The 60,948-nt window shown below is 47.5% G+C and overlaps 3 protein-coding genes across 3 annotated transcripts; all 3 read left to right on the top strand.

The window, feature by feature from the left end:
* Window positions 1–3,440: 3,440 nt before the first annotated feature.
* On the top strand, window positions 3,441–26,094 carry LOC149363796 (uncharacterized). Its single transcript, XM_089568602.1, has 15 exons — window positions 3,441–3,471; window positions 3,952–4,076; window positions 4,951–5,100; window positions 8,731–9,213; window positions 9,583–10,254; window positions 11,158–11,584; window positions 12,431–12,476; window positions 12,853–12,972; window positions 13,918–14,034; window positions 15,053–15,133; window positions 15,198–15,278; window positions 17,059–17,236; window positions 18,308–18,475; window positions 24,595–24,729; window positions 25,833–26,094. Exons 1-15 carry the CDS (start codon window positions 3,441–3,443, stop codon window positions 25,995–25,997), a joined length of 2,979 nt encoding a protein of 992 aa, XP_089424728.1. The 3' UTR covers window positions 25,998–26,094.
* A 7,988-nt stretch (window positions 26,095–34,082) lies between these two features.
* LOC149363795 (uncharacterized) lies at window positions 34,083–41,944 on the top strand. The gene is made up of 5 exons (XM_089568601.1): window positions 34,083–35,320; window positions 36,966–37,221; window positions 39,302–39,423; window positions 41,292–41,312; window positions 41,886–41,944. Exons 1-5 carry the CDS (start codon window positions 35,317–35,319, stop codon window positions 41,942–41,944), a joined length of 462 nt encoding a protein of 153 aa, XP_089424727.1. The 5' UTR covers window positions 34,083–35,316.
* Window positions 41,945–45,964: 4,020 nt separating this feature from the next.
* On the top strand, window positions 45,965–59,531 carry LOC149363794 (uncharacterized). Its single transcript, XM_089568600.1, has 5 exons — window positions 45,965–46,007; window positions 48,017–48,249; window positions 49,593–49,884; window positions 51,566–51,702; window positions 59,187–59,531. Exons 1-5 carry the CDS (start codon window positions 45,965–45,967, stop codon window positions 59,529–59,531), a joined length of 1,050 nt encoding a protein of 349 aa, XP_089424726.1.
* The last annotated feature ends 1,417 nt before the right edge of the window (window positions 59,532–60,948 follow it).

The following is a 60,948-nucleotide window of genomic DNA, read 5'->3' as shown; positions in this document are numbered from 1 at the left end:
TCTGTAGACTGTCCATAGGCCACGTTTATAAGGTTATACTGCCAAAGAATAAAGGTGACCCACCGGTATCGACGGGTAGTAGACGATGCACCGGCTTAACGCTTCTTCAACGAACAGCAGTAGGGCTCCGTTCTTCCAGACGGGCGTTGAGGGCTCGGCCACTTCGTCTGGTTGCCGGTACCAGTCGTGCGCGAGGCAGGCGGACAGCTGCTACGGAAGCTCGTGACACAGCGGAACCGACGCAGTGAGCGCGCCGACCAAAAGCATGCGCATCTGCAAGGTGTCGCGGCCCATGACGTCTTAATTGCACGTCCAGAAGCTGGGCGTTGAGCTTGGTAGCGGAGCGCTCCGCCTTGGACACTGCACTGAGGGCCTCCACAGACTACACAGGTAATGCCTATACCAAGATGGTGGCGATCCTGAAAGGCTTCTTCTGCTTCTTCTTTCGCTCTTGTCGGAGAACGCACGCGCCAGAATCGTGTGTACACGTCGATGATGGTTGTGGTGCTCAAGAATTCTGGCAAGTGCGCCCTCTATTGGAGATCTGCCACGGTTGAAAACACTTTGTCTACATCAAGCGCAGATTATGCCTGCGATGTGTAAAGATGAGACCAGAGAAGCTACATATGCATATGCTACACACAGGATTCTTTGTTTTCTACAAAGCACGCCTTAACCAGGTTCTTGCACGCCGAAAAGATAACGCAAGAACCGGTGTCAGCCAATTTTTTATCAGATAAGGCTCCTTCAAGAAAATGTAGTTCGACTGCGTTTTCAATTACCGCGTGGTGAATTGAAATATATTTTAGCGCTTCTTATCCATGACGTGGTTTAATATAAGGCCAAGTTCAAAAGGAAGCTTTTAAAAATGAGGGACTGGAGCACAGGAACTGAATCCCGAACTCCTTATTGGTATCGTTCTGCCAGGAGCTCCCATAACGGCATCCCGCTCAAAGGCGGGCAAGTCTAGAACAGACACGGAAATTCTACACATGGCCGCGAGGATATGTTTGGTTTGGTTTATTGGGGTTTAACGTCCCGAAGCAACTCAGGCTATGAGGGACGCCGTAGTGAAGGGCTCCGGAAATTTCGACCACCTGTGGTTCTTTAACGTGCACTGACATCGCACAGCACACAGGCCTCTAGAATTCCGCCTTCATCGAATTTCGATGAAGGCGAAATTCTAGAGGCCCGTGTGCTGTGCGATGTGGGACTACTAAATAATTGCTATATATGAAAAAATAAATATATATTTTAGTAATGTTTCTTAAGGCTACCTGTGGTTTCTATAGACCAGATTTTTTTACCCTCGCACGCAGGCTGCGGACGCGCGCCTACTCTCTACGCCAGTCGCCATCTGTCGGCGCGCGCGGCCCGAGGGACTGCGGGTCGCGCCGGCGCCGCGCATAGAACGCATGTTTACGTGTTCGCTTCTGCCGTTTTGTGCTCCATCAGCTAACGTATGAGGGTGTGTGCTGTGCGTCACTACTCACATTTGCCCTCTTCCAGACAGTGCTGCGGTTATCTTGTGCGCAGTTACTCGTTAACGTGACATCCGAGGGTAGTCGACCAGGTAGTGTAAGGACTGGAAACCGGCACTTCGAAGCAGATTTCTGCGCTGTCGTGTCGTTTGTTGTCGCCTTTTACGTGCGATATCATCTATGATAATTTTATGCATCAGAATGTAGATCTATTGACTTGACTCAGTGGAGTAGTAACTGGATAGGCGAGCTGCAGACTGAAGGTTGTCCCGACGGAGCGCGTGTTTTCGATCACTAGTACGTGTTCGGCATCCTTGCGCTGAGCTTGCTCTTGTTCCCATTAAACACATTTCATGCACAGGATTGTAAGCACGACCGCTACCGAATCCAGCTGCTTTTTCCGCACACATGTCAGAGGTATCTGGGGGGTAAAGGTTTATCTATATTATCTTTCTGCTGTTGGTATCTACCTTTAAGGTTTTACGTTCCAAAGCGACTCAGGCTATGAGGGACGCCGTAGTGAAGGGCTCCGGAAATTTCGACCACCTGGGGTTCTTTAACGTGCACTGACATCGCACAGTACACGGGCCTCTAGAATTTCGCCTCCTTCGAAATTCGGCCGCCGCGGCCGGGATCGAACCCGCGTCTTTTGGGCCAGAGCAGAGAGCCGTAACCACTGAGCCACCGCAGCGGTGTGGTACCTACATTATTCATAGGAAAATATGCGCGATTTCATTACATTTTCCACACTTAGCCAAACGCCTACGCAACGCTCTCACACGCGGCGAGAGCTCCTGAATAACATAACGCGACTTCGGACCTCAGAATTAGTGAAAGCTGGATTAGCTGCTCATATCTATTCAAGCTTTTATAAATTAAGCGAAAGTATGTTTTTATGCACAAGATTGCATAAACCACGACAAAATTTGTTTTCTGTTGGCGCTGCGACTCAGTTGAGCTCACAGCGGTAATTTGTTGATAAACTGGCGCGGCGACAAGAAAGCCGTTTGTGAAGTGGGGGGGGGCTTTATGGCCGGCAGGAAGGAATAAGAGTGCATGGGAATTGGAACTGCATACTAGCCGCACACCTAATTCTTGATATTGAATAAAAATTTTCTTTGCGGTGGAGCACCAAGACGGAATTCGATATAAGCACGAGCGCGTTCTAAGCGCCGGCACAATTAACCTGAATGTCAAACTAAATGTCATTAAAACGCGTCAATGTTATCGCTTTGATAACGTAAATACTTCCTGCAACACAGCCACGCAGCGGAAGTATGCTCGACGATGTTTTTTTAGCGCCCGAAGCGCGGCTATATGCAGGCGCGGCCGCGGAACTGCCGCAGCCCCGCAGTCCCCAAAGAAACGCCCGCACCGCGGCGCGCCAGTCGGTGCAAAATGGCCGCGCCCAGGAGAGGCTCAAAAATCTGGTCTATATTGTTAGTGAAAATAATGACCCAAAAAATAAAGAATTTGAGGGCGTCTGCTTTCCTTCGGTCAACATTCTGAGTATCTTGTGTCCAATGTATTTGAATGCATTTCATTTTCATACTGAGAGCATGTACCTGTGGAATGGTGCTTAGTGTCTTCGTCACTCTTGAGTTGTTTGACAGCCGTTAAGGAGTCTGTGCAGATATGAGCTTCTCTTACAGACGCTATGTTATGTATACACTCCATCGCATCATGATGAGCTGTACCATGGACGGCCCGGAAATCCGCTGCTTAAGCAGTAGTAAACGTCGGCAGTGGTCTACAACATGCGGGCGCATGTCACGTGACGACAGCCACGCGCGCAGACGAAGAAGAAGAAGCAGCCACGCGCCACCGCCTTTGCAAGGGTCCAGCAGCGCATCAGTCTCTCGGAGGTCCGTTTTTGTACCCGACTCCCGACCCTGAACGCGTCTTGGTGGCCACTGGAGACTCGAGGCAGCCGTAACCTCGGGCTACGCGCCACCGACGATGCCGCTATGCAGCGACCGGTGCGCCGCAGGTAGGCGAGGAGGTGTTGGTCCGTTTAAGATCACTCGAGGTAGCCTTTTAGTCGCTGCCATTTTGGAAAGCAGAAGCTCAGCTATAGCCTGCCCGTTTGGCTGATTCGTTCATCTTGACCTGCACCGGCATGCACTGCAAGAGCTAGGCTTAGTCCATCATCACGTCGCCCTTGACGCCTATACAGGCTGCAGTCCCGTGAGATAAGTGGAGAGGCCTAGATGCGGCCGCAGACGCGCATTGAGATTGCCGTTTTGTTGCAGCTGTGTGTTGTCGAACTACTAAAACTACCAACACCAAAAACATTAGTAGAGGAAGTCAAGGTGTTAAAGAAACGTCTGCATAGCGTGGTTTTTGCAGTGTATGGCGCATGCGCCTTTAACCTTGCGAGCTTGGGATTGTATCGTCTGTGTTTTTTCTTTTCGTTATCTTATTGGAGCAGTGATTCCTCTCACGCTTTGCCACTTACGCGCTCGTGCAGGCGACATGAGCAAAAAGAGCTTTGTGACGCAAGACGCCGAGCTACAGCGCAAGGAACGCAGCTTCCACGAGTGCCTTGAGTACCTCATGCCCGTCTACCTCCTGCCTCTGCTCGCCGGCGACAAGGTTGGTCTGTGCACTTCACCTCGGCGGCCTGTGCTGTTACAGAACGCCAACAGTGTTAACGCTTCTATCGCAGCATCTATTTTGCCTCAATTCGGGTGAATTCGTGTAACTCCAACCACATGACAAAGGCTTTCAACCTCACGTGTGTTCAATTTGAACTTGGTCAAACCTCTATGAGCATTCGTTCCTTCAGCCGATCCAAAACTCGACCCGCTTGGTCGCAAGGTCCTTGCAATCAAAGCCGTCGCTTTAAGATATCCTCGAAGTATTGCATATTGTATACTGGTTTATTGGTTTATTGGGTTTTAACGTCCCAAAGCGACTCAAGCTATGAGGAACGCTGTAGTGAAGGGCTCCGGAAATTTCGACCACCTGGGGTTCTTTAACGTGCATTGACATCGCACAGTACACGGGCCTCCAGAATTTCACCTTCATCGAAATTCGGCCGCCGCGGCCAGGATCGAACCCGTGTCTTTCGGGTCAGCAGCCGAGCGCCGTAACCACTGAGCCACCACGGCGGGGCGCATATTGTGTGCATATTACACGTGGCGTGACGACAACGACTTTCGGACGACAATTTAGGTTTAATTTATCGTTATCGCGCATATATCTCTTAACAGAGAAAATCGTGGCGGCCGTTCCACTATCCACAGAAAAAACTTCACTCCCTGCTTATCCAAATAGCAAAATTTAGTTGCATACGCCGGCAGACTTGCAGAAGATAGTGTTAACGCTTAGTGAAGACCGCATACTTGAACCTACATGGGTATGGCGTAAGTCTAGAGATGCTTATGTACTGTGGTAGCGTATGTCTAATGTGGGTATAATGTTAGTCTAACGTCGGCACACCTGATGAGCATCTTGCTGCATACAGGCAGGCGCCTGCGTCTACTGTGTCCTCCTGACAGTGGCGGGCCTCGCGGGACGTTTGCTCCCGGCGACGGTCGCTGCCATGCTGCCCATCGTCATCCTGCCCCTAGGCGACGTCTACGGCGCCGACAAGGTGGCTGCGGAATACATGGGCGTTAGTATGCACTTTGCTTGCTTTGTGTAGGTTGTCAAAGCGCCATTCACTGTACCTGTTCTTGGCACTCCAGTGTATTCGTGTCAGAAGCGCTAATTACAACGCCTCTTGAATGAATGCGCTGAGCAACTGGGCGCGGAGCGTGAGATCTGGCCGCATGCAATAGCCAACGAGAAAGACGCTATTCGCTCGGGAATCGGAGGGAAGAATCAAGCTTCGGACTTATTACTAAGCTACAGGAATAAGACAGGGTAAAGTGATGATGCGAGCTCCGCATGCTCTGCGCATTCTCCACCAGGTTTTTCTACTGCATTTCGTTCACGCTCTTTCAGGTCTTTCTTACTTATGAGCAACTAAATAACATAAGAAAGGTTTCGCAGCGCGGCAAGACCACGGCACAGGAAAGATACGCAGAACGTATACCTCTCGTGCCGTGTCTGTCATGTCTATTGGTCCTCCTGCGTTGTGTAACACTTACTGTGTTTCGCTACCAACTAGCCCAAACGTGCTGTCACATCGAATTCCTGTCTTCTATTCATAAAGTCTGCTGATCTATGCTAGTAGCGAATGATAGCATGCAAATTGGAATAGGTTGCGGATTTAGCTGTTATAACTCGTAATAAATTCCGCACTCCTAATGCAATAATGTAATCGGCGTTTGTAGCCATTTGTATCAAACAAGAGCGTCATCCTTTCTGCACATTTCAAAAGCGCATCGTTCTTTTTGAGCTGCGCAAAAAAAAAAAAAAAGCGATGTCCGTAACTAACAAGACAGGCTGAGTTCATCAGACAATTCTTTATGGCGACCTCGTATCAATGGCTGAATAACTTCGGCGCTCGGCCGCTGTTTTTAAACTCGCGGTGTAGAATCCGGAACCTGATGGTCGGATTTCGGTGGAAGAGAGATTTAAACGGGGCGTGCTAAGGAACCACCGCTTGTTGAAACTATCCCCCAGCTCTACAGTACGGTATTCTTCCTAGCGCACCTGCGACCTCTGGACGTTACCATACCATATTGGAGCAATATTACTCATTAGCATCCACCCAAGCGCAGCCTTGAGGATATAAATGAAAGCTACACACCTTTCGCAGAAACTTTGTAGCTCAAGACATTCATCCTGGTGGGGGTTCGAACCAGGGACCTCCACCTGTTCGGCGGAGGGGCTGTTCCAACTTAGTTAACCAGTGTTTTATTTCTTTAACATACTCAGCTAACCGGAGCATGTTTGGGCTAGCTAATCATTGTGGGATATATAAAGCCATAACGACCATCTTGTTCTTTCCGGTTCCCTTAACACGCTAGCCCAGTGGTGCTACAAGTGGCAAATATCTATTAACGTCGATAAATCAGTGTCAACGACAATAACAAGAAAAAAACAAAAAATAGGCCGCCCATTTCAAAGGTCGATCAACATAAATACTTGGGCATAACGTTGACATAAAACCTCACATGGGAAACACACAACTAATATTATACTCCACAGCGAAAGCTATTTTATCTAAGAAGACGCCTAAAGCTAGCTCAAGTGAATATTAAGCTTCTCGCCGACAAAACATTTGCGAGACCTATTTTAGAATGCGCTAAGACAGTTTGGTTTCCTTATAAAACAACTAACATAGCTGAAGCTGAAGGCGTAAAAAGAAAAGTCGCAAGGTTTATTCACTGCAAATATTGTCCTACTTATTCACCATGTCGTCTCTTAACCTGTCCAGGCCTTAACACACTATTGACGAGGGCAAAACAAGGTCGACTGAAATTCTTTTTTTTTTTTCAAATTATGCATCGTCACTATAAAATGGATACCACCCAGTACATTTCGCAATCTAGAAAAACACGGCATCAACACGAGCATACGCTCAGTATTCTTTTTTCTAACGACACATTCAGGTACTCCTTTTTCCTCGCGTAATCAGAGAATGGAATTAACTTAGGTCGTCGTTAACAACGACAAATTCGTTATCCAGGGTTCGTTTCCCAGCTAGAGCTCATCACAAAATATTATTAAGGTCTTCTAATGTTTGTTCCCGATTCTTTTCTAAGTAACACTGACAATAAGCAGAATTGAAATGCATTTTCTCGTTCTTTGAAATTTCCCGTTTTGTTTTGTCGGACGTGCACCACTGTTCATTATATTCTACGCTGTTTTCTATTGCATTTTTGTATTACCTTATCGCTTGCATTTTGAATAATTGTGCCGTTTTCTCCATTATTTATTTCACTCACATGTGTACTTGTACGGGAACAAAAAATCATTGTTCAAGCCCGTCTTCTAGGCTCTCGGCTGAGAAGGCAGTATTGTAAAATAAATAAAATACGGCAAGCAAATGGTGGGGCTTTAGATTGAATTGATCGATACTAATTCGAAGTGGGAATGGGTGTTAGGCAATGTTTGGGTTATTCTTCAATTCGAGTTCTGATATTGAACAATTCGCTCTCGCCCTTTCAGATGCTAGCCATTTTGGTCAGCTTAGTAGAGTGATTGCCCCGGATAGGCGGCAGCCCATGAGGACGAATTTTTCTTAATTACGAAGTTTTCGTGAAAGATATATATTTTTCTTTTGTTGTCTTACGGTTGTGCTTGGGTGGATGCTAAAGAAGAATTGCTCTTTCATTACAAATCTGCCCTACCATGAACTACCATACCATACCATACCATACCATACCATACCATACCATACCACCATACCATACCATATCATACCATACCATACCATACCATACCATACCATACCATACCATATCATACCATACCATACCATACCATACCATACCATACCATACCATACCATACCATACCATACATGAAGGAAACCAACCGCCACCGAAACTAAGTAGCATAGGGTAGTGTTTCTTCTTAATTTGTGGTGTTAATCAATGGGCGAAAAATATTGTTCCCACGGTTCGTGGGCTCGGATTCCACCGGCGGAACGTCGTTGTTTTTCCTTCTGCTTTCTAATCAGTTATCTTTAAGCGAGAAAACAATTACGCTATTAATCTCTCATTAATTAAAACCACAAATTAAAGCAAACCTTATGCACTTCGTTTTGGGCGACTGTTGTCTTCATGTATATCATAACGAGCTCCTCTCTTCCCTTGCCTTGCCTGCTCAATATCTCATGCTCAGTTTACCAGTACTCCTCAAAAGGAAAGTACATACGACAGCTGTATCTTACCGGTACTAACCTATGAGGCAGAATCGTGGAGGCTAACGAAAAGGGTTCAGCTTAAGTTAAGGACAACTAAGCGAGCTATGGAAAGAAAAATGATAGGTGTAACGGAAACGGGCGGAGTGGGTGAGAGAACAAACGCGGGTTAATGACATCCTAGCCGGAATGAAGCGGAAGAAATGGGCTTGGGCAGGGCATGTAATGCGAAGGAAAGACAACTGCTGGTCCTTAAGGGTAACGGAGGGGATTCCAAGAGAGGGCAAACGTAGCAGGCGGCGCCAGAAAGTTAGGTGGGCGGATGAGATTAAGAAGTTTGCGGGGATACGGTGGCTGCAGCTGGCAAAGGACAGGGTTAATTGGAGGGACATGGAAGAGGCCTTTGCCCTGCGGTGGGTGTGGTCAGGCTGATGAAGACGATGTCTGCTCAATGTCATACCATACCTTGTTCGTCGATGTGCGCAGACTGAAGTGCTGGTTCCCTCCCTGCTGTTCGCCATTGCCATCGTGGGCGACGAGACGACCGTGTTCTTCCGCCTCTGCTTGCTCGCTCTGGAGCGCTACGCCTTGCGGATGCAGCCGCTGTTCCTGTACATGCAGAGTCTGGTGTTGGCGCTCAGCCTGGTTCTGCCCAGCACAATCATCATGGCCTTCGGCGCCGTCTTCATCGACCGTTTCGTCAGCACCGTCCACGACGAAGTCCTCGGCAGCAACCAGCGGATGCAGTCCTTTGGCTCAACGCAGAACTACTGCTACGAGAGCAGGCGTCCGCGCAGCAGTGGCCGCAAGAGCAGCTACATTACGTTCGGGAGGAGGGCCCGGAGCGTCTCTCTTGCCAGCGAGACCACCATGGCCAGCGAGGTGTCCGCAGGCAGTTCGGTCGTCAAGCATTACAGAATGTTTGCCTCTTCACCGCTTCTCGCAAATGTTCCGGGAGCAGATGATACAGTGAGTACAATAATAATAATAATCAGTATTTCATAAATGGTTTTGAGGGTTTTGGGCTTTTTCAGTGATCCGTGTCACAATGCTATAATTATATTTCTCCTCAGTGTGCAGTTGGTTAAGCGGAGTAGTGAATATCCCAAAGGCAGTGGTTGTGCTGGGGCCGCTTTGAAAAGAAAGGCTGCAGTCATGTTCTGCTGTGAAAGAATTGCGTTTTCAACGGGAAGAGGACACACAAAAGCAACGGCATGTTCCTTGACTAATATGACTACTTCCACAGAGACTATGATGAATATTTGTACGGATAGTGCTGAGCATTTCGAAGCAGAGTGGGCCGTTTAGGGCAGCTTTCTCAATAAAGATATATGATTCGCAACTCCGCAGGTGAAGAGGCCCCGAAAGACTTCCTTCGGCACGGTTGATAGATCTACGCTCGATGAAGACCGCCCGTACTACCTGCCCGTCCGTCGCATTCGCTCGTTCAGCGTGGAGCCCAATCAGCCGTCGTCCATCCTCAAGCGCAGCCCAGCTCTACCAACAACGACAACACCGTTACCAGAGTTCTCGACTCCGCGTGTGCCGCCGTCAAGAGCCATGGCCGGGATTGAGAGGCGCAGGAGGAGCACGTTCGCGATGGGCGGTCTTTACGCGGACCTTGAACAAGGGGTGCCGGGGAATGGCGAAGGACAGGAAACACCGGATGACGTGCCCGCATCTACGCCGCAGGTGGCGGTAGCGCCGGCGGGAGTATCCTTGCCCGCGGGTCCAACGTCGCCGGGGGGATTAGAAACGAGCCCGGAAGTGATTGAGAACTGCGGGGTGGATGCTTCGCCAGCTGCCGAGTTTTGGACGCCTTCGACTTCAGCGCCGCCGAGCCCAGGAAAAACAGCAAGCCCGTCGCCATCGGCTAAAAGTGCCAACAGCGGACGGCGAAGCGGTTCGCCTTCTCCAAGGATGTCCAGATTGAAGTCCGCCGCTAAGCGGCGCCGTGGTCAGCAGCGCAGTTCGCAGCCGCACGTAGCGGCTGCACAGCAGGTACTTGAGGTCAGTTGCTGAAGCAGTTTTTATGCGCTACGGGACAATGGTAGAACCAGGGGCGTTTGCGCAGTGTACCAAGGATCGCCCAACGGCTTTCTTTTCAGGATAGTCCTAATCGATTGTTTACAACGTAGATTTTTAATGAGCAAGCATTACTTGCCTCATGCCTGGTGTGTACAGAAAGTGTCCACACTTTCTGTACACTAAGTAACTCGGGTAAGCTCGGGTAAGTTCGGACGAGCGCCGTGCAAGCTGCAGCCAATGGGAGGAAGTGCGCGTTTAAGTTTGGAGGAGCGTCGCGCCAGCTGCGCGAGAAGTTGCTCCGGAAGAGCAACATGGGTGGCACAATTCCTACCGGTGGCTGTGACAGAAACAGCCACATGCCAGTGCAGTGGCGCATCGCTTATCCTCTGCACCACTGCGATGGTAGCAGTATGAGGACTTGCCGCCATCTATGAATGTTAAGCAGAGAGTGACCAAGTCTGCATATATGGGCATTGACCCACGGAGCTCTGAATGGTGCGTGGTTTGGTGGCCAACACAAACAAAATTACACAAACGCAAAGAATACCACAGACATAATCAACAACAAACGCACCAACAGAAAAAGCAGTAGTGAGCAAGACTTTCGCATTCATAGTACGTCAAGAGACGTAAGTGGCCCCGGTAGTTTTTTTGCGTGTCTGCTAGCTTGTATACACGGAGCTTATGTCATCACGACACCTTTCTAGTCCGTGGATGCTAAGACGTTATTTCTGCCGTTTCGTGTGCTGGCCGTACGGATGAAAGAATAATTCACTGACGGCGTGGTGTATAGCGCTTTAGAACAAGCATATGAAAACTGTCTATATTTATTCACGCTTTCAATTGTCGAAACTGAGTAAATAAACTGTTTCACGTCTCCTTCAGTCCCGCAACAGGCGTCAAGCAACTATTGAAGCTCCGCACACTGAGCCGTCCAGTCGTCGCTCCAGCTCGGCCACGGTGCGTGAATCGACACGCATATCAAGACGGAACCCGAAGACGTTGCCCGATACAAAGCCGGAGCTTCGGCTGGTGACTGCCAAATCTGTGCTCAAACTTGGCTCAAGGTCGGAGTCAAGATCAGAGCCTGCGCAAGAGCAGGAACTGGAAGCAAAGCAGGAGGTGCGTGGTGTTCTCAAGAAGAGAACGCCGTCCCTTCAGCCCAGCCTGGGGAGCCGCAGCGGAAGCGTGCTCAACTGGAACCTGCAGTCGCAGACGCCGCTGGTGAATGCGGCGGAGCCTCAGAGCGCCATCCCAACACTGAGCCGCCTGAACGATAGCAAGACACCTCTGGAAAGGGCTTCAAGTTTCTGTAAGCTCACTTCGCACTCAAGGATCTTGTTTTTAGTCCGTTTTCTCCGCTCGTAACTTAACGAATCTGCCTGCCTTAAAGGTGCACTGAAGAGGAATCTGAACTCGTATTTTAACCGCTGGAACTCGGATCTACACGTTCCGAGCGTTCTTGGAAACTTCGAATTATTGCCCTGTGCGGCCGATTTCTCTAATTTAAATCGCATTAACGTCGGGCTCCCGCCCTTTTTTTTGTTTTGTTTTTTAATTACCCACAAACAGTGGGAGCAGTCGACCAACCTTTCACCCAGTCCCGTGGCGGCTTGCCGCTCTGATCAGCGGAGGGATACGTAGTGACCGGCGAAAGCAAAGAGTCCGCGCGTATTTTCATTTCCGTGGGCCTAATTTGCGGCTATGTAACCTCTGACTGGATCTATTTATTCACGAAAACCTAAAAGAAGCAAAATAAACGCGAGAGCAAAGCCGCCACGCGAGTGCCTGAAAGGCACTCCATGTGTTGGTCGACTCCTCCCAACGCACCCGGGGAATTAAAAAAAATAAAGCGGGAGCCGGACGTTAATGCGATTTAATCGCCACACAGGGCAATAAATCGGAAGTTTCTAAGAATGCTGGGAACGTGTAGATTGAGTTCCCGCGGCAAAAAGACGAGCTCAGATTCCTCTTCAGTGCACCTTTAACAAAGGCTTTCCCCTGTTTCTTGCTTCGTTTATGCGTCCCCTATTCGCGAAGAGATTCCAGTATTTCGGGCTCTGCCGCAGGGCGGATTGGGACACGAGAATCGGACGACTTCTGCAGCGATAATTCCGCACTGCCCTCCGTTGACCATTGCTGAATTTTCCCGTTCCAGATTTAAGCGGACCAGAACCACAGACGTCGTCCCTGCGTGTGCGAGCGTGAGTCACTTCAGTTTTTTATTTATATTTTAATGTGTGAGCATTATATTGCTCTGTCGCTTCAGCAAAAGGTGTCCGCAAATTTGTCCGCACGATTGCGTCCTTCTTTGAAGATAAATGTGCGAAAGTGCATGGGATTGTGACAGATAGTGTGTGATAAAAAGTCGCCCTGAGAAAAATTTCTTTCGTGAGGCATAATTAGTGAACGAATTTAAACGCGAAAAAACACACTTAGATGTCAGCTAGCCATGGACGTCGATATAGTACGTGGACGTCAGAACAGCCATGGACGTCGATATATGCTCTTATGCAGGTCGCGCAGTGATCTCAAAGTTTTTTTTTTTTTCAATTTTTGAGATGTGTACAATTTCTGCAGCCTCACCGTGGCGGCCCGTCCTGCGTTCATCGCCGGAGCCGCATACACTGCCATCTTTGGGAACCTGGTCAACCTGAACACTCTGCCGGCGCGGAACACCCTACTCGTCACCCTTGACTGGTATGAAGCGTCCCCTGGAACGCAGCTTATGCTCGTGACTATGGCTAAAAAAACTGTTTTTAACGTCCTCCTAATACCTAGAGGCATTAGGTGCATTAGAAGGCATTAGGAGTTTTTTGTAGCGAAAGCTACAATGGCCACGAACTTGCGATTTCGCTGTGGCGGTGCTCCGAAGAGGCACAGAGACCGACCTTGAGCCGTTGCCTAGCAACCGCCGCAGCTGGCGGACGCCGCGCATTCGCCGCGCCATCTGGCATGACGTCACGGCGCGCACCTCGCCGCGGAGCCGCCGCCGTTTTGAATAACATCACACCGCTTGCCTAGAGGCATAAGGAGGAGTAAACAAGAGTAGGAAAAAAAAGAACTAATATGTGCGTGAGCAGAAGGTGCGGTGAGCTCACTGCAGTTCATGCTGGTCGCCAATAGAGAGTTATATCGTAGCGCGATCCGGCATCCGCTGCCGTGATCCACTTCCGTGAAGCGCCACCGCGCATGCGCAGATCGTCGTTGAGGGAGCCAGATGGCGCCACGTACCCGCCCGTCAGCTGCGTGCACACCTGCCGCGCCAGGACCAATCAGCGCGTACGGAGTGGTGCCCCCCGGAAGTGGATCACGGTAGCGGATCGCGCATCACGCAATGCTATAACTCTCTAATGTTAACTCGGATGTGGCTGTCCTCTGCTTCGTTGGTGAGCTCGTTAGTTTAGCGCCGTATATTTAAAGAGAGGCTAGCTCTCATTATTCATGAATCACCTTCAGCATAGCCATATCATTCAGTTAGCCCTTGGTTAAAAGCATGAAAAGTTAGCAAGTACGATGCTGTTTCTCTACTAATGAGCTTGGCTTTTAGTGCGGACTCGCTACATAGATAGGTCTCACGTAAAGCCTTGTTCGAAAGTCATAATGAACGAAAAGCCGTTGCGCATGCCTCATTCCCGTTGGCAGCCGCGGCGAGTATTGCCCCGTGACCTGGGGGAGCTGGCTTGCCGTATCGCTGCCCGTTGCGTTGATCTGTTGCGCTACCTGTTGGACTTCCATCTACTTCGCCAGCCTCGTCAAATGGTAAGCGCCGTGCTTTCAGATACTTGCGTGCAGCCGCAACGAAGCCACCGTGCTGAAAAACTCGCAATAGTATTCGTCTCCCTGCAACAGGTCTCTGCCGCTGAATTTACATAGATGGCACTGAAATGAGCCTTTGGCATACGTACTAGAATCGTAGCTCAGGATGTGTATGCTTGCGCGTTCGTATTGGCGCTGTGCTTCTGATTATCTAACACCACAGTGAAAGTTGCTGGCTCAAAAGTAGGGGAATGACAACGTATCGTCATTGCAGTATCTATGTGCTTGCCCTGGCTGTACTGAAACACACACGAGAACGTAACAGCTCTGCCGTATCACCACTGGAGAATGGCGCATGGTTTAAAGAGGCTCTGAAAGGGGCACTAATAATATTGCGGTACGCCTGTGACGTTAGAGGACGCCGCTTCACGAATATCCTCCAGCAAGTATTTTTTTTTTTGATGCGCTTTGTAGTAGCTGAGTTATCTGTAGTCAAAATTTTGAATTTTAAGAGTCTTCGCGTTTTTCCCTTTTCTCTCGTCACTTTTTGCACGCCGAAAGGTCAGCGCTCGTCCGCCGGGGGCGGAGCTTCCCGACCCGCCGGAGCTACGCCGCTTATTATTGGACGCGGCCATGGTAGCTGCCTGACGTCTGAAAGAATCTAACCAATAGCCATCTCTGCACTAGTATACGTGGAGGATGGTGCGAGCTTGAAAAAGTCGCCGGAAAGGGTTGCCAACTTTCGCGCATAGTTGTGGGTACCCTGCTCAGGGGTTCATGACAGCCCTACGCAGTGATTGAGCTAGTTGATCTACTCTCGTTGGAAGGTGTTTTAGCAGCCCATTCATGCCGTCTTTTGCGGAATGCTCTCGCAAAAGTATCTTCGAATTCAAAATATTTGCTTGCGAGTGTACTTTTTGTTTTATTTAGACCACTTTGATATAAGCACGTTCAAAAAAGTGACCCCTTGCTAATTTACCGATATACACGAGGAACAATGGCACCCCGTGTCTCGTCGCAGTGACGACGATATTGACGAGCAGACACACGAGGACATGTCCAGGAGTGCCCGGGTCCGCCATCGACAGATGAAGAGGCACACGTGAGTACTCGCGTACGACAAAGCTCATACACAATAAGCGACATGTAATCTAATGCGACTGCAGCATACGTGAGGCCTTGCTGTTCTACTGGCTGGTTGGGCTCCCGGTCGCCTCCTGCGCTTACGGTGTCCGGCATCTTGAAAGGTGCGTAGTGAGGGGGTGCTGGCTTCAGTAGAGATGCAAGTGTAGGTGAAATGAGCGAAACTGTGCACGAGTTCGGGTAATTGCTGCAAATTTCGAACGTTATTGAAGTTCGTTGTCTGAAGCCGAATCATAACAGGAAAAACGTCGTAGCACTTGGGAACCAGAGCCGAAGCTACTATAGAGCTCAGTTGCGCCTAGCATTGAGAGGAGGGAAGGAATGTGTCGCGTAAAACTGCCAATTCCGAAGCCTACAGATACGGAGACTTTTTTGTAGCGATAGCTCTACTCGACGCAAAAGTTGCTCACCATTCCGTGTGCGATTTGGCTTTAAGCACAGCATAGCAACGATTGACTTCGACAGACTGACAGATCGGCCTCGGCCGATTTGGACCAAATCAATGTCCAGCCACAGTTGAGCGTGCCCCACACGATGGCGACCTCCAAATTTGGCCCGGCCCGCCCCCGAAATTTGACTTTGGCCGATTTTGACCAAAATCGATATCTAACCATAACTTAACGTGCCCGACACGATGGCCACCTCCAAATTTGACCCGGGTCATTTCCAAACTTTCAACCTCGAAATTTGACCGTGGCAAATACGGACCAAAATCGATGTCCAACATAACTGACCGTGTCCGACGCGATGGCGAACTCCAGATTTGGCCCTGATCATTTCTAAAAGTTTGGCCTGGGCTACACCAGAAATTTGATCTTGGCCGATTTGGACCAAAAGCAATGTCTAACCATAATTTAGCGTGCCCGACATGATGGCGACCTCCAAATTTGGCCCAGGCCTTTGCCAAAATGCTATCTTTTGACCTTCGGGTAAAACCGTGGTTAAACCGTGCCTAACTTTTACTTCTCATTAATCTTATCCCCTAATAAATATTTTCCCTTACTGCCATGTTAAATACGTCCGCCGTGAAATAGGCACTGCACCGTTACATAACCGCTTTAACGCCACTATGAACCCTATTCTCAAGCTCCAGCGGTCGATCTCGGTTGGCTGTGCCAAGCTTACCGTTGCATGGAGGAGGAGGTTACGAAGAGAGGAAAGGAGCATGTATTTCTTCACTAATCTCGTCCACCAGACCTCAACAGACTCAGAGCGCTAGACCTGGCACACAAATACACAGCGAACACACTTTGATAAACATGTCAGAATACGTTAGCCCTGCTGTAGCCGGCACATATATTTGCAAATTGGGCGAGGAAGCCCCAGTAGTGTCGCAGACGCCACACTTCGCATTGTGCAGGCTGGGCTACACATAGCGAGAGCACTTGACTTCTGGTTTTGCGTAGTTTTGCGGGTAGCGCAGCGCCATCTGCCGCCGTCTCGCATAGACAGCGCGACCACACCGTTTAATAGGACCCATGCACTAACAGTGCATCAGCTGCGCTATACGCCTACAGAAGGCGCTGCGTGACGCGCGGAGCTAATACGCGGAACCACGACCTGAAAGGTTCCCGCTAAATGTGGTTTACCCTTATCAATGTTCAGCGACGAGGGGTTAAGTTACCCTATATCATATCACGTGGGAATGCAAAAGAAACGAGGCTTTCCATAGAATACGAAATCCGAGTGCGGAACAGTGGGAGAGTTTGCTTTCCAGCGGCAACCCGGTTCTCTAGAGAGAACTGGTCATCCATGCCCAGCGAGCAGCCAAGCTCAGCGGTGCCCTGGAATAGGGGTGCCGACCTCTGTTGACCATGATAACTTGTAAAATAGAGCAAATAAAGTTTATCCTACCCTATCCTAAGTTTCCAAACGCCCTTTCAGCCACTTGGAGGCCCCTTTGCTCGGCGTAACCCTGCTGGTGTTGGGCGTCCTTCCTGGTTCTTCGCTGCGCCGGTGCTGGTCCTACCGGGCGCTGTCCTGGCGCACTTTGTGCTCGCGCATGCCTTGGAGCTTGATCCTGATGCTCGGCTCCGTCACGGCTCTCACCAGGACTGTCCAGGTACGACGAGTCTTAGGGGCCGACGACGTTCACATCAGCTGTCGTGAATTCAGCCGGTCTCTGGGTGTCTGAATTCGCTTCATGAGAATAAACGGCAGTTCGGATTGATTCGTGCTCTCCCGCTGAGACTTCGGCGTGTCGTCGCCTGTCTTGTAGAACCTTGGTTCTGCCAGTGAGCCGAATGCGTACGTAATTTGTATGAAAGTACGTTTGTAGGCGGCCAGTGGTCGTTGGCAGCCTACATTTGTTTGGCGTGCTCGGGATGCATGGTGGCGGAGGAGCCTAGCGGACTGCTGACGTGGCCGATAGCTGCAGGTGATTTATCTCTCTCACGCCTCGTATACTTCTAGGTCCGCTAGCACCACCTTTACTAAGAACGCTAGAAAGCTCATTTGGAAACGCATTTCTAGTTAAGTAAAAGGGAAAGAATTATAAGCAGCTTTATGCATTGAATGGAAGAGGTAGCTTGGGATGTCCAGGTCAGTAAAAAAAAAAAAAGAAGTCTACAGTTTGGTTGCCTTTCTCTGTTGGCTTGGCTACCTACCTACCTAATCTACCATAACCTTGTGCCTAAATGTTATTTTCTAGAGGGAACCAGAATAACACATTAGCATAACACGCTGCGAAGAAGCTTCACCAGGCCCCAGACTTTCTTGCCGCTTGACACACTGCCGGGGTTTTAAGTGTTTGCTTGCCACTTAATGCAGTGTTGTAGCATAACTGGAAAAATTGCGCAAAATATGTAAAAGTCTGTCTACAAGTTTGCGCTCGTGTTAGCGTGTAGCCAAAAGCTAATTTGTGTGAACTTATACAGCAAAACAACAATCGTCGATATTTGCAGGTTTTAAAAAAGCAGTTTGACCGGTGTGGCATTGGTTGTTTGTTTTATTGTCTCTGTTTACGAGGAGTTCCTCAACCGATATTCTTTCATGGGCGCTGATTACCTTAACGAAGCTCCTGGAGCAAACTGTCCTGCTTACTGAGTTATACTAATTCGCGAGTGTTGACTGCGCTTTGCGATGTTAGCAACCTGGGTACTTACTGTCCCTCCCAACATGGCGTTCCCGAAAGGAATACCGCCTGGTGGAGCTTGGTCTGGCGATGTTCGACGACCACTTTTGGGCTGGCCGGTCCACCAAGTCCAGCCAGTTCATCCTGGTCAGCTTGGCCGCCCTCTTGTCCGAGGTGGTGGTCGGAGACTCACTCGCCCAGCTCATGGCTCCCACCGTGGTGCGAGTGGTGAGATCTCAGCCGCTTTGTCTATCCGATGTTGAGTCTTCAATAGCACCGCTTATTGGGGGTCGCCTCCAAGTGCCTCCAAGTTTTCTTAGCTCTAACACAGAAAATGTAAATAATTGACCGGGCGTTTAACATTGTGGTAATGCGAATTTCGGCGACCGCCGAGGTGATGCGAAATGCCAATGCCATTTCAAATGTTTAGTAACTATGGTTACGGGTGTAGGATGACGATTCAACTTATGCCTCAACACTCGCATTAGTGCCACGGTTGAGTTCTAATGGGTGCCTCGTAACGTCACGGGTGACACCATTATGTTCAGACCAATCAGTGTCTGGCATTCTGGCCAACTAGCGTGGCGCCTTGCTGTGGCGTCATGCATGATGGCTCCTCACTCTGACCTATCAACGTAACGCGTTGTCATAAGCCACTCCATTCTGACTAATAAGCTTGACACGTTACGCCTTGTGTATTGCGCCAACGACACCGACGCAGGATAAAAGGGAAACCTGGCCTTAGCAGATGTCGCAGACAAACTGACTCAGAGCGGCTGTGGCTTTATACATTGGACGCCGTAGCCTACAGGGGGTACGCTCCCAGCCCTGTAAGCTTGTTCGCTATTGGAGTATTCACCTATGCCACATGAAACGCCATTTTGTGGTGCTAGAGCCGTTGGGTAGGCTGTATGCTTGCAATTTACAGGCGACCTCGATGTCTTACTAGGTTATAGCAGAACGTAATGCCTCGGCTATCTATTTACGAATTCTTTGTGCACTCTGCTGTCGTTTGCAGCACTAGTCATCCTGAGACAAATGCAAAAAATGTACCCATCAGATTGTTTTAAGAGCTCGAAAGCTTAAATTAACGCGCATCTGATAGAGGAATAAGTGGGCTTGGGCAGGGCATGTAATTCAAAGGCAAGATAACTGCTGGTCTTTAAGGGTAACGGAGTGGATTCCAAGAGAAGGCAAGCGTAACAGGTGGCGGCAGAAAGTTCGGTGGGCGGTTGAGATTAAGAAATTTGCGGGAACACGGTTAGCCGCAACTGGCGAAGGACATGGTTAATTGGAGACATGGGAGAGGCCTTTGCCCAGCAATGGGCGTAGTCAGGCTGATGATGATGGCCGAGCAAATTTTTTGTTGTTGCCATGGTGATTTTTGTGGAGACGACGAAAATCATGCTGCCATCTGCACCATAATATGGCGCTGAAGTAGGGCTGATGACATAAGTTCAATACTCCTATAAAAACGCAGTGCCCGCATAGAGCGAGAAAATAATAATGATGTAATGGCTAGGAAATGGAAAGGCGCAGTACCGGTCTACCTCTGGGCGGGCACCCGAACCGCGTTGTGAGGGAAGTGAAGAATGGGGGAGTGAAACGAGCGAAAGAGTCGTGGTTCTTTGGAGCTCTGTATTAAATTTCGACCACCTGTGGTTCTTTTACTTGAAATTACATCGAACGGAAGGCAGGGGACATTTCCATACAAATGAAAATTAAATTGGTTTTTGGAAAAGGAAACGGCGCAGTATCTGACTCTCACACATCTCGGCGGACACCTGAACCGCGCCGTAAGGGAAGGGATAAAGGGGGGACTGAAAGAAAGGAAGGAAGAGGTGCCGTAGTGGAGGTCCCCGGAATAATTTCGACCACCTGGGGATATTTAACGCGCACTGACATCATACTGCACACGGGCGCCTTTTGCGTTTCGCCTCCATCGAAACGCTCCTTCATTTCCATTTCGCCTGCATCAAAATGCGGCCGAAGCGGCCTGGATTCGATACATTCTGTTCAGCAGTGAACAACAGCTATGGTTCTCTTGGAAGCGCTTCTTGAACACTATTTTTACATGAACTAAAAAAACTGATAGTTTACGACACCCTAAGCGTAAAAAAAAAAAAATCACGTTTAAGCTTATTGCGTTGATCAGATAATTCACCGAAGGCTGTGGCTAGAGTTCCGTCCAGACGGAACTACAATTTGTGCTAGAGTTCCGTCTAGACGGAACTACAATTTGCGCTAAAGTTCCGTCCAGACGGAACTGCATGTAGCGATGGGGTTCCGTCCAGACGGAACTGTATCTGACACCATACAGTTCCGCCCAGCATTATCTGCCACAAGAGTTATGTCAAGACGGAATTAAAGCTGGCGTTAGGGATTGGGAAACCAGTTTGCTTGCAGTCTTTTGCATGTTTACTTTAAAAAGTGGCAATCCTGTTCCGCCTAATGTGTGACAGGATATTCTGCTGTATCATTTTATTTTCCAAGCAGTCAGTGAGAAATGGCAATAGAACGAGTTTTGGCTTGGGTTTGTTGGTGTGTTTGCATTATGCTTGTTGACCGTTTGTGTACGTCTTAGTCTTTTTCGCGCTACGTCATCTTGCAGCACAAACAGCGACAGGGCATCAAATCACTTCGCGAAGAGTTTCTGCACTCTGCTTCTAACACTGCCATTTTCCCGATCCTGCATGCGTGCACGGAAGTTATACCTTCGAGGATGTAACTGAACGCAGCACGCGGACAGATATTTTGGTGCCGTATACATGCGTAGAGAGAACATCTGGGTACAGCTTTGTCAACTGGTTATTCCAGAGGCAAATAAATGCTTAATTTATGTAGGTAGAAATCACCCATTTTGTATAGTATGGACAGTACGGACAATATACAGTTTTAGTTTTACGTACGTAGAACCTTTACGCACGTAAACGTGAGCAGTCTACGTAGCGTGCGCTCGTGTCGCTTCGTGCAGTTTTAGCTACACGTACAGGACGCAAACTGTGTAGATCTGCCATAGAGCCTAAAAAATGTGCTAGCATGTTGTGCCGCGCCATCTAGTACTGATAAAGAAAACTAATTATGTCTAGTCGAGCTGCTTGGAGCGGAGCCAGGCAAAGCCACAGTGCAGGCGCTAAATACTTTCCCCCTTTCTTCTGACAAACGTTGAGCGATTTCATTCCACCGAACTGTATGTTGCATGTTGTCTTCAAAGGGATTGCATTTCTTTACGTCCCGCGGCATATTTAAATAATTGCTTTTCGAGAAGCGAAGGCGCGCTGGTGTCCCACTCATATTGACGACGTGTGCGTATAGTCAAAACGTGCACCGTTTTGCTTTTCCCGCTGACTGTGCCGAGGGTCTCGTGATGTCCCGCGAGGTTTTGAGCTTCGCGTGGTCTCGCGAGACCGTCGGCACACTCGTTGCTATGACGACCACAGACGCTTCTCCGTCAGGCTTAGGAGCTGCTGAAACGGATTTCTATGTGGAAAACAAAAGGTAGTTCTCACCTAAAACTTCATGCGAGAGCAACAATGGACCAACTGAATGCAAATACCGCAGTTTACAGCACGATACCACGTCGAGGGATTAGCGACGAAGCTGTTATCGTTCCGAAGCGGGCGGGCAGGGCGCCGCCATCTTGCCAACGCCACGTACGTCCGTGCGACCCACGCAGACACTTCACGTTCTGCGCATGCGCACTGGTGAGCCGTAAGCGCTCTACTTACGTGAAGCTTCTACGTACGTGAAACTAAAACTGTCTATTGTATGGACGGAACTCTAGCTGCAGTAAATATTCCGTCTGGACGGAACTGCAGCAGCAGCAAATGTTCCGTCTGGACGGAACGCTAGACACTCCGTTCACCGAAAGCTGACGTAAACGTTGCCAGTTTATTTTTTTAAATCTCCACCTCTTTCCCCCTTCCTTAACCTCGTTCTTCACCGTGTTCTCCAGGTGACCACCAACTGTAAAACTGCAACCACTCCTTTTCTTATGACTGTTTAGAATTCCTACTCAGTCACACCCACACTACCGATTCGGCAGTGAGGGTGCTCGTTCATCGAGTTAACTCAAAGTCCCGGTGTCCGCATTTCGATGGACGCGAAACATAAAGCAGACCCACGTGCTGCGCGATGTCACTGCACGTCAAATAACCCCACGTGGTCGAAATTATTTCGGAGCTCATCACTACAGCTCTTGTTCCTCTCTGCCTTCTTTCACTATATCCTTTACCCCTTCCTTCAATGCGCGGTGGTGAGGTCCGTTGAGAAGCAACACAGTTACTGCGTCTTTCGTTTCCTTAAATTCCGATTTTTGTTAATCGGCCAACGGCGGCCTCATTTCGTTGGAAGCAAGATAATCAGGGACACAAGCTCGCCCTCCCATCCCTGTTTCTGTAGCGATTTCCGTCGCCTTCTTCCTGCTATATAGACCAGATTTTTTTACCCCCGCACGCAGGCTGCGGACGCGCGCCTACTCTCGACGCCAGTCGCCATCTGTCGGCGCGCGCGGCCCGAGGGACTGCGGGTCGCGCCGGCGCCGCGCATAGAACGCATGTTTACGTGTTCGCTTCTGCCGTTTTGTGCTCCATCAGCTAACGTATGAGGGTGTGTGCTGTGCGTCACTACTCACATTTGCCCTCTTCCAGACAGTGCTGCGGTTATCTAGTGCGCAGTTACTCGTTAACGTGACATCCGAGGGTAGTCGACCAAGTAGTGTACGGACTGGAAACCGGCACTTCTAAGCAGATTTCTGCGCTGTCGTGTCGTTTGTCGTCGCCTTTTACGTGCGATATCATCTATGATAATTTTATGCATCAGAATGTAGATCTATTGATTTGACTCAGTGGTTAGTAACTGGATAGGCGAGCTGCAGACTGAAGGTTGTCCCGACGGAGCGCGTGTTTTCGATCACCATGTACGTGTTCGGCACCCTTGCGCTGAGCTTGCTCTTGTTCCCATTAAACACATTTCATGCAGAGGATTGTAAGCACGACCGCTACCGATTTCAGCTGCTTTTTCCGCACGCATGTTAGAGGTATCTGGGGAAAGGTTTATCTATAGTATCTTTCTGCTGTTGGTATCTACCTTAGCTTGGTTTGGTTTATTAAGGTTTTACGTCCCAAAGCGACGCAGGCTATGAGGGACGCCGTAGTGAAGGGCTCCGGAAATTTCGACCACCTGGGGTTCTTTAACGTGCACTGACATCGCACAGTACACGGGCCTCTAGAATTTCGCCTCCTTCGAAATTCGGCCGCCGCGGCCGGGATCGAACCCGCGTCTTTTGGGCCAGAGCAGAGAGCCGTAACCACTGAGCCACCGCAGCGGTGCGGTATCTACATTATTCATAGGAAAATATGCGCGATTTCATTACATTTTCCACACTTAGCCAAACGCCTACGCAACGCTCTCACACGCGGCGAGAGCTCCTGAATAAAATAACGCGACTTCGGACCTCAGAATTAGTGAAAGCTGGATTAGCTGCTCATATCTATTCAAGCTTTTATAAATTAAGCGGAAATACGTTTTTATGCACCAGGTTGCATAAACCATGACAAAATTTGTTTTCTGTTGGCGCTGCGACTCAGTTGAGCTCACAGCGGTAATTTGTTGATAAACTGGCGCGGCGACAAGAAAGCCGTTTGTGGAAGGGGGGGGGGGGGGGGGGGGGGGGGCTTTGTGGCCGGCAGGAAGGAATAAGAGTGCATGGGAATTGGAACTGCATACTAGCCGCACACCTAATTCTTGATATTGAATAAAAAGTTTCTTTGCGGTGGAGCACCAAGACGGAATTCGATTAAGCACGAGCGCGTTCTAAGCGCCGGCACAATTAACTTGAATGTCAAACTAAATGTCATTAAAACGCGTCAATGTTATCGCTTTGACAACGTAAATACTTCCTGCAACACAGCCACGCAGCGGAAGTATGCTCGACAATGTTTTTTTAGCGCCCGAAGCGCGGCTATATGCAGGCGCGGCAGCGGAACTGCCGCAGCCCCGCAGTCCCCAACGAAACGCCCGCACCGCGGCGCGCCAGTCGGTGCAAAATGGCCGCGCCCAGGAGAGGCTCAAAAATCTGGTCTATATGAGAGCTGTGTTAGCAGGCCTAGCGCCCGGACTCCAAATCTCCCTCCCGTCCTGCATGTGCCCTCATTCGTTTTCGCTCACAAACGCGTAACGAGAGCCGAGCGCGCTGGCAAGGTGGTCACGTGACGACAGATTAGAGCCTTACGTGGAGAGAGCTACGCGTCGGCAACCATCCGAATATGTCCTACGTATAGCTCCCGCTGTGTAATCAGAATCCCTACCGACTGAGTAAAAGGCGCGCGGAATGTGCTTGTACGCAGGCAGTGGTGACGGAGACCCCGGTGTCCTTCTACGTGGTACCGGTCAGCCTGGCAGCTTCCATCAACGTTGTGCTTCCCGTGTCTCTGCCCCTGCTCGTGATGCGAGAGTACCTGCAGACCAAGTGTTCCCAGATGGTGAGAATACGACAAGAGCGTATCTGGAGCTTTCGAAAAACCATCACCCGCTGTGCTTGTTGGATGTAGATTCAGTTCAAATGCACATGTTCGCATTCCTCTTATCGCGTTGCCACCGTCAGCTAGGTGTTGATGTTCAGATCCGTAGCTCCAGGAGACTATACTGTTGAGTGCTGTGCGAGAGGACTTGAACTCTTTCCAATCGGTTAGGATACGACCCAGGGGTGACAGTGACGCTCAACTGACCTGTTGGTCTGATACAAACATCGTCATCGTCTGATTACTTTGCGCGTGCAATTTTAGTATATTAGTCAAATGTTTAGGAGAATCCTCCAAGGTGGAGTAGATTTGTAATAAGGGAGTAATTACTCATTGACATCCACCCGAGCGCAGCCATACGACTACAGAGGAAAGCTATACCGCTTTCTCAGAAACTTCGCAGTTAAAGAAAAATTCGTCCTGGTCCGGGGTTCGAACCCGGACCACCGCATCACCGGAGCAGTCGTTCTACCAGCTTGAGCTAACCGGGACGGGAAGCTTATGGCAGGGCGAGAGCGAATTAATAACTCGAAGTGGGAACTGTCTTGGTCAAATGTTTAGGGGAATCTTCCAAGTTGGAGTAGGTTTGTAATAAGGGAGTAATTAGCTTTCCTCTGTAGCCGTACGGCTGCGCTTGGGTCGATGTTAATGAGTAATTACTCCCTTATTAGTTATAGTATATTTACTTTATCTTTCTCTGCGCTCTTAGAATCAGCAATGAAATAGGCAGAGTGACTCTTTCCACTCTCGGACATAAAGAAAACGCTTCTTCCTTGTTGCCCGTTTGTTTAAATCGGCACCGCCGCGCCTGTAGAATAGATGATTGAAAGATGATCACATGAATAAATGACTAAAATGTTTTCTTTGAAATAAAATGATGATGGAGGACATCTATCCCAGCACCGCTACAACAGCGCTATACACCGCCGGTAGTGTTTCTACCCTAGTGGCGGAAAGGATGAACTATAGACATGAGCGCTGGAACAATGCTATCCTGTGAGTTCAGTAGGTCCTCGACTATATAACCCCTCCCCCCGCCCTCCCCCATCTGTACCATCTTCCAGGTGATCTTTGGCGTCGCCCTGAAGTGCGCTGCGGTGGTGCTTATATTCCTCTCCATGAACACCCTCGGCCTGATCGCCTTCCAAGGAGACACGTTGATCAGCGGCCAAGAGGATCTCGTCGCCAACGCCACGAGCCGCCATGCTATCGAGATGCGGCTCCGATGAGACGCTGTGGTGTCCCCGTTTTACGTATTCTTGTTTTGTTTTTCTTCAATTGGCTACAACGTTTACCAACGTGCATCATTTTCTTTTTCCTTAAGATTCTCTGTTTAGCTTTATCAGCCCTGTCTGCACTGTTTTTCACCTCAACAAGCTGCATTATGATGGACTCCGATCTCTGCTTCAGTACAGAACTGCCATCGTTGTTTATGTATTAATCCGGGCTGAAATGTATGGGTTTCAGTGTAGCGTATAGCAGAAATGTCAGCTATGATATTGAGAATTATTTCCAGCTGTTTTTTATAGAATATTTTTTTGGCATTGCAATTCTTGTCGTGCGGTTAGACAGCGCGCCTAGCTCGACAGGCGGTCGACCGTAGGTGGAATGAAAATTTGTTAAAAAGGACGCTTGTTAACGTGCGATTGGAAAGTTAAATAGCGCTTCGCTTTATCCTTATACAGTAGTCATATTTTATCTGTCGTTAATTTTCATGGAAAGTGTTCCCACTCGTTTGAATTTGATGAGGATGAGCTTTCGTCCGACATGAGACGGATGGTGAAGGTGTATGTGCTGTGCACGGTAATATGATAGTCACCTCTTTTAAATAGCTGCAAGCGGCGAAAATCTTTATCGACAACACAGTGCAGTAAATGTCTTGTTCACGTGTGTAACGCGATTGGATGTACCACGGAGTACAACGCGCGGCCTGTGAGTACCACATGACTTTTGAAAATGGCGGTCTATAGTTTAGTGACTGTGAGGACGCCACTGCAAACGCTGGGTGGATTGCGCGTGATTAGAGTTCACGTTTATTGAATGTCATTTCCCATGTGTGCAGACACGAATACTAGTACGGACAGTGACTGGAATACTATAGATCTGATGAAGCGTGTTTTTTGCCGTGTCGTTGACGCCCACTCGGAACCACCTCTTGTGTTCAGCAAGCGTGGTGCAGCGTCTTCACAGTGCTGTGAACAAAAGGACTTGTGCCTCCTTCCGTCAAAAGTGATCGTGAATGAAATGCTGAGAATTAGTGTGAATGAAAGACTCGTCGCCTGTTTGTGTCCCCGCTGCTGGTGCTATCCCTGGACGAGGACAAGATTTCCTTCGGCACCATCTGTTTAACTCGCCACACTGCCATTTACTGCGACTCCTACATGGACTGCAGGTATCCCCAGCTGTCGATCCTATTCACCTCAGAATCGTCGTTTCATGAATTCGGCTACTACTTGAGCCGGGTGAAAGCAAGCGAAGATGCCATTGTAAGACGCGACAAGTGTATTCTGGAATCGGCGCGGCAGCATGGAGTGCCTTGTAAGCTTGAATCGCTGCCTGGGTAGAAATTAAAGGGCCCAAGGTACTCGATGTCACCTTGCACGCCTTTGCGATGAGCAGCAGACTGCGTCGCCGCGTTTCTCTGAAGGAGGCCAAAAGGGCCAAAAAGGGGGCCAAAAACATTCTGTAGTGATCTCTGAAGCAAATTGCACTTACCCTCTTTAGTAACAATGTGCTATGCTTTTAAACTGTCAACAAATAAGACCACGCTTTTCTGCCATGCTTGCTCTGGCTCATGTTCTTCCTTCAGCGTTCGTATACGGCTGTGCTTTGGAGAGGATATTACTCGACGTGTAATTCTCACGAGGATCTTCCTCCATGAGTTTAAATCCCTACAGCCGACATCCGGTTCTCTTGCGCCTACAGTGAAGCAACCGGAGCTACCAGCACAGTTTACTTCACCACGCACACCCTACGTTCTTTGAGCACTCAGATGCTGAGAACTGTGAAGAAAAAGAGGGGGCTTAACTGCTTCCCTAGTATCTGGCACTAGCAACAAGCAGTAGCACAATCAGATATGAGATCTCTGCAACATGGAGATGGATATATTAGAAAAATGTACACAAAATAAACGTGTGGCTTATTAGCAAACGCACTTATGATTCGAGTAGATGAGCGCACATTTGCACTCTGAGTAATCTACTGTTAACAAAAACGGCCTAGTGGGTCTTGTCCCCTGGAGCACAAAAAAAAGGTTTTATTTACTCCTTATACATGGAGCATTCTATTTACTCCCCTATACAAGGGGGGTATGTAGGAGTGCGAGGGAGTCAAATTTTTACTACCTACAGCAATGGAATCCGGAAATTGCGTCCTGTCTGCTATCTTCATTAAGACTCATTCTTACAGCAGTGCCAGCGGCGGAAACTGGCAACTAGGTGGCTGCAGGGGACGGGTGCAACCCAAATTTGGGAAAAGAAGATTCCGTTGAGCGTGTGATTCATCAGGTGGCTACACAAGGCCAATCACATTTGCAGAAAATGCTGCATATTAGTGTGGAGTGCTTCGCAGAGAAGTCAGCATCGGCGTACCGCTTGACGCACGACTGCAGCCTGATGCCTGCTGATTCAGTTGCCGTTTCCGTGGTTTCCTTGACTTCATTTCTCGTCCAAGCGCGCAGTTTAATAGAACAATGATTTTTCTGTGCAGGAGACTCAGTTTTAACCATAAGGTTTTACTTATCTGGCTGTAGTGGTTTCGGAAAATTTATAGCAGACGCTGTTGCAATAATGTGGAATAAAATCCTGCATTCCTGCTTACCGTTGCTGAACGCTAATACAGAGAAAGGCAGAAAAGACGATGAACTACTTAACTGTATGAACTGCTTAGCAGTTCAAATAAAACTGCTATTTAAATTCAGTGTATCTGCACTTCAACATTTGGTATTCGAAAGTAATTATTCTTATAGTCGTGTTCAAAAGATTCGACATCCGCACACCACTGTCTGAAAGAAGAAAATAAATGAAGTGGTCGTCTCCTCCTGTTTCACTCACAAATGTTACACATCACTTATGATAACTGCGTCAGATCGAGTCAAGTAGAGACAGTTTTCAGACATGCTTAAGCAGTTTGCTGTTTTTGTAGGTGAGTCACAATTTTTATCTCGAACTTGTGTCACATTGCTTGCATAATTATTAAAACAGGATGATAACAATAGCGATAATCCCGCTTTCATTAAAATAAGTAAAGAATTGTTTCTTGTGAGATAGATGACTGAATAATTTGCGAGGTAAGGTTTTCGCTTTCCTTTGCAATGAAACGAAAAAAACGAAACGAAGCTCTGTCTTCATCGCTTAATTACACGCCATATCAAGAGTGTGAGGGTGAGGGAACAAACGCGGGTTTGTCGAAATCAGAGGAAGAAATGGGCATGGGCATGGGCAGGGCATGTAATGCGAAGGCAAGATAACCGCTGGTCCTTGAGGGTAACGGAGTGGATTCCAAGAGAAGGCTAGCGTAGCAGGGGGCGGCAGAAAATTATTTATTTATTTATTTATTTATACAGAATACCCCTAAAGGCCCTCGAGAGGGTATTACATAGGGGGGGGGGGGGGGGCACAGGCAATTGAACAGAATAAAAAAAACCACAAATATAAAACAAACAACAAAAGCACAAATAAGACACACTGGATGAAATAAGTAAGCAAAAGAATCAATCAAAAGCACAAATAAGACACTTTGCATGACATATAAGTAAGCAAAAGAATCAAAAGAATGGCAGCGCGGCTAAGAACGAAGATTACTGCATTATTAAAATTATACAAACAGAACACTAATACAATGAATCTTTTTAGTAACAAACCCTGCAAAAAAGGAAGCCATGAACAAATAAAATAACAATGTATGCGAAGAGTTAAGCAGTAGTTATTGAAGATATAAGTTTAAAATATTTATCAGGATCAGTGGTGGTTGCGATATGTGAAGGCAGAGTGTTCCAGTCAGATATTGTGCGTGGTAAGAATGAATGCGCATAGATAAATGTCCTGCACGTGAAACGTCTAACTTTAAAGGGATGATCGCGGCGGTCAAAAATCGAAGTAGGCAAAGAAAAAAAGTCGTTATGAAGTGATGGATGATGATAAAGTTTATGAAAAAGTGACAGTCGTGCAATTTTACGGCGGAGACATAAATCCTGGAGACCTGCGCGTTTCTTTAAGGCTGTGACGCTGGTGTTACGTGAATAATCGGAGTAAATAAAACGAACGGCGCGGTTCTGCAATGATTCAATGTTATTTATTAGGTAAGATTGGTAAGGGTCCCAAATAGCCGAGGCATATTCAATTTTAGGTCGAATTAGAGTGGTATAGGCATGAGCACGGAGGTGAGGAGGAGCATGCTTTAGGTTATGTTTTAAGAGACCTAATGACCGATTAGCAGATGCAAGCATAAGGTTAATATGGTGGTTCCATGCTAAGTCTGAATGAAGGTGAAGTCCTAAGTACTTATACGTGGTGACTAGCTCGAGTGAGCTATTATTTAAGGAGTATGCTGTTTGAATTCGAGACATTCGGTTAGTAAAAGACATCAATTTAGTTTTTGAATGATTAAGTTGCATAAGCCAGGTTGAGCACCATGCTGTTACTGAATCCAGGTCAGATTGAAGGGATTGGCAATCGGTGTTAGAATAAATTTTGCGATAAATTACACAATCATCAGCAAAAAGTCTGATATGGGAAGAAATGGAATCCGGTAAATCATTGATAAATATTAGGAAAAGTAAGGGGCCAAGCACACTTCCTTGTGGGACGCCAGAGTGTACTTGGCTGAAAGACGAATTGTGGTTATTGACAGTTGTAAATTGAGACCTGGAAAACAGAAAATCTTTAACCCATGCAATGACAAGAGGGTGAATATTAAGCAGTGCTAGTTTCATTAATAACCGGTTGTGAGGTACTCTGTCGAAAGCTTTAGAAAAATCAAGAAATATGGAGTCTACTTGAATGCCAGCATCAATCGATGAATGTATGTCTTGAATGAATCCGGCAAGTTGCGTTTCGCAAGAGTAGCCTTTACGGAACCCATGTTGATATTTAAAGATAATGTTATGTTCTTCAAGATAGTTAATTACCTGCGAGTGAATTACGTGTTCAAGAAGTTTGCAAACAGTGCTAGTTAATGAAATGGGTCGGTAATTTAGTGGTGAGGAACGATCGCCAGACTTGAAAATTGGCACAACTTTAGCTAGGCGCCAGTCCAGCGGAATCACGCCTGATGATAGAGATTGTGAAAAAATAGCGGACAAGATGCGATGAATACCATCAGATGAATTTTTGAGTATTTTGTTATTAAAGCCAAGGTGATCTGATGCTGATGTTGTTTTAAGCTTCCCTAGTAAGGATAAGATGCCGGTCTCACTGATAAATATTTCGGACATTGATGTATTAGAAGTGCTGACAGAAACAGGAGGTAGAGGGAGATCTTCACGGGTAAAAACGGATGTGAATGCGTTATTGAAAAGTTCGGCGCATTCGGCCACTGGAACACTGCTGCCTTCCGCGTTAGTAAGAGTAATGTCAGGATGATTAGCGGGGTTTATTATCTGCCAGAACTTCCGTGGATTGTTTGTTAGCATTGCCGGTAGATCGTGTGTGAAGAAGTGCCTACGTGCAGATATCAACTCAGACTGATATTCCTTATCACATAATTTGTACCGTTGCCAAGATTCGGAGTGTCTGTTCTTGTCGGCTTGTCTGTAAAGGCGCTTTTTCTTGTTATTAAGGCGACGTAGATGCCTATTAAACCAAGGTGCTGTGTTAGTGCAGAAGATACTGATGACGGGTATGAATCTGTCAATGAGAGTAGCAAGTTTCACGCTGAACAGGTTCCAGTTCGTTTCCACGGAGCGTGACGAAAAATCGTGAAGAAAATGATCAGCAAAGACTGACAACTGAGCGTTTATTTCGCCGAAGTTTGCTCGGTTGTAGCACCTTATTTGTTTAGTACGAGTTACCTTTTTATGGGGCACAAAATTCAGGTTACCCGTGATTATGGAATGGTCGGAAAGGCCTTCTAAGAGCGCAATGTTGGAGCAAAGGTAAGGATCACTTGTCAAGATAAGATCGAGAATATTGGCTGTAGTGGCGGAACGACGCGTAGGTTCAGAAATAAGTTGTTGCAAAGAGAAATCGAGACAGGACTGGAGGAAAGCCTGAGCTTCGGGATCATTGGCAGGAGCTGTTAAAGACGACCAGTTAATAGCCGGAAAGTTAAAGTCACCAAGTAAAAGTAAGCTTGAATTCGGAAAACGACAAGTAAGACCGCTTAGTAAATTAGAAAACTGACTTGCGAATGAAGAATTCATGTCCGGAGGGCGGTAAATGACGCCAATGATGGCGACCGTGGGACCACAACTCAACCGAACCCATACCGATTCTATGTACGACGTGACCTCGATAGGCACAGCAGTGAGCACTTTACTGACAGCCAGAAGGACACCGCCACCTCTACGGCCCGTGCGGTCACAACGAAATATGTTGAATTCGGAGTCACAGGCGAAAATGACATCATCAGGAACCATGTCATTTAACCAAGTCTCGGTAAGCGCGATGACCGAGGAGCAGCATGAATCAATTAACGAAGAAAGAGCTACGTTTTTAGAAAGAACACTCCTTATGTTAGTGTACAGAAAACTGACATCGTAATTGGAGCAACGCTGCGCGTTTGGCCGCCCGGGTGGTTTGCCAGCCACTTTACGAGAACTGGAAGGGATGCGTCAGGCAAGGGACACGCGCACTGCGCTACTGGTTTGATCATCCCAGAAATACGAGACACCATTGATAAGCAGTTTATCAAAAGACAAACGGACCTTGTCACCTTCTTTTTTTACTGATTTGGCATACTTCCACAGTTGGCTGCGTTTCTCACGAACCGTTTTCGAGTAATCTCGCGAAATGCTGAAATCGGTATTTTTGAGTTTATAGCCCTTACTCATAAGCGTTTCGACTTCTTTTTCGTTGAACAGCTTTGCAATAATGGGTCTCTTTTTTTCCTGAGAAAAACGGCCTATGCGGTGAGCACGGGCTAAGGAAGACAACGTAATACCAAGTTTGCTAGAACAGAATTCGTTCACAAGACGCTCAGAGTCTTCCCAAGTTTCAGACTCATCAGTGTCCTGAACACCATAAAAAAGAATGTTAGACCGGCGGGAACGATTTTCCAGGTCGTCAAGTTTTACTTGAATGTTGGATACATCGTGTGTACAACTCGTGGCAGATACTGTGGTAGGCACTGACTGTTTTTTAAGTTCCAGTTCCTGCACACGGGTAGCTAAAGACAGTAAGTCACTTTGAAGAACTGGAATAGACTCGATTTTAAGTTCAAGTTCATGCACACGATCGTTAAAAGTCTTCATTTCATTTTGCAAACCAATATGAATTGTAAGAATCTTGTTAACACTTTCGAGGATATTCGTGTGGTTCATCTCAAGCCTTTGAACAGTTTCATATACCAGTTCGAGCTTTTCTTCTTGGCCCTTCGTCATAGGGCCTTGGTTTGTTTCAACGTCCCCACCCAGGACCAAAATGCGCCAAATGTACACTGCCGCCGAGCGGAAACGTTTCAGAATATGGGGTGGCCACGACACTGCTACAAGACAGACATCATCATCACTGTAACAAGAACACTCGTAATAACCAACCTGGAACAGCAGGAACGGTGAGTGGCGAGGCATTTCGTGAGCAGTGCCGTGGCCCAAGGGGGCAGTGAAATCCGAGTGCTTTATGTAGGTGCCCTCGTCAGCTGATAATGTAGCATGTTGCCAGGCCCGACCGTGAAAAGTGTCCAAAATCGGCAGGGGTGCGCACAGATGATCAGATGAGCAGCCGCAGCCGTCCAGAAACCAGCTAGCGCCGCAAGATTGCGGAACCGGTCGGCAAGTCGGTGAAACAGGCAGGTGATAGCCGGTGAGCACCAGCACCTGGAACAGCAGGAACGGTGAGTGGCGAGGCATTTCGTGAGCAGTGCCGTGGCCCAAGGGGGCGGTGAAATCCGAGTGCTTTATGTAGGTGCCCTCGTCAGCTGATAATGTAGCATGTTGCCAGGCCCGACCGTGGAAAGTGTCCAAAATCGGCAGGGGTGCGCACAGATGATCAGATGAGCAGCCGCAGCCGTCCAGAAACCAGCTAGCGCCGCAAGATTGCGGAACCGGTCGGCAAGTCGGTGAAACAGGCAGGTGATAGCCGGTGAGCACCAGCACCTGGAACAGCAGGAACGGTGAGTGGCGAGGCATTTCGTGAGCAGTGCCGTGCCGTGGCGGATGAGATTAAGAAGTTTGCGGTGGCCGCAACTGGCGAAGGACAGGGTTAATTGGAAAGACATGGGAGGGGCCTTTGCCCTGCAGATGGGAGTAATGAGGCTGATGATGATGATGATTAAGAGTTCACAGTGAGCTATGAGGCATGAAATATAGAAGATTGCCCTAAATTCATTTCGCCCACCTGGAATCCTTTAGCGTGCACAAAATTGTCAGCAGGAAGTCGACTTCCATTGTTTTTTTTTTTGTTTTTCCATCTCGCCTCCAAGTGCGGTCGCCGCAGCCGAGAACAAACCATCATCAAATTTTGATAGCATAATATACTCTATATGCATAATAATTTGCTTCTTTATTTATTGCACCATTGCTTGGAATAACCGCTAGGCCCTTGCACGTAGCACGAAACAAAATTTGTTTGAAAGAGCATAGCCAACTTCGGTAATGAATACACAGTAACGGCAATGTATGCTTCCCTATCCAAAATTTCCTTTTCGAATCAAAACGACTTCCATCGTAATTTTTTTTTTAACCAGAAATTAGAGCTCATAGAGCCTATTTTCCACATTCGACCACCTGTGACCGAAACCAATTTGATTCCTTCTTTTATTTTTTTCATTTCATGTAATTATTTTTGCATTCTACCTTTCAAAAAACCTAGAAGCCGACGCTTGTGCCATGGCCAGTCCCTCTTGTGGGTATGCGCAATTATGATTCGGAGGCAACAACAACAAACGCAGTTTCTTGGGGCTTGCACAGTGATGAAGAAAACGGCCGTTGTGTTGTGACCGTGCGAGCGCCAAAGGATTTGCATTGGGTTCAATTTGTGGGAATCTCCATGATTACATAATTGCAACTGGTAGGTTGATTTGCTAACTCCTTTAAAATTCTTGGAGTTTTTCGTTTTTTTTGCACCAAAATGTTCTTTGTTAATTAACTTTAAATATTTTTCTGTCGTTTTTCATCGATACATTTTTCAAAATTCACGCTTGACTCCGTTATTTTGTCGTAATCGCCTATGAAAAATTCCTTGCTTATGCCACTACACCTTGGCCAATCGCCCACGTGGGTATGTGCCATGTCTTAAGAGGAAGAAGAAGAACAAGAGGAAGACCGTTGCGCCATGTTTACTGAGGAGAAGAAGAAGAAGACCGTTGTGAGCAAGCTGCCGCCGGCTCCCCTTCGCCGCCCTCAGTGCGACACGTCGTCGTCAAGTTGTAGCTCGTCGCTACGACTTCGACATGAGTAAGTTACTTGCAACGAGCATTGCAACTATTACAATCGTGCGAAACCGGTCCTAAAAACATGCACACTTAATCTCGTGATAAGATTCCGCTTGATTTTTTTCCAAAACTAGTCTACTGAACTACTTACATTTGTCCTTTTTTTTTATTAAGAATCACAGGGAGGCTAAAAACGTTACAATGAAAAACTGATCCGGATCATGAGAGAGAAATAACTAGAAGAATAAGAATGGGGTGGAGCGCATATGGCAGGTTCTCTCAGATCATGAATGGTAGCTTACCAATATCCCTCAAGAGAAACGTATACAACAGCTGTACCTTACCGGTACACACCTATGGGGCAGAAACGTGGAGGCTAACAAAGAGGGTTCAGCTTAAGTTAAGAACAACGCAGCGAGCTATGGAAATAAAAATGATAGGTGTAACGTTAAGAGATCGGAAGACGGCGGAGTGGGTGAGGGAACAAACGCGGGTTAATGACATCCTAGTTGAAATCAAGAGGAAGAAATTGACTTGGGCAGGGCATATAATGCGAAGGCATGATAACCGCTGGTCCTTAAGGGTAACGGAGTGGATTCCAAGAGAGGGCAAACATAGCAGGGGACGGCAGAAAGTTAGGTGGGCGGACGAGATTAAGAAGTTTGCGGGTATACAGTGGCCGCAACTGGCAAACGACAGGGTTAATTGGAGAGGCATGGGAGAGGCCTTTGCCCTGCAGTGGGTGTAGTCAGGCTGATGATGATGATGAAAAACTGTAAGCAGTATTTGACACAAACCTAAGAGTAAGCTTCCTGACCCGCAGGAACTATGCGGTTTATTGGCGGCGGCCATGGCAACAGCCTGACGTCTGAAAGAATCTAACCAATAGCCACAGGTGCGAGCGACGGAGGAGGGTGCGAGCACGAAAATGTCGCCGGAAAGGGCTCGCCCATTATTGGCCGTGATTGTGAATTCCATGCTGCATGTACAAGTGTATTATTTGGCTCAGGTGTTCATGACAACACTATGCAGTGATTGAACTATAGTTGATGTGCTCTCTTCGGAAGGTGTTTCAGAGACCCTTTAAGGCAGAGCGAAGCGGTGAGAGAAAAAAAAAGGAAGAGAAAACAAGACATACGAGAGCAAGGACTAAATGGGCATGGCAATGTAAGAACGCAGCTTGTAAGGAACTGGTAGAGGCTCCATTGCACGTGGCAAGACTGCTGACCACAACGATTAAGATGATGGTATCAGCGTCAAATGAAATGCATTCAAGACCATTGCAAAATGATTTCATTTCGAAGGCGCGAAGTCTTCTGCGGGGAACTGCTGAAAGACCGGACCTTTAGCTCCTTTCGAGCACTCATAATTTTCGTTTTTGTTTTTTGCGTTTTAATTATCCTGTTCCGCTTTCGTTTGACGCTGACAGAACGCTTCAGTGTAGATATAATGCAAACGCACATGTACTGGTGTACGTACCGTCTTTGTCAAAAGTAACCAGGCTGCATGATTTGCTTCTAGCTTGTATAGTGGAGCCCTTGTGGCTTTCCTAAGATCAAAAGGAGTTGGAAGGTAAGAAGACCCCCAGTCCTTACCTTCAACGACTATTTCATCTTGTTACTTTCCATCTGGTTACTTTTCACAAAGACTGTATATGTCTAACGCAGCGTCTCGCGATGAGGATTTCAAGGCGCTTCAGCTGGAGATGATGGACCGCTACCCGCACTACCTTTGTCCCAAGGAGTTGCACCAGCCCCGCTCGGAGGACAGTGCGGGCCGCGTCTCCATGCCCGGGTCCAGCGAGCCCATCTTCTTTGGCCCTCCCGGAGAGCAGTACGGTCCGGCGGCTGAGTCCACGCCGCTTCACTCGTGGACAGGCAGCTACTCGGAGGTCAGCAAGGGCCTCGATGACCGGGAACGACGGTAAGGCCGCATCCGAAGTATGCTTAAAAACGGGCGTCTTCACGACGGGAAACGCTGCTTCAAAGTTCCTTCACTATACAGACGGGTACTTCAAGGTCGGCCAGAATCATTCTAGAGAAACACGTCACAAGCATGAATTTACGATTAATTACTCTTGTGCTAACAACACATATTACTTTTCCTTCTTCCCCCGAGCCGCAAGAGAATGGAACTCCCTTGATAAATCTATAACTTCGCAGGATTCCTTACAAAAGATCGGTCGCAGCGTCATCAGTCCTGTCAACAAGCCAAAGCTGACGATCACGTTCAGTGTGTGTTTTGTGTTGCTCACTCGATGTATACGCAGTGTATTACTGTATGAAGGAATGCTTTGAGATGTGTTTGTGCGCGTGCTTTCAAGACCACAGTTGCCGACTATCTCCCGTCTAATACGCCACACTTGATGCGACCGCTTATGAATGCTTTAACATCTCGTCTTTTTAAACCTGATTGTTGGCCCTTGTGTTGTATTACTGTTTGTTAATTTGTATCTTCTTGCTTATATATCCACTCCTGTAACAGTCCGAGTGGAACTAACAGTATGTTAAAATAAATAATTTATCAGTCTGCTATTGCTGCTCTCCGAATGTTGTTCCTGTTTATATCAAGCAGAGATCAGCGGTTAACCCCGGAGTCCACACACTGACCGCGAAAGTTCACCGCAGTAATGATCAATAAGTGAAACACGACGCGCTGTAGTTGATGCGTTCATTGCCTCTTGCTTTATCTGAGTCCCGGGTGTGCGCGCTAACGTTTCTCAGCTGTTAACGGCATGGACACTGCGTTGATTGTCACATTGTGTGAGCTTGACTTCCTACAGGCTTCGCTGGCTGACTTCTTTTTTTTTTTTTTTGACAGACAGACCTAACGCTGAAGTGAACCTAACGTGGGATTTTGGGAAGATGACGTCACATCACATCACGGCTGCGGTCTCTGACTTCGGCTGTCACCTTTAGTCTCTCAGCCTTTCTTACCGTACCCTGCTTTTAGCACTTTGTGCTACTAATGTGTTTGCACGGCGTGCTCGAATACAAAATATTACATTCCCGTAATGTTTTATGAAGGATCACGGAAAATGTCGCTACGACGAGATAATTCCTTCTGCTGCCCCGAAACTTCACGTACGCATAAGTCATTCTGCTTCCAGTATATTAAAAAAGCACCAATTCTGCAGCCTCAGTGCTGTTTGAATTCTGAAAGTATACTCACTGTGCTCACGTGTTGTCAGCTTTTCAATAACTGTGTAACAACAGGAGCGCTCCTGCAGTCCTCCAACTTGGTTGCTTCGTCTAAATCACATTTGTGCTCTCAGCGAGTACATCCGAACTTTTTCGCACTCTACCGTTAGATTATTTGTCATTTTGATCTATATGCGCATTCTGTCATGCATGTATTGACCTTGATATGCGTCATAAGACGTTGCATGTTTCTGCTGGCAGAGAAATTCGTACAAGAGAGCATGGAAAAAACTCACAGCGGAAGAACTGCTGGACATGAGGCTGCACAGTTTTTTGTGTACATTCATGACAACGAGAATTGAGAAATGTATTTGTATAAACGTTGACAATCCAAACTTTTCATGCAGTCTGCCAACAATATAATGGACAGAGAACGTATTTGCAAGGTCCGGTGAATGGGAAAGTCTATATTCACACACAAACAAAAAAAAACACTCCAAATTGCCCCTCCTCCCAGAGCAGGTTTCATTTTGTTAGCTTGCGAAAAGTGCACAATTACAGCGCGCGCAACTGAGAAACAGGCGTTTTCCGACAAAACTAAAAAAGAAACTCCGTTCAGAACTGATCTTCACAATTCACCATTTGCGTCTGACGATCAGAACTTTAGTTCACGAATTCTTCTGCTTCGGCTTCGTGAACTTCGCTTTTCTATAGACCTGCGGAAGCGGGCGACAGAATTGGCAGCAACTTAACGCCATTCTAACCTGTTTTCGTGAGCAATTACGATACTGGCAGCATCGTCTTCTTGTTTCTGGGACGTCAAATTTTTGTTGTTGTTTTTTTCTCTTCCTCTTATCGTTCAGGAAAGAGGAGACAGAAGACTGGCACTTCCGGGAGGTCCTCCGTGACTGCTTACTCATACTCGTCGTAGTCGCTCTCGTATTTGTGATCGTTTTAGCGCTTGCCAAGCATGGCTACTTCGGAGGTACAGCACAATTTTATGTTTTCTCGCTTCATTTAATTTATTGCAATCTAAATGGCACGAGGCCGTAACATATCTAATGGGGTTAACTTAGGTTCCTACAGAAGGCAGGACTGCCAAAAATTTTATCTTAATATGACTGGAGATAAAACTAATGTAGCGATTTCAGTATCTCAGAAGAAAATCTCGTATTTATCCTGTTTATTTGTTATTCTATCTTGCATGCTCCTAGCAGGGGCATTTAGTGAGGTGGTTCAACAGAATAAAAGCAGGAGTACATACGCGATCATGAGAATAGAAAGGTACCATCAGATGCATATAACCTACTACAAATTCAGATGTGTATCAACCTACAGTTCAAAACAACAAAACGTAGCGTTTTCAGAGCCAATGCAATTTTTCCAACTCATTCCGGAATGACGTATGGTGAAGCGCGACTGAATTGAATAGCAGTGTTTTCCGGAAGTTCGTCGAAGGCTGAGGTTATGTTGTAGCTGTGATGACTGGGGTGAAGGAACTGTCCAGTTGAAGAGGATGGATTTGGGCTATGTACAGGATGTGCCATACTTACAGGGAACACGACACATGGTTAAACCGGCTCTTAACGCGGAGAAAAGTTTCACCGCCGCAAGTGCGCGGCTTCAGGCTCTTCCTCTCGCGCTCTCTGCGCTTTTTTTTATGCGAAGCATATTGCTAGAGCTACCACTCACGCCGTCGGCGTGGGACCCCTAGACGTCACACCACGTGACACCGTGACGTCACACCACGTGACGCCGTGACGTCACACCACGTGACATCGGATGAGAGAGGCGGCCTCCACCCAACACCACCTAGTTCGTCTAGGTGGTGTTGCTCCACCTCGCGCCGTCGCCGTGGGACCCCTAGCCGTCACGCCACGTGACACCGTGACGTCGTCGTGACGATGCCATCGCACAGACGCCGGAATGTCCTCGAGCGGCATTCCCGCGTTTTTCGAACGCGCGTTCACACTCGGTGTAGGTGAAACGCTCGCTCCACCGGGCAGGCAGACGCGGCTTCCGTGGCAATCCAGGCGCTCACCCAACGCGCGTCTCGGGGTTAGTCGGCGTTCCGCTGTAGCCATGCCGTTGTCTTCCCCCACGACGAAGGCTTCTAGTAGTTGTATTAAAATGACCAAGTATGCAACCAAGGAAAGCCATGTATTACCAAGCCTAGCCACCAATAAGCTTCGCATCTGACTAGGCTTAACCTTAGCTAAGCCTAAGCCATAATTTTTTTTTTTTTGCTTTGCGATGAAAACTGCTACTTTTCTCGAGTTAAGAGCCGGTTTAATAAATTCTCGTGTTTCCTTGACACATACTGCTGTAACATACATGTTTATGAAAAAGTCATAAAAGGGCGATTTGCCAGCGCAGATATGGTGACTGAAAATAAATTTTGCGTTTAATGAGCCCTACGCGATGTGTTGTGAGGCACTTGCGCCGGTTTATGGAAAACGTGAGACCTAAAAAGTGCTGAGCTCGATGACGATTCTTGTCCGATGGGTTTGTGTGTAATTGGTTGCCACGGCACTTTCACTGCTGAGTTGTTTAGCTAGTATACGCATGTGTAAATAATGTAAATGATGCGTGCACTCAAGCTCGAATCAATCGTGCACGGTGGCTGTGAATTAAACAGAATATTTCACCTTCTTTTTAGATTGTTTATGGTGACTAACCAGCCATATCGTGAGTCGTGTTTCTACGGAAGTGTTGCTAAGATGTGTATGGTCGCTAATCGCCTTCAAATCGATGTTGGTCTAAGCGCACGAGGAATAACGCGTTTGTACAACTGGCGTGTGTACTGCGTTGAGTAATTCTTAAGGTCAATTTTGCTTCTTTTTCAACTTCCAGGTGGAGAGGAATCGAAAGATCGTAAGTGAACAAGCACCTTATTATTGAACGAACGCATAAGCCCTGGCTCTCTGTAATCGGTCACTGTAGCGGTTCGAATAAAACTTGCAGAATGGGGACATTTAGTAACTCATACAGTTGGGTATGTGTCTGTCGAGAGTGGGATTTTTCGGGAAAATTTTCGTAACATTACATACTCGTCTCAGAACAATGTTGTAACCCTTTTCTTAGATGGAGCTCATTCTGATTAAGGCATGGTGTAAAATGGCGTCTTTTTTTGTGCCTCCAGTACTCTAACGGTCTTAGTTCATAGCGATCTCACGCCTGCTTTTATTGAGGAGCTAAAGACTGCAATAATAATGAGAAATTCTTGCATACCGCGTGTTTGGCATATTAGAAACAAAATACGGAATTATAACAGGAAATGGCTCAGGTCTGAACTATATGATATGTGTGTATGTGTGTGTGTGCGTGTGCGTGTTTGAAAATTCTCTCTGGCTAAGACCTCCTTTAGTCCTCGTTTCTTTAGGCCGTCGTGCACATCATTTCATATATATTTTTTCAAGTGTTTGGCTCACAATTTTTTTTTGGCAGCACCACAACCAGACCTCGACATCAAATCTCCTGGTAAGAAAATAGGCTTTCCTCCATAAAGTTTTGACACGCCACGCAAAAAGTGCCTATGATCATCTCAATTCGTTTGTACGTACACACTTCACCTCATTCCGTCCTCAATCAACGGCTCCGGGTATGCCACTTTTAGTAACTTCATTAGGCGTTCGACGTTTATAAGCAATATCGAATGGTGGGAAATGTGAACAACTCCTTGTGTATATTTATTAGCTAAAAATCATGCATGAGAGAGCTTGCAACATACTTGGGAAAAAAATATACCCGAAGCACGAAACCTTGATATTGCATGGAGGATATACTAACTTAAATTCAGGTTTCCACGTTAAGAGGTTATTTGACGTCGAGTTTGTGCATGAAGTTAATTTCCTGCCGTGAGTCAAATGACTACGGTAATTAAACCCTCGAATATCTTTAATAAGCAGGTCAAGCTCGAAAGTTAAGACGCGTGCGTGCTCAGCTGAAGATCTGGTGGCTTATAGCGCGCGCAGATTTTACTCATCAAGATGATTCTAGCTGAAGGTCAGGTTTTATGTGATAAAGAAAAAGCACTCGTGCTCATGGGCTTAATCACGGGAGCAATTACTCGCTTTCGAGAGGTGTTCTCACATGAACGCCACAACGCTTGTGGAACGATTGTTGTTGAACGATAGCTTTAAAATAACTCTCAGGTTACAAGAAACCATCGAAAGCCAGCTTCTTCTACATGCCTTTTGTCAACGCTGCTGAGAAATTAGTCAAAGCACGTCCCTCGACTCTAAACGCCAAATCTTCGTAATTTTCACAAGGCACGCGTTTTTCGCAAAAGGAACATTCTGCTTTAAACAGCTGCATGTACCCCCCCCCCCCCAAAAAAAAAAAAACAAAAAAAACGACAAATTTCTACCAGCACGCATGTGAGTTTGTATGTGCGCTTTTGTTTCTTTTCTTTAAGAAAGTCGACGTGTTGGTTGTTTATGTTAATTTGGGATGAGCGAGAGGCTTCTAAAAAAAAGTTAGTAGAACATAAACGTCGTTGATTTAAAAAAAAAAAGCTCAGAATGTTGCGCCCTCTATCGGAGGTAGAAATAGTCACAACAATAGCTCTACCGCACCCTGCCTCTTTCTAAGCCTAGGTGGACCATGTAAATGCAGATGGCGCTTTTCTCGATAGTGCCTAGCCACCGACCTCCATGTCTCTAATGCGTGAGTGCTGCTTGGGCAACCTTATATTCGATCAACAGGAGGAACGCTTCGTTTAGGACGTATTACGAGTTATCCATGGATGGCACTCTTTCGCCTAATAACTGCCCTTGCGTCATTAAAGTAAAATTATCATCACCATTATTACCGCATATTACGAATGCGACGGAGGTGCCTATTCTATATAGCGCCGTTTAGCTCGTAGAACAGCCTAACTCATTCATCTATCACGGTGAAAAGGATGGGGAAAAAGAAAAAAGAACGGGCATTTTAACATGTGAGATTTTTCTTGCAGTGTCGACCCCTCGCAATCAAGAAAAAATCATTTGTAAGTGTATTTTCATTAATTTTTTTGGTATCCTTTCAATACAGTCTTCTGTTTACGAAAATTATCAAGCAGTACGATAATTGACGGCTGCCTGGGGACTTTTTATGGAGTTAGGGGTACCCGTCAGGACTAGCATCAATATTCGTATTGAGTAGAAATTGAAGATTCAGGTAGTTTTAAGCAATATGCATCAATATTTCACCTTGATTAATGTGTTAGCATACTGATTTTTCTTTACTAATTTATGCCCTGTAAAGGGAACGAGGTAAACGTAGTTGCTCTGCTCGCCTCACTTTCCCTTTACTTCAGGAAGGAAGGGCAGCGATCGAACTTTCAACAGCAGTAAAAAAGAAAGGTTATGGCTCTCACTATCCAGAAAGCTTTTTCGAGGATTAGTATCCACGCTGTCGTCACTGCAGAAATTGAACTCACAAAGCAGTTGAACCTCATTATAACGAAGTTGACGGGGACCGGCGATTACTTCGTTATAGCCGTAGCTTCGTTATAGCCCGTGTGGGCCGAGCGTCCAAGGGGAACCGTCATTCCTTCGTTATAACCATTATTTCGTTATAAACTGTTTCGTTATGACAAGGTTCGACTGTAACCGTAAGAAATAAAATGGCATACGTCCTCCCCGATTCCCCTGCCATGTGGAAAATAATAGCACTGTCGTGCAGACGTTTCCGACCCTTATCGAGTCGATTATTACGGGGTTTTGTCGCAGATGCGGCGACGCTGCAGCCCAAGTTTCAATAGCGACTGTGCGCGATGCTGCTGGCACGAAGCGCGTTCGTGAAAACCTATCGAGATTTACGGTCAGGATCGAGGAGCTCGTGCCCAGGAAACTGCATAAAGACCTCTTGCGCAGGAAACATCGAAGTTTAAACTGAAAAGTGAGCCTCCTGCTTGCTCGTGCTTCATTTGAAGTTTACACAGCAGCATTTCGCTCAAAAGTGTGCTTTGATTACTTTTTAGTTCGTTGTAAACTATTTACAGGAGAATGCGACGCTGCCTGGCACACAGCAAGCCAACTAGTCGATCAGGACTGAACGGGAACGTGTAGCACTTTTGCAAATGAACCGTGCCCAAAACTTCAGTCGGGATCGGGCTGAATCAGGATAGAGGGTGGCCGTGTAAATGAAGCATAAATGAACTAAAAAGAAATTTTTGAGCAAAAAAAAAAGGAACAGTAAACGCACCACGGTCCGCTTAACCCCATGCTGAGGAAGGAGCTCAGCTGCGAGGTTTACATATTCTAATATAATACAGCATGGTCTTCTATCTCTCGATATAGGTAATTGGGTTATTTTCTTGGGTTGCCTTCGCCCTTTAGAGCTAAATCCTTCGTCGCTGGTCCTTGCATGTCTGGAGAACGATTCGAACAACGTAGACCTCTTTGTTGTGCTGTGTCGGGTTGCGCTTAGGTTGTGTTAGATTGCACGTTTATATATTTCGGTTGTTTGCCTCTTTGGCCCGTAGACGGGTGACCAAAGTTACCCAGACATCAAGCTTTGTCACGTAAGCTCAATCACTTTTTATTAAGAGCTCTGGGGTACTAAAGGTAGCCGTTCCTTAACTTAACCTTGGGCTTTTCACAAAATGCACTACAGCAAGTAAAAAAATAAAAGCAAGTTAGAAGTTTCTTGGAGCTAAAGAAAACGAACTTCATGGAGTTAAGACCACCAGCCTTCTCAATTCGCCCAATTTTTATGCCCGGTAACGTTTAGTCGAGCCAACCGAAGACATTACAGAGGTCATTTCCGGGTCAGAGACAACTTAGTGAAACCCCTAAAAGCTATTTTCTTTCGTCAGACCGGGATCACAACGGTCCTGCTCCCACGCCACCCAGGCAAGTAAACGCGAAAGAATGGCGACAGACCCCGGCCATCGAGGATAGAGGTAAGGCTTCTCTTGTCTTCTATAGAAGACAAGAGACGTAGCATTTTAACTGTTATCCTGAACATCGCATCTACACGCACATTGGTCGGTACGTTGTACAAGTCGGCCTGCTAACTTCGAAAAAGGAAAAAAAAGTTCACTTTTCTGCCTGAAAAAGAAATGGTTGCACATATTTATGTTTCCGCAGCAAGCAATTGAACTGTCGTAAATAAGTTGATAGATAAATAAAGTCATTTCAAGAAAAGATTCCTTGTGTGGAGTTTGGGGAACCAACTCAACACAATGTACGCGGTTAAGGACTACAAGTGAGAGATAAAATGCAGTATACGAGAAATAATAAGCGTTTCACACTTCAGCCAGCATTGCGCTGTCATGGGCTAACGTGACGTGATCAGCGCTTGTGATTGGTCTCTGTCGCACGCACACCCATGGTTCAAAGCTTATGTGGCGCAGTATTAGCCAATAATCTTCATTCCATAGCCGTCTTTGAACATAGCCTCGAATAAATATATGTGATCTCATTCCGAGTGTGTGAATTGTACACCGAACCATTAAATGTCGAGCAATGCGCGACAGATCCGTAAGGTGCACCGTGCAATGCATCAAGAAATGCACAAAGTACACCAGATTCTAGATGTGCCTGGTGTACCACTTGACACAGCTGTACCAGATGTTGTGTGGGCATGTATATCTGGGTCAAACTAGGCATTGCGTCAGCGTACGCTTTAGGGATCATACAAATCCATTGCAGTCCTTCCTAAGCGCGCATTTGGTTTCGCATTTTAACGTATTTTGCCCTGGGTTCGATTAAACTGATGTGGTTTTAAGACTTGCCACCTTAACCCCGACAGAGTTAATTGAGGTATAATCCACCAAAATTATGAAGAGAAGTGTGTAAGCGAACTTATTACCTTCGTGGATTTCTTATGGTTGTTCATGCAGGTTTTTGTTCTTTCGTTTCGTCAATGTTTTCAGATCGGTTTTTCTTGTATATAATAAAGCCCACTTTCAAGTCAGCATGTGCCCCGTGTCTTCAGCGTGTTCCGTCTTCTTGCGTTGTTCGACTGCTTAATAGAAGGTCGGATGGGTGGATGGAAAAACGATCAAATCGATCTGTCGACAACTGACGAATCGTTGATTAATTAAGCTGCAGCACTCTGGCCATAAGTTGGGCGTCGGTACCTCAGCAGAATACACTGTGGCAGCTTTCCTTAGTAGGATGTCTACAGGGCGCGACTTCATAAAATTGTCCTGTTAATCTATCAATTCCTAATCGGCCACTGATTTCTTTTTCGTAGTAACCGAGCCCCCGCCGGACATCAGCGCTCTCGGCAAGTATTCACTACGGTCGCTTTTTGGGGGCATATGATGACATGGTGCGGCGTTCTTTCTTCCTTTTTTCTTTCCGTCTTTATTTTCTTCTCGCATTTCTTGTTAGAGCGTAGCTCTTAAAGTATCTCTACAGGCTTTTGCAGTGGTGCATTCATGTTGTGGTTGCCGCAACACTCTCCAAAGGGAAGGGGGGGGGGGGGGGGGGGGGGTACTCGTTGCAGAGGATGGCCGGGGGAGTATCGAGCGCTGGTTTCCATGGCCGTATAGGCTGGTGGCTATACAGGGTGCTTCACGTAAGACTTTACACAATTTTTAAAAAAGGCTTTTTGAGCTATAAGAGCCCTTTTTTCCGCGAAACATTATCAGCGATGGTCAGAATACAACTAAGACTTGCCATCTAAAGAAGGATGGTTAACTAATATTTAAAAGTTAACTTTTAACTCTTGCTATTAGGCTAATTAATTATTGAGAGGCGTGTTGCCCGCCGTAAGTAATATCCATACAAGTTTTTTGTAATTTCGAAAATGCGGTTGCCCTCGGCGCTGCTGTGGCCCAACAAATTTTGGCTATTTCCACGAGTGACGTGCACTACAGAGGTTGTTTTGCCTGTAAGCTTCTCGAAATTGCATGTATTTTGGCGCGATGTAGGCAAAATGTGTTGGGCCACCGCGCCGAGGGTAACCACGTTTTCGAAAATTTTCCTTCCTTCCTTCCTTCCTTCCTTCCTTCCTTCCTTCCTTCCTTCCTTCCTTCCTTCCTTCCTTCCTTCCTTCCTTCCTTCCTTCCTTCCTTCCTTCCTTCCTTCCTTCCTTCCTTCCTTCCTTCCTTCCTTCCTTCCTTCCTTCCTTCCTTCCTTCCTTCCTTCCTTCCTTCCTTCCTTCCTTCCTTCCTTCCTTCCTTCCTTCCTTCCTTCCTTCCTTCCTTCCTTCCTTCCTTCCTTCCTTCCTTCCTTCCTTCCTTCCTTCCTTCCTTCCTTCCTTCCTTCCTTCCTTCCTTCCTTCCTTCCTTCCTTCCTTCCATCCATTTGCTCTAGCTGTCCGTCTGGGCCCCTGTGCCAAGTGGATCACTGATTTTTTTCTCCTCTAGAAACCGATCTTCCGGACGTCATCCCTTTCGGCAAGTAAACTGTGGCAATATGGTCCCTTTCTTGGGCATATGAAGACAGGGGATGACCTTCTAACACTATTATCTTTATAATTTCTCGACAACGAATCGATCATTGGGGTTATTGCCTCCACAGAAACCGAGCTACGCCCGGAGACCACCACTGCAGGCAAGTGCATTGTGGTTGCTTTCGTGATTTGTATAATGACGACAGCTTGCTGGCTGAAACCACCCTTTTGTCTTGAAACAGCTTTCGCGGCCCCGCAAGAAACAACACACTCGCCGAGGCCTCCTCCAAAAGGTGGCCCGCTGCGTCTGATCGTGGACGTGGACACTGGAGTTGACGACGCCATGGCCCTGGTCTTGGCATTCACTTCGGAACGGGCCACCGTGGATGCCATCACCGTTACGGCAGGAAACGCCGAGCTAGACACCGCCTACAACAATACGCTGCGAGTGCTTCAAGTCCTTGAGACGACCGATGTAAATGTTGGCGGCGCGCTCACCTATTACGTTGTTTGCATGGACGTTACCGGCTGCGTGATGGATCACCGTTCCTGCCTTATGAAACAGCCATTGTAAAATTTCCGACTAGGCAGGGATCGATGCATCTGTCCACCATTCAGTCACTCCCAGCTACACCTCCTCTTATTTTCCAATCACCGTAGGATGGTGCGTGAGGAGGAGATCGCGAACCATGATACTAACCCATAGTGCGACTTCTAGCTCTTATCCTGGCGTCACGACGTGTACCTTTTTTGCAGGAGTAAGTTAGGGATTTCATTTTGGGTGTCAGCCCACTTGCCTAACCTCGGACCTTTTTAAACAACAACCAATTCTAAGGGTTATACCGATATCCGACAGTGGACTTTCGCTGGAGTGAACGAACGGCGTCGTTGTCAACGTCTTATGTACTAACCGAGAACCCGTGTTCGCCCATTGGCAGAAAAAGACTGGTCTATAGTGGTCCCAGGGACTACATTCGCCTCCTGCGTAGGGCCACCAAGTAAACCACGTACCAGGTTTACATGGTACACGGTCGATAGTGTGATATGTGTATTCATGTGATCGAGATTGGCCTGCGCCGTAAATTTCCAATGGCGGTATGTGTGGTCATACGATTAAAGTGTGCCTAGCCCGCGTAAACCTCGGAGTCGGGGCGGACATGTATGGGGTGTGGAAGGCAGCGAAGCGGCTTCTTCCTCGATCTGGAGGAAGCAGGAAAGGTGTGTCCAGTGTGTTCGTGCATGTATAATGAGAATCCTTCTGCACTTGGGTGCTGGTGGAGTACGTTTCGTACAGGATGGACCAAACTTAGTGGGAACACTTGATAACGTCATCCTGCGTCCCATGAAAAAACGGCTGGGGGCGCATTGTGCTGCTGGCATCTGTTACGCTGCCTTGTGGCAGGCATCATACAAAAACCATGCGAAGTGAGCTCTGCGCAGAGCCAGAACTGCTCTGTAGCGTGTTTCTGTTTAGTGCTGCTCACCTCATACGTGCGTGTGAACCTGGTATGCGTATAGTTGAAGCTAGCTAAGTGTCCGCGCAGTGACACGATCGATGTTTGGCCGCTGCGCACACCAACAGCTATATCAAAACTGATTTAGCGTGCGTTATTTGACGTCACTTAAAAACCTGGACGCCGAGGGGAATCCTGCGGTAGTGGTGGCCAGGTCCGATTCCGGGGGTCGCGAGCACTAGAACGGAGGCTTAGCGGCTGTCTCATTTTCTGACAAGTGGAAACACAATACTACTCCTGAACAAAATCCATTGGATTGTAGGTATACTCGTACGTGTACCGTTCAGAACCTCTTATTCGGCAGGTTCCAGTGTACAAGGGCGCGGAACGACCAATCTCCAAACAGCTGCAAACAGAGAAGACGTTTTTCGGCCCGGACAACTTCGGTGGCGCCAGCGGCAAGTACCCAATGGCCCAAGTGCCTGAGGCCAGCAAGCCTGCGCACGTCGCCATAGTGGACATGGTCAAGCAACGGCCCTGGGAGTACACTCTGCTGCTGCTTGGTCCACTCACGAACATGGCCACGGCGATGCTTATGGAGCCCAGGCTTACGGACAACGTGGCCAGGATCTTCATACTTGGAGGAAACGTCCTTGGTTGGTACTTAGCACGCAGAGCGACGCGTGGCTGGCACAAGGAGATACGCTGACGTCGCTTTGGTCATGGAAGTGGCGCCTTTGTTGTCGGCACTGAAATTCGCGGATCCCCAGAAGCTCAGGGTGCTAGGGGTTACAGCCCGAACATGATGTTTGCATACGCTCTTCATGCCAAGATGTGCTTTCAGACTCAGTGCAGACAAATTTTTATTTTAAACGGCCCGGTTCCCCATTTCGCGTCGTTGACGTCGCCTTGCCCGCATGCCCCATTACTCAGCAAAAAGATCATCCGCTACAAGCAGGTGCAAACTTAGAAGGGTCAGGGTTCAGGCTATAGTGGGTAGTCAACATGAGGATCCATAAAGTCGAGGGTTGGACGGAAACCCGTCTGGTCGGGGGTGTACATGAAGAAGAAGGCAGAACACCTATTTTGGTCAGTGTTCTGCCTTCTTCTTCATGAGGATCCATAGCGCACAATATTCAATAGCGCCTCGCTTGTGTTGTGTCCCTTGAATATTGTGCGTTATGGATCCTCATGCAGGTGCAAAGCTGCCGATTCAGACACGGTGAGCCTTTCGACCACACTACGACCACTTAGTCCTGGACTCCACCATCAGGCGAAGGCCGACTTGGGCAACCGAATTCGGACCGGAGGTTCCAGCTGTAGACCGTGCTGTAGAGCACATTTCTCAGCAATGAACCTGCGCAGTCATTCAAGGTCTACAGTGGTAGTTTAGCGGCAGTGGACAACAGGTTCACTGGCAGTGGTAGTGCGCGACGTCTTCATTGGGTTCATTATTTCGCCAATCAGCTAGAGCCGATCACTCGGGCAGACGCTGAGGGTCCTGTAATTTTTTTGTTCTTGCGACATCAAAGTTCCGAAGGCTTAAAACTTCAAATTTATTGACTGGTTGTTCAGTGCCAGAGTTTAACTGCCAAGTTCTGTTGCAGCGAGGCTTGAAAACCCAAAGGCGTGAAGTTCTTTACGACACCTCGTAGCTGAGCCTATTGATGCATATTTACAAAAAGGTTAAGCGTAACGAAACAACACGCAACGAGAGAGATGATAGGCGAGCGTCATTTATAACTAGCAAGACAGGCAGGACAGGCCCTTATAACCTGTGAAGTTCGATGAAAACAGACCTTGTCTCTTCCGGTTGCACATGTAAAGAAGTAGATAGAAAATAAAAACAGGTTAAGAAGAAAAAAACATTTGAATAGATGTATTCAAGAGTTGACAAGCAGAATCACGCAAGTTTACGCAGAATCACGAAAGCACGCAAGTTCAGTGACGACAGAAAAAAACTGGCTGAGGTTCCACCCGGCTGAACCTACTACACGAGCGAAAGTAAAGCCCGCGATATTTATAGCAAAGAATGGTGTGACGTCATTGCTACGTCATCGCATGACGTCACATCAGGTGATGCGAATCTCAGCTCTAAAGGTCAAGTGACCGCTGGTCATCAGTCAAGTGGTTGCTGGTCATTAGCTATGACCACACCATACAAGCATATCATGGCTATGCGCAGCAAGACACGTAGTCATTCATTGTTAGTCTTGGGGGACGTGCGCTTGGTTTGACCTTGATGGGGCTTCAAGGTCAAAGGCGCGAAGCCAGGCGAAGCTCTGAGTTGTACCTCGAGTATAGTAGAGCTTTCGCTCTAAAATTCAATTTTCGCAGGCAAGGGAAACATCAGGCCGGGCAGCGAGTTCAACTTCTTCACCGACCCCGAGGCGGCACGCGTGGTCCTCCAAAGAGCCACTTGCCCTGTAACTGTCGTGACCTTGGAGGCTATGTTGCAAGCCACAGTACCGTGGGTGTGTCACCTTCATCAGTATTTTTTTTATGCGTTAGCGCAAGCGCCTCGTTGCAGCGGAAAGCCCGTGTCATCTGGTGACCTTTGTTGCACCCTGTCGACGCGTCTTTTTGTGTCTGTGGTAGCAATCGTGGTGTATGTTATTACATTAAGGGGTTAGGACCACGTATGACAAATGGTAAATGGTTCAAGACAGTCGTGACACGGCATGACTATAGGCATGACTTATTAAATAATAGGTGGTGTTGGTATAGATGGGTGCCATGATATCGCATGTGGCAACTGTGCAGAAGTCATATAACCAGTCATGACTCATGAAGTTGCACATATCATTCTGATTATGACTGTATATCATGATTGTGACCACGTTATTAACGACGCAATTAATGAATAACAGTGACACCATGCATTATTATTTTGCATCTGTTCCAGCATATCAGAAAGAATATCAGTTTTCCGGTCCCAAAGCACACATACGTACTCCAATATGGATCGTGCGTTAGTAAAGTAGTTATTTAATATGGAGCATGCCTGGATAATACATGCGCTGTAAGTGCGCAGTTCTAGGCTAAAGCTGACTCGCATTCAATAGCAACGCAATCGTCTGTAAGCTGGCTTGTATCACCCCTGGAGAGAAGCACGTTCATCACAACTGGCGTGCACATAGAGGCGATGTCGCCATGATCCTCTAACGAAATTGCACAATACTACGAGCTGCGTACTCAGTTCCCAAGCGAAGCTTCCAGCTTGTTGAACGTAGAGGCCCTCATACCATATATCTGTATAAGCAGGGAATTTTACTTTCACCTCTTTTTTTGTATTCCACCGTAGTGTTGGTTCAGACGTCAAGTCACTGCATTCACAGTACGGTTGGATTTCAGCTTGCAGCTTGCTTGCTTGCTTCCCAAATCCGACCAGGGAGACACGCGCTCTCTAGTCGTAGGCCGATGGAATTCAGTGTTAACGTGACGCTAACAACTGCACACTAAACACACGTTCAATAAAACTTTTTGCTGGGCGAGTTGGTTCATTTTGCTTGAGGGGATGTTTGTAGCGCGACAAAAAACAGACAAGGGACAGAAGACGAACGGGACAAGCGCTACTCTCAACTGGTTTATTCAAGTTTCGATCACACACATTTGTACATTTCCCTTCTCCTTCAAGAACCTAATCACGAGAACACTCATGCGAATGACAAGCAAAAAATCCACACGCTTGCATCAGATCAGGCTATCTAAAAAGTTATACTCGTTAGAGTACATCTTCACCGAAGGGCTGCTGACGCATTCCGGCCCTTTCTTTTTGATATGGAACGCCTCTATCAGTTCTCGCGTTAGCGCATCTTTGCTTCGGCCAATGACCTCTGTCTTATTTAAAATTGGTGAGCATTTGCATGATTTGCAGTGAACTACCATATTTGTTCCGCTCCCATTGTCAAGGCATTTTTCATGCTCGCGCAGGCGCTTGTTCAAGCATCGTCCGGACTGGCCAATATAGACTTTGCCACCTGAAAGAGGAATCTGATAGACAATTCCCACCTTGCAGCCAACATATCGGTGTTCATGCCTCGTTTCGCATTCCTTTTTGGCTTTTTCCTCATTCACCTTTGGACAAAGGCTTTTTAGCTTGCAGGGCGCAGAAAAAACCACAGGAATTTTGTATTTATTTGCCACTTTTTTCAAGTTGTGGGCCACGCGATGCCAGGTCATTCCGTATTCGCATCGCGTGGCCCACAACTTGAAAAAAGTGGCAAATAAATACAAAATTCCCGTGGTTTTTTCTGCGCCCTGCAAGCTAAAAAGCCTTTGTCCAAAGGTGAATGAGGAAAAAGCCAAAAAGGAATGCGAAACGAGGCATGAACACCGATATGTTGGCTGCAAGGTGGGAATTGTCTATCAGATTCCTCTTTCAGGTGGCAAAGTCTATATTGGCCAGTCCGGACGATGCTTGAACAAGCGCCTGCGCGAGCATGAAAAATGCCTTGACAATGGGAGCGGAACAAATATGGTAGTTCACTGCAAATCATGCAAATGCTCATCATCATCATCATTTATTTTACCCTTAAAGGCCTCTGTTGAGGCATTACATAAGGGGGGGGGGGGGGGACAAAGCAAATGCATCTGAGAATAATACGTTAATACAACAAAACATAATGCAATACAATAAAATGAAAAACGATACATCACAATACAACGTTGGTCAATAATGAAGGGCGCAAGGCTGAATTAGGCGGTAACAACAACAACAACAACAAGAAAAAGAATAAGTGTAACTGGGTGAAGTTTGAGCAGTGTCTTTTATTCAGTACAGTGATTAATTAATGCCTGTCGAAATTTAGTAGCGTCGCGCTCGTTAACAATGTAGTCGGGTAGCAGGTTCCAATTTTCTATTGCAGTTGGAAGAAAAGATTTATTAAATGCCAAGGTCGATCCATGTATACGTTGAATGCTGAGGAGGTTAAACAGGCGGCGCGATGTTCTGATGGGAGCTAGTAATAATGTGTCACGAAGATCAGGAAAATTGTAATATAACTTATGAAAGAGGCAGAGTCGTGCGATTTTCCGTCGGAGCTCTAGTGGCGGGATGTTAAGTGAAGATTTAATACTGGTGATACTGCTGTGTCTATTGTAATTTGAGGATATAAAACGGGCTGCTCGGTTTTGAACGGCTTCTAAGGTGTTAAGTATGCTTGGTGAGGATTCCATATAGCCGCTGCATAATCAAGTATGGTACGGATGAATGTTTCGTATGCTAATTTTCGAACAGAAGGAGGGGCTAGGTACAGGGATCTTCGGATGAGGCCAAGTGATTTTGATGCTCTAGATGCTAGATATAAGATGTGTTCCGACCAGGTTAATTTGCTGGAGATAGTGATTCCAAGGTACCGATATGATTGGACTTGAGTTACCGTGTTTGACAGGAGTGAATATGCAGATCTGATGTTGGAACGTTTTCGCGATACTTGCATGAATTGGCACTTTGAGACATTCAGCTGCATAAGCCAGTCGGAACACCACCGTTCTATTATGTGTAAGTCATTCTGAAGCGATAGTTGATCCCTGTTAGTGACAATGCGTCGATAAAGGATGCAATCATCCGCAAAAAGCCGAATAGTGGATGAAACACCGGAAGGAAGGTCATTAATGAAGATTAGAAAAAGAAGTGGACCAATTTTAAATAAGACAGAGGTCATTGGCCGAAGCAAAGATGCGCTAACGCGAGAACTGATAGAGGCGTTCCATATCAAAAAGAAAGGGCCGGAATGCGTCAGCAGCCCTTCGGTGAAGATGTACTCTAACGAGTATAACTTTTTAGATAGCCTGATCTGATGCAAGCGTGTGGATTTTTTGCTTGTCATTCGCATGAGTGTTCTCGTGATTAGGTTCTTGAAGGAGAAGGGAAATGTACAAATGTGTGCGATCGAAACTTTAATAAACCAGTTGAGAGTAGCGCTTGTCCCGTTCGTCTTCTGTCCCTTGTCTGTTTTTTGTCGCGCTACAAACATCCCCTCAAGCAAACACGTTATGCGGTCATACAGCGCGTGGTAGCTTTGTGACGTCAGCGTCCGCGGTTTTGTTGCCGAAAAAGACGTTACCGTGGGCAATGGGCAGCGGGTGTGGTATTGGGAGGGTCACAGGCATTTACCCATGGCTCACGTGACCGATGACGACGTCATTTCATCATGGCTCAGCCACATGACCCATCGGCCACAGTAATTATCGGTCATGTCACTTATTGTAATTTTGCACATTAGATGTCAACGAAACATGTGACCCACTAAACTCTCTACACATGACCATACATTTAATCTTGATCCCTTTCACAGCTGACGTTGAAACCCGAGTCACATTGCGTTGACGCTCCTTCAGTTTTTGCAGCGGTGGCTGTTAGTACGACTCCTCTGCGGAACACGGCGTCCGACCCCACTCATTAAAACCCGTACCCCCTGAAAACTACGCATGCGCGACAAGACGAAAGGCGAAAGCCTTGCGGTCAAACCACTGCCGCTTCCCCGAACCGCTTGGCGCGGAATCACTGGGCCGCTTCGGAGCCATGCGTCTCACTCACTCGACCGCAACGAGACGTCTGGCGAAGGAGCGGCGGTGCAGCTGCCGCCGCCGACGCGCGCTCGTTCTACCGCTACTGTGTGCCGTCACGGTTGCTAGGTTGCTATGCACAGCTGCGCCCCCCACCGGCGCGCCGGTTGCTAAGGGGGCGAGGAAATCGCGCCGCTGCACGGAGGAGATGCCACAGTTGGCACGATTCCAGCGCATGGACGGACACCGCGAGCATGAGCCATTAAAGGCTTTCGCCTTAAAACCATTCATTTCTAATATTGGGCAGACTACCTGTGCTGCTTTGCCCAATGGCGAACGGGACGCGCTGGGCCGCACAGGCGAGGTGACGCAGCGGCAGGAGAAAGAAGACGCAACTGTCTAGCGCGGGAACAAGCGTTCTATCCAGCAAGGATTTTAACCCTTTGACACGCCTTTCTTTGTTTCTATCAAAATGAACTATTTTTCCTCCAAAATGATGTATTCAGGCATTAACTATTTTCTTCTCTGAAAGGCTCAAAGAAACCGATACTGTCAGTCTTTCACTTCAAATACTAGCGGTTGTGTTTTGCAGGGATATGCAAAATTTCGTACGCAGTGTCACAACTGATGAAAACAGGAACATCGAAATGTCGTGACTTATTGAGTAAGCACCTGAAGGATCGTGGAAATAATTTATATTCAGAAGGTGCACAGTGCTCTAGAAATTTCTAAAAAAAAATGTTACTGCTGGTGGCAAAACATCTCTGTACAAGAATGGTGTACGGCTTGCTGCTCCGCTCACTTTTTCGCGAAATAATATTCACTGCGTTCTCTATATATGGCATTAAAGGGACTATGAAACAAATTTATTGAGATTATGTAAAGATAGGCAATCCATCACTCGTCCCTCCAGCGCAAGAAATTTTGAGCTAGCATCAATAACAACGAAGTTATAGGCGATTAAAAATCACCCTCCTCCTCTCCCCCCTCAACTCGTACGCGCGGGGCACCATAAAAAAATAAAGAAAACAGCTCCGGGACTGGGCTCCGCCCATGAAAACGTCATTCGCTGACGTTCGGTTTACGACTTCCGGTTGTCGCACTCCCGAGGAGCAGCGTGCGTCGGCAGCGTCTCTCCGGTCTCGGCGCTTTCTTGGATTGCGGCGCGCGTCGGGTTTCTTTGCTAGTTGGCAGAATGGACCTGGACCTGTTCCCGGCTCACACAATGTTTTATTTTTTTGTGCGCTGGTTCGGCCGTCACACCGATGCTGCCAAGTCTTGGTGTGAAACACCGTGCATATACTGAGCCTAGCTCTCGAATGATGTTGGACACCCGGCTGCGGGATCGCAAAATCGCGCCGCCCGACTTAGAACACAAGGAACATACGGTATTACGGTCGTAAAACGGACGGGAGAGTGAAAGAAGGTCGGGACCGAGTCTGCATGTCGAAGCAGCAGCCGAATGTGAACCGCAGCAGTACGTAGCAGTCAGGCCAAGGCCCTCCGCGACAGCTAACGCTTCGAATTCGTCCTGTGCCCTAAGTAAATGCGGCACCTTTTTTTAAGTTCTCGTAGATAAAATTGTCTTCCATCGCAGATCATATCGTGTAAACGTCCATACCGATCGCTGTAAGCTGGAAACTCACCTTCCCGGCGGGAAGAAACAGTGTCGGCAGCGACTTCGGTCGAAGCTTCAGGTGCTTGACATTCATGCCTGACTATCGAACGAGCGCTGGGTTATAGTAGTAAGCGTCAGGTGCGAAGTGTCGACCGCAAACGCGGAGTCTTCGGCGTGCGTGCGACGCTGGCAGTCCGATGCGCTCCATCCAGGCTGCTCGCTCACGCACGTCTCTAGGAATAACATGCCTGAGTTCAACACCTCGCCAGTCACTGGGTTTGCAGCCGACGACACAGAAAGGCGTATTCATCTTGGGCGGTCGAAAAAGGCACTGCTAGTGGCTCCCGAACTCGCGACAGAAAGAGGCGGCAGAGGTTAAATTAAAACCATATGCGCGAAGGCAATGCCCTCGCTCGCGCTTGCCCCAGGGGGTCGCGGGGCAACTCGAGCAGACGATTTTCACCGCTACCGGAAGTGTGCCCGTGACGTCGAAGCTGCCGCGGCTCTAGCGAATGACAGCGTGTGGTGGCCTGCCGACGTCATGGGACTAGTGACGTCTATCTTCCCGGCTTTGGTTTCAGAATTGCTCCCTACGAAGACACCAAGCGGCCCGCGAATTTTGAAAAACACGGTTTTTAAAAATTCATAATAAATTGCCGGCTGAGTTCCGAAGACTCATACTTGGTGTCAATGCTTCTGAGCATCACTTCTAACATTTACAAGCGACTTTTAATTCTTTTCATGGTCCCTTTAAAAAAAACGAGCTTATTTTCCAGGTGAAAGGTGCGAAATTCACCTGAAACAAAGAAATCGCTGCTAGACATGCAGCGCACTCTTCTGCAGAAAAAGCTGCGAGTTAATTTTGTACACAATTATGTACACGCGTATCAAAGTGTTAAATGTAGCCGGCACCATTGACGTCCTGAAAACTGCTTGACGCTTCCAAAATAAAAACCTCAAAAGATGCCTGCTCAATCGTACAGGGTGTGCCACCAATGGTTTAGGCGTATGTTCAACATAACTGCCCATTTGAAAGGTTAGAGGGTTACAGAGTATACAGTTCCATATAGGTCCAACATTCTTGGGCTAAAATTATGAATATTGGAAAATTTTGAGGTATTGTTATGGAAATATTGAAGGTAATGGTCTACTCTTCCAATATGTAGCAAAATCTTTTAAACTTTTTCCACCGCTCGCATGGAGCAGTTAAGACTGCCATAAAGAAAAATGGGAAACGTTAATAGCAAAAAAAAAAAATTGGCGGGGGCTTAGCTTTGGTTAAGCCTGATTAAGCCTTTGGTTAAGCCTTGGCACGGCGCGCAGTGCCAAGCGGCCGCCGTTACCCGACGAGCCGAGTTGGTAGCCCGTCTCTCGCTCCTGGTATGATGTCACGCTATAACGTCACTAGCGCCTCTAGCGGGAGGAGCGCGGCGCGCCGTGCCAAGTGGCTGCCGTTACCCGACGAGCCGACTTGGTAGCCCGTCTCTAGCTCCTGATATGACGTTACGCTGTGACGTCACTAGGCATGGTATGACGTCAGGGGTCATTTTAAAGGTCAAACGTGCCAAGTGGCCGCCGCTACGCGAAAGGCCGTTCTTGGGAGTAGTATTGCTTTCGCAATAAAATGCAAGCCTGTTGAAGGGAGACCTGCGGATTGATTTTTATAGACAAATATTGCAATATATGAAAAAAATGCATTCATAAACTATTTCAGACGTTGCAGACACTCGGTTCCTGTAGCTATCCCTTAATTTTTGAAAAAGTTGTCATCGATTATAGCGCTGTCTGTAGAGATATTTAACTTCTGCCTCGTTCGATCGTTTTCCGAAGGACGTCTACAACGAGGTGACCGCGGAGGACACGAAACTGGCCCAATTCCTGCGCGACATCAACAACCACAGCGTCCACTGCTGCCTGAAGGACACCCCCGGCTTCATAGTAGGCGACTTCCTCGCCGTGCTGGCTGCGCTGGTACCCGACAGCGTGGCGGACTCCAACGAGAGCCGCGTCGACATCGAGCTCCACGGCGAGTACACCCAGGGCCAGATGGTGCACGCGCGGCTGCCTCGCATGCTACCGCACATCGGGCACAACGTGACGGTCGTCCGCGGCTTCAACAAGGACACGGTGGCCGAGTACTTTCGGAAGGTGTTCGACACAGACGACGGCGAGTGACGGGACAACGCGCGACAAAGTGCCCTCGCATTTGCCTTGCGTCCGGCGCTTCCGCGTTGCCACGGAGCGACCAATGCGCATGCGTGGCAGCCATGCGCCTGCGCAGTCGGAATGCTGCGGCAGCTCGTAGCAGACCCGCAGATGGCGTGCGAAATCGCTTCACTATGTTGGCAGTATATCAACTTCATGTGCTGGCGCGCTGCGGAATATGTTAGCGAAATGACGACGAGAAGCCATGCGTGTTGAGTGGCGTTCATTGCTGTCTTTTCTTTTTTTAGAGCGCAGCTCTTTGGCGTCCGTTCCTGGGTTTCGCGTCGTCGTCGGCGTCGGCCTCGTAACCAGCTCCGCCCCCAATGTCACGCTTTTCAATTGGTCGAAATGCTCGTGACGTCACAGTGCGCGAATTTCAAATGGGGCCAATTGTACTTTGGCTAGTAACCATGCAACCAATCAAAGGGATCGTATAGTGATGCTGCAACTAAGTTGGACTGAGTTTAGTTAATTGCTTAATTAATCAATTAGCCTAATTAATATAGAGGAGAATGAAGAGGTCAGAAGAAAAGAAAAGAAAGACGCGCGCCGCAGCGACAACAGCGTCCGCGGAAGGAGACGCTGCTGAAAAAAAAACAGATAAGTACGAAGCCGCGTTCCCTCCACCACCACGCACTTCCCCACTCAGTAAGACGCTCGTTTCATATACGTTATGTCGAACATCCTAGACAGTTCCAGCAATTGACAGGTTAATGACAGAACACGATGGATAGAAATGCAATAATATAAATATGAAATAGCCTAATTAACCTTTCCAGTTAGACCGCATAAATCAATAAAACCGAGAACGAAATTGGTCGAGTTGGGGAATCGAACCAGGGTCTCCGGAGTGCGATACGAGCACGCTAGCCACTCCGTAATGCCAGCTGAATGGTTTGGAATGAACAAAGGCGCGTCTAGCTAATACGGCGTCTTCGTTCACTCCCATCTTCCCCCTTTCCCTTACGGCGAGGTGCAGGTGTCCACCCAGATATGCGAGAGATACATTTCCTTTCGTCAAAAAATAAATTTACCGTCCAGCAAGGCGTACAGCCGAATTGGCGATGGCGTTCTGTGGACTCCCTGGCAGCGTTGCAAGACGCTGTCGCGTTCCACTCTTACAGGCGAAGCTTAACATGTTAACCACACATCAGTAACACACGCAGACAGCCAATGGACGCGTCATTCGCTGGCAGCACTTGATTCATCATTCACAACCACATTCTTAACGTACGCTCCCTTGCCGCACATGCCAAGGACGTACACCACGATCACATTCTGCGCCATTCCTCTGTACTTTGCTTTGCTGAAACCTGGATGGATCCCGAAGAGCCTCTCGAAATCATAGATTTCCTATACTGCTGTGGTGCTCGCAGAGACCACAACA

This window comes from Amblyomma mixtum, chromosome 2 (assembly GCF_055824585.1).
Source record: "Amblyomma mixtum isolate Tamu chromosome 2, ASM5582458v1, whole genome shotgun sequence".
Lineage (NCBI taxonomy): Eukaryota > Metazoa > Arthropoda > Arachnida > Ixodida > Ixodidae > Amblyomma > Amblyomma mixtum.
This window is presented reverse-complemented; position numbering and strand designations above follow the sequence as displayed.

Coding starts and splice junctions, on each gene's coding strand:
- LOC149363796 (XM_089568602.1), top strand. CDS start 3,441: ATGCCGCTATGCAGCGACCGGTGCGCCGCAG. Junction 3,472..3,951: donor CAGCGACCGGTGCGCCGCAG/GTAGGCGAGGAG, acceptor GCGCTCGTGCAG/GCGACATGAGCAAAAAGAGC. Junction 18,476..24,594: donor CTCCCACCGTGGTGCGAGTG/GTGAGATCTCAG, acceptor GCTTGTACGCAG/GCAGTGGTGACGGAGACCCC.
- LOC149363795 (XM_089568601.1), top strand. Junction 37,222..39,301: donor CTCGATGACCGGGAACGACG/GTAAGGCCGCAT, acceptor CTTATCGTTCAG/GAAAGAGGAGACAGAAGACT. Junction 41,313..41,885: donor TGGAGAGGAATCGAAAGATC/GTAAGTGAACAA, acceptor TTTTTTTGGCAG/CACCACAACCAGACCTCGAC.
- LOC149363794 (XM_089568600.1), top strand. CDS start 45,965: ATGTGCCTGGTGTACCACTTGACACAGCTGTACCAGATGTTGT. Junction 46,008..48,016: donor ACAGCTGTACCAGATGTTGT/GTGGGCATGTAT, acceptor GTCTTGAAACAG/CTTTCGCGGCCCCGCAAGAA. Junction 51,703..59,186: donor TGCAAGCCACAGTACCGTGG/GTGTGTCACCTT, acceptor CGTTTTCCGAAG/GACGTCTACAACGAGGTGAC.